The 71,448-nt window shown below is 29.2% G+C and overlaps 6 protein-coding genes across 11 annotated transcripts; 2 read left to right on the forward strand and 4 right to left on the reverse strand.

Annotated features, from left to right (window-relative positions):
- Positions 1-53: 53 nt before the first annotated feature.
- LOC106765754 lies at positions 54-7,562 on the reverse strand. Its single transcript, XM_014650478.2, has 10 exons — positions 7,231-7,562; positions 7,055-7,122; positions 6,918-6,979; positions 6,662-6,811; positions 5,815-5,991; positions 4,023-4,238; positions 1,890-3,580; positions 1,299-1,373; positions 1,145-1,214; positions 54-812 (listed from the first exon to the last, which is right to left on the reverse strand). The coding sequence occupies exons 1-10, from the start codon at positions 7,428-7,430 to the stop codon at positions 129-131; spliced, it is 3,393 nt and encodes a 1,130-aa protein (XP_014505964.1). The 5' UTR covers positions 7,431-7,562; the 3' UTR covers positions 54-128.
- Positions 7,563-13,114: 5,552 nt separating this feature from the next.
- LOC106768606 (CCR4-NOT transcription complex subunit 10) lies at positions 13,115-19,931 on the forward strand. Of its 3 annotated transcripts, XR_001376262.2 has the most exons (7): positions 13,115-13,624; positions 14,971-15,057; positions 15,912-16,103; positions 16,201-16,287; positions 16,386-16,457; positions 17,486-19,488; positions 19,597-19,931. XR_001376262.2 is itself a non-coding variant. In XM_014653844.2 (6 exons), the coding sequence occupies exons 1-6, from the start codon at positions 13,421-13,423 to the stop codon at positions 19,427-19,429; spliced, it is 2,586 nt and encodes an 861-aa protein (XP_014509330.1). In that variant the 5' UTR covers positions 13,115-13,420; the 3' UTR covers positions 19,430-19,931. The 3 variants fall into 3 exon arrangements, 2 of the variants coding, with proteins under 2 accessions (XP_014509330.1, XP_014509331.1); XM_014653844.2 differs by having other exon boundaries at positions 17,486-19,931; XM_014653845.2 differs by having other exon boundaries at positions 15,921-16,103; positions 17,486-19,931.
- Positions 19,932-25,918: 5,987 nt separating this feature from the next.
- LOC106765401 (36.4 kDa proline-rich protein) lies at positions 25,919-27,450 on the reverse strand. The gene is made up of 2 exons (XM_014650007.2): positions 26,760-27,450; positions 25,919-26,155 (listed from the first exon to the last, which is right to left on the reverse strand). The coding sequence occupies exon 1, from the start codon at positions 27,403-27,405 to the stop codon at positions 26,764-26,766; it is 642 nt and encodes a 213-aa protein (XP_014505493.1). The 5' UTR covers positions 27,406-27,450; the 3' UTR covers positions 25,919-26,155; positions 26,760-26,763.
- An 11,643-nt stretch (positions 27,451-39,093) lies between these two features.
- Positions 39,094-40,600, forward strand: LOC106767718 (vesicle-associated membrane protein 711). The gene is made up of 4 exons (XM_014652661.2): positions 39,094-39,710; positions 39,794-39,984; positions 40,067-40,230; positions 40,316-40,600. The coding sequence occupies exons 1-4, from the start codon at positions 39,482-39,484 to the stop codon at positions 40,404-40,406; spliced, it is 675 nt and encodes a 224-aa protein (XP_014508147.1). The 5' UTR covers positions 39,094-39,481; the 3' UTR covers positions 40,407-40,600.
- Positions 40,601-43,011: 2,411 nt separating this feature from the next.
- On the reverse strand, positions 43,012-46,662 carry LOC106765800. 2 transcript variants are annotated; one of them, XM_014650540.2, is made up of 3 exons: positions 45,996-46,662; positions 44,245-44,429; positions 43,012-43,632 (listed from the first exon to the last, which is right to left on the reverse strand). In XM_014650540.2, the coding sequence occupies exons 1-3, from the start codon at positions 46,483-46,485 to the stop codon at positions 43,120-43,122; spliced, it is 1,188 nt and encodes a 395-aa protein (XP_014506026.1). In that variant the 5' UTR covers positions 46,486-46,662; the 3' UTR covers positions 43,012-43,119. The 2 variants fall into 2 exon arrangements, with proteins under 2 accessions (XP_014506026.1, XP_014506025.1); XM_014650539.2 differs by having other exon boundaries at positions 44,245-44,432.
- A 6,348-nt stretch (positions 46,663-53,010) lies between these two features.
- On the reverse strand, positions 53,011-58,533 carry LOC106768847 (putative clathrin assembly protein At5g35200). Of its 3 annotated transcripts, none has more exons than XM_014654206.2 (16): positions 58,335-58,533; positions 57,825-57,936; positions 57,667-57,736; positions 57,398-57,495; positions 56,744-56,885; positions 56,549-56,649; positions 56,260-56,343; positions 56,065-56,115; positions 55,916-55,981; positions 55,773-55,838; positions 55,610-55,690; positions 55,444-55,521; positions 54,674-54,832; positions 54,453-54,528; positions 54,005-54,120; positions 53,011-53,835 (listed from the first exon to the last, which is right to left on the reverse strand). In XM_014654206.2, the coding sequence occupies exons 2-16, from the start codon at positions 57,918-57,920 to the stop codon at positions 53,479-53,481; spliced, it is 1,641 nt and encodes a 546-aa protein (XP_014509692.1). In that variant the 5' UTR covers positions 57,921-57,936; positions 58,335-58,533; the 3' UTR covers positions 53,011-53,478. The 3 variants fall into 3 exon arrangements, with proteins under 3 accessions (XP_014509692.1, XP_022639514.1, XP_022639515.1); XM_022783793.1 differs by lacking the exon at positions 58,335-58,533 and adding an exon at positions 58,142-58,202; XM_022783794.1 differs by lacking the exons at positions 56,744-56,885; positions 58,335-58,533 and having other exon boundaries at positions 56,549-56,675; positions 57,825-57,896.
- Between the last annotated feature and the right edge of the window lie 12,915 nt (positions 58,534-71,448).

Genomic DNA, 71,448 nt, shown 5'->3' on the forward strand with positions numbered 1-71,448 from the left:
TATATAGTGACATTCCTTATTTTTTTTGTGATTTAAAATTTGCTAATAAGACAGGTTAAAATAGATTTCAGCTGATAATTCAGGCTCCCATAAATATAATACAATTTATAAGCAGCATTCAAAGCAAGTCAGATAGTTTTTATCAGCATCTGCAATATAGCTTCAGGATCTCTTATTATCTCCTCAATGCTTTCTTGCGAATCATCGTTACCTTGTGTAAAGTCAGCACTAGTGTAAGTTCTAATTCCTGGGCCATGTCCTCCAGTATCCCTCTCCCTTCCTTGCTGTGCACGCCTAACTTCCTTTTGATGCTCAGTCAGTTCTAGCCTCCTCTTTTTACGACTTAAAGGAGGTGTCTCTTGTAGTTTATCCAACACTAGTTCCACCCTCTTAGAAGTGCTGTTATGTTTGGCAGAGACCCTATATCCCTGTGGAGCATCATTGGCTTCCTCGGGAGATTGACATTTCTGAAGACATGGTAGGCTTCTCTTCTGGAGCTTTAATCTTCCATTTCTGGATAGCCTGTCCAGGACACAAAGAAGACTGGAGGGGAAATCCAAAATAATTTGCTGACCAAATGTAGAATTCCAAAAGTTGATGGTTGGTTCTGAAATAGAGGGGTATGGGTGATTGAGAGTTTTCTCAAATAGAGGTTCATGTAGTTTGAGAAAAGCGGAACCAAAGTTTATAGGAGGTTGACTTCTTCTTAAGCAGCTTAGAATTTCGGTCCATAGAAGTTGGAGTTGGTTGTTTGCTTTATCATCCTGCGTTCCCATATTTGATAGCCATTCAAGCAGCGGGAAGGAAACAATCTGCATAAAAGTATAAGGAATATTAAGGGTAGGTTGATGAAACCAAAATTATCATGTAATTGTCAATTTGGTAAGCATAATGAAAGTCATCTGCAGCAACTAATTGTTTTTAAGGCATCCACCTTTGTGCAGTTCTTGGATGAAAAGGCAAACAGAATGTTATAAGAGTCTTTATTCTTTAGCCGGTATGATAACTGAGTTGAGCCTTCTATCATGGACTAATTAGTAGTAGTAGTGAAGTAAACCCTCACCCTCTAAGTTGCAGCATATAAATAAATACACGTTTCATAAAAGCTACTTCAACGAACTAAGTATGAATAGAAGGAACAAACCTTTAGAAATTGAAGAATATCTTGCTTCCAGTGAAGGCAACTAATAAAGCATGCCAACGCAGAATATAGCCTGGTATTTATGAAGTAACAGTCAAGTAGAGTTACTAATTAAACAACCACGAATGCATTACAAGAGACAGCTTATATTACTTACCTTGAGGTGCCAACAAATCCAGGCAGTTCAGGCACTGGGTCTCGCACCATTTTTATTCTCAATAAATTCATATACCTGAAATGTGACATAAAAATGATCAGTAGAAACTTAGATGTAAAATTCTTCATTTTGCACTTGCTTGACACATCCATTAACAGCAATTAGAGTAGGTTAGGTAATACGCAAAGGTCGTGTTACAGTCAAAATAATACTTATACATGCTAAGTAAAGCAGCAAAATACAAATAAGCAAGTCAATTACTTGAATAAGTTGTGATCATAATCTCTAAATGCTAATAACTTCACGCAAGAAATAGAATAGACACCTACATATAAAATTAAAACAAAAAGACTAGTATATGTCAAAATGCCAGTGACATTGCTTTTACATCCCCAACTCAACACAGGACGATAGAAATATTAGGCTAACAAAAGAGTACATCCATTTGAAGATGCACTGTTTCTACCATTCAACTTTTATCATCAAAAGATATGAAACAGATACCCCACACAATAAAAAATAGATATGGCAATCACGTATTAAACAACTAGAGAGGCTCATCATATCCTTACAAAGCATATTGAAACTTACTTGGTAACAAATTTTAAGCAGTTCGTTATACAGAACAATATTTTCCTATCACGGTCAAATTTACTTTTGTCCAATTCAGAAACTAATTCCAAAGTCTGAATCTGTTCTAGAATGCAAATCAAGAAATTGCCAGATAAATGAAGGAAACCAAGATCCACATCATTGCTTGTTAAATCAAAATCAGCACCGCTCTCAACCATGCCACTATTTTCATCAAGGTAGCTGCTTAACAACAAGCACAGGTCCCCCGAGAAATTGGTGGTTGATGAACATCCAGTGAACAAAGTACAAAGAGATCCATGAAGTGCTTTCCATGTTTGAATAACCAGTTCAAATCTCGGCTTTCTTTCTGGTGATACAGGATATTTGTCCAAAGAGCCACTAGCTGTCACGGTCATTCTTGGAACTTCAGAAAGTGCCAGGATGGGATAAATTAAAAGATGGCATATGGAAGAATATACAGTGCTGTCAGACATGGCTTCCTGTAATGACTTGCAGTTTGGATCAGATACACAGTAGTTTAGACCTTGAGCTAATGCTACCCATATGTTTAAGTAAATTGGTTGAACGTGTCTATACAAGAAACTAATGCTGGTGAGGAGATCTTCCAGGGGATCATTTGAAGAAAACATAAATTTGAAATATTCACACATCCTTTGTGATACGTGATCTGTTTGATGGGATTTCATGGTTAACTGAACCATCATGTAGAAGTACAGTGCTGTCAAATAAACCAATGGAGAAACCTTATCCATATGAGAAACACAACCGACACTGAGAAATTTTAGATGTTTATTATGATCAACTGATTGCATGTCTTCAATGTACTTCAGATCTAAAGAAATTCTGTACAGAGGAGATCCCAAGATAGAAGGACCTAACTCCTTTGTGATAGCATCTATGACCTGAACGGAAGTACAATAAACATCATAATTTTCTCCAACATCCGAGCACAAATCTTCACATACTTTCTTGATGAATGTTATTAATGAGGTCAAGCACTGCATAATACCTCCATAATTAGTAGATGGACTTTCAACATGCAGTTTGACTCCTTTCAGAGTATGTATAAATAACTTCAGAGCAGCATCATAAACATGACTTCTATGATCATAAGTGACAGTTGGCAGAGATGCTTGATGGACCACATGAAAAATCGTACTCAGATAAAAGTCCAATTTATCGATATTCCAGGGCATCCATGTAATTTGGTGTTGCTTCCAAGAGCATTTTCCAGACTGAGAATGTCCGTTTTCAGAGTTTCTGTGGCTTACCCGGTCAGTTGACCGGTAGAGGACCTCCCCACTCTTCTGTGAAATACTATCAGTGAGCAGATCGAGGCCCAGGCTCCATAAGCAGATGTTCTTGCTATCAGGTTCATTCTGAAATATTAATTTAAGTATAGGCTCTAAAACTATTTTTATCATTGATGGTTCATTGACAGAGATATCAAGCTTATGTAGCAAATAACACCATGTGTTTAAGCAGGATGAATGAACTGATATATCACATTTACTGGACATGATGCCAATAAGTGGCGTCATTATTAGCTTTATGCTTTTGGAAAAGCCATTTGCTTGATCATCACAATTTTTCCTTCCTGATAGAGAATCCTCCTCTGCTGATGCGTTTTTCTTGGAAACCAATATTGGACCATGAACAAGAGCATCAGTAAGACCTTCCCAAGCAACCTGCACATAAGGCACGTGAAAGAGTTACATAAACAACAATAAGTAAATGATGTTAACACCTAGTAAGTGTTCTGTTCATTGGTAGAGTGAAGGGGGAAGCATAGAGAGGGAGAGAACTGATTTTGTGTGTTTGGTAGAGGGAGAGTAGAGAAAAAATAATTTGTGGAACCCACTATATTGTTTCTCATTTCATTTATACTCTATCAAACTAAATATTCAATTTTATTTCTTATTTATTCACTTTTCTCAACTTAATTCTTCTCTACTTTCATTTCCTCTGTTTATTTCCTCAAAACCAAATACAGCATGAACGTCAACCATAATTATTTAAGCCACTTTCTATCATGTCACTTTAAATATTGAACAGGTTTACATCCCAAATAATAGTTCATCTTTACGAATCATGGATGAGATTAAAGCAAACCAGTAGATTATATAATACCAGCGTAGCAATTTGAACTTGAGGGTCAAGATCTGTAAATGTGCGTTCAGGAATTTTTAGCATATCATTAACGAGATGCCTACTCTTTATTAAAGCATGGGATCCAAGCATTCGGACAAACCATCCCCATGCACAAATAGCTTGCGTCTTCATACCATTTTCTAGCAAAACCTTCATCCCACTGAGCAATTTTATCTTCATATCTTTGATAATAACCTAATGGACAAAAAAAGGTAAGTTGACAATAACACTAAAGACAACGAGTTTAAACTTCAAACCACTATGTGAACCTTACAGACCAAGCATGATATGTCACGAACAATACAAATTTGATTTCCATTTTGCACTACCATAAAAATAATTTATATATATAGTAAGGTTGGGCACTGGATTTAAAAAAAAAAAAAACTAATCTATATCCAATCCAAATCCAAGAAATTTGATTGGGTTGAAATCCAAATCTATTTAATTGGAAAAAATTGATTATGATTTATTTAATATAATTTAAATTAGTTTAAATTCATATCCATTTACTTTGAATAGAAGTGGCATCAAAACCTGGAAATTTAGTTCATGAATTCAATTTCAGTTTTATTTAAATTAATTTAGTTATATTTACTAAATAAAGAAGATATTTTTCAAAATTAAATTGGTAATTTTGGGAAAGTGAGTGATCATATACAGGTGTTGTTAGCACGATGGCTCAACAAAAAGATACATGTATTTGGTGATTCTAATTGAAGTTTTTTCCTTTTTCCTGTGTTACTTTTTCTCACTGTTTAATTATTTTTGCATATAATTTTTTTTCACATATTTTGATCATGTGACAATATGATGAGCACTTATATATGCTCTATATGTCCATCGAATTTTAATATGATGACTTTTCCATGCAGAAATTTTCTTATTTCCTTTAATATCAGTCCTTAATATGTACAAAGAATTATTTATGTGATGAACAAGAGCCAGTGGCCTTTATAAGTTGGTTGGCCTAATTCAGCCTATTTGCTCGTTTGTAGATTATTCTATAATACAGGTCATGTTAACAAACTTTAAAAGGTCATCATACTTAGGCCTTGAAAGAGTTTTCTAATTGGTATAAATCAATGATGTTCCAGATCAAGACCGTGCCAAGGATGTCCCATCCAAGGTCAACCCATCAACACTCCAACTATGTTCTAAACCAAAGAAACAGTTTGCGTATAGAGTAAAAAATTATCAGGCGAAAGCAGCCAAAATTTATCTTGACCAAATGATTTTTAGGATGAACGTTGATTTTGGTTCTTCTTAAATCTAAATCCAATTAAGTGGAGTGAACTGAAAATCCAAAGATATGGACCCATTAAAATGGACTTAAAGTGATTTATATCGGTATGATATGAATTCGATTTCAATATTTGGATATTTTGTACATGCCTAAAATTTAGGTTGCAAGGATTACAAGTATGCACAAAGAAACAAACTTGCCAAGATAAAATATTGTAGTTTGGTATCCATTGTGTTGAAAGTCTGACATTAATTAGAAATAAAATCAATTTAAATTATATATGTGGATGAAAACGTCACCTTATAAATTGATTTTGAGAGATTGAGTGAAAATTGTTATTTATTGGATATATTATATCATCTGCTATTGGACCATTCATTACTGTCTAGTTCCACACTCAAAATATATATATTTCGGCATGAGGAGTGTAGTCTTGACAGCTTAAATAGCTATAATATAATCATGCCCATGCACTAGAGTACGGATCCATCACTTTATATTGAAATCACAAAAATGTTTTGGTACCTTAGAAAGATCCAGAGAAGGAGGAATGACTGTGGATCTGATCTTCAACAGACACCTTTCTGAGGCATCCCTCTCCCTTTTATCTGTGCTGAGAAGTCTTCTGTATATTGGGGGAGCCCATATATGGGATGAGCCTTTCATTTGCTCGCTTAATTGACCTGATAGCTTCATTACAGCCTGCAAGTCAAAGGTTAAAAGATCAGTATCATTAGAAAACTGCTAACCTAAAGATGACTTTCAAAAATAAATATGCAACGAGAACCAGACAACTACAATCACCAGGCCTGCATAAAAGAACATCATCTCTAATTAGTGAGTGTTTAAAAAAACATGATCAAGAAGCCAATATAACATTAAAAGATTTGAAATACATGGGCACGGTTTTGCTTTCAAGGTTATAGTAACATGTGATAGTGACAAGATATATATTTAGCGCTGAGTAAAAACACTGGTTATTTTTATCCTCTCTGCAATATATTTTAAGTGGAAAATGCTCATCAACTTGGTAAGCATTGCTGAAAACACAACAAGGGGGAATTGGTTGATCTATAAACCTTCTAAAATGACTAAAAAGTCTGGAGTTCGTTTATTTTGTTCCTAATTTTATTTGAAAAAACTTAAAAGCAGTTCTTTAGGTTCTTTTAAGGCTATCCTATAAGCCAAATTAAAGTTTCACCTTAGTGAATTATGCAACTGTGGTGACTTTAAATACAATTTTTATTGTGGAATTATTGAAGTTTAAATATGATAATTGGGAAACAGCAAAAACAACTAAGGAACTACATATAAGTTATTTCAAATATTATTTGACCTCGTAAAGCACCGACAATAAAGAAGGGAACTGTACCTGTGTAGCTTCAAATGTTGTGGACAAAGAACCCATGGGATTGTCTAGGGCATGAACAATTGCCCGTAACAAATAGTGAAAGTGAGTAACAAGAAATGTTGCACCCAACTGTTGGACAGACAAGCACCATACCCCTAAATTACAAGCAGACTGTAGCAACAGTCAAGAGAGATAATGTAAACAACTAAACATAATACATAAAAACTCTACTAAAACTGAAAACACTAATCAATATTAAAAAGAACATCATACGAGCCTTTAATTTTGTGGTTGTAATAAGTTTGGGCAATGTAGTCAGAACCAAATTGGCATCATCCACTGCAAAAGCAAGCAAAAATAAGCTTTACACAAAACCAAATCGATAGGTTGAAAAACAACTGCGAAACCAGATACCTCGAAGGACGCAAACAATGGATGGATGATAAAGCATGAACCCCAAACACTTCAACGCTTGAGTTGCACTGACAGATAATTAAATAAATTAATTAATGGAAATCCTAATTCTACAGAGAAAACAAAGAAAGAGGTTAAAACGATTGAATGGTGAGAAAGTGGAAGTTTGTGCTCACATTTCTTCGTCGTGGTCGTCGACGATGTCGGAAACAATGGAGGAGATTATGGATTGGGCGGAGTGAGCGAGGAATTGAAGCGAAGAAGCGTTGACGCAAGAATGTTGCTGAAATTGCAAGAGGGATGAATAGCCTGAGGATTTGTTGAACTTGTCGTCTGAAGAAATTAAACTGTGGATTTCTTGAATCTCTTCTGACATCGTTTTCTTACAATGATTTCTGAAGGACGAAACAACTCAGTCGCAGTCTCACACTACCTCGTCGGCGCGCCGGAGAGAGACGCCAGAAACCAATCCTTCGCGCCAAAACCCAGTTTCGCGGTAAACCCCTCACACAGGAAAAATGCTCTTTAATTGATTAAAAATGCTATCAGAAATAAGTACTTTAAAAATGAGGTACTGACCCTTTTTCATTGATATTTTTTATTTCTTAAATGTTTGGTTCTACGTAATAAATATTTTTAAACGGATATTTGATTATGTGTTTCTCAATGTAAAAAAATTGATTGATGAATACAAATAATTTGAGAATTTTGGGATAGTTAATATGAATTGTTATTCTAAATATCAATTTAAAATATAACATAAATTAATTATAAATTTTTATTTATAATAGAAATTATTTTACATCAGTAATTTTTAATTTATAAAATAATATTTAAATTAGTTAATATAGTGATTAATTACTTTTTATTTATTGTTATTTAATCATTTTCTAGACAAATAATCCTTTAGTTGTGACAGGGGTTTTTATTTTCTTATACATGCCATTTAGTTTTTTCTTTTTACTTTTCAAAAAGAATCAGACAGAACTAAAAGGTATATAAAACATTATTCGCAAAATATTTTGTATATGATATGTGAATATATTAACTTATGCAAGTAACGTTATTTAAAGACATTGCATTGCGAGGACAAAAGTAATGTACATGGATTACAAGATACGTTTAAACATTTCTTTCGTCTCTAAGTTATGAGTGGATGTTCAATTTAGTCATCGCTTTTAAAAATGTAAATCTTTGATTCGTAAGTTATAAAAAATGCATCAAATGAGTCATTTTTTTACGTTCATGGTCAAAGTACAAAGAGCAATCTAAAGTGATGTTATTATTAAGAAACAAATCAGAGCAATCTAAAGATATAACAGTAGTTAAGAAACAATGAAAAATAGTATTTCAAGTAAAAAAAAAAGGACTCATTTGATACAGTTTTTATAACTTGGGAACCAAAGATTTACAATTTTAAAAACTGAGACTAAACTGAACATCTACTTATAACTTAGGAACCAAAAAGAGGTTTAAACCTACAAAACATTACACATTAGGGATGAGTTATGCATTAGACAATAACAAATTATAATATATAAGTGAGGTGTAAATCTCATTTTACAAATCGATTTTATGAAAAAGAGTTAGATTTAAAATTTATTTTTTTAATATAGTATTATAACGTTGATTAAATCTATTCTAGTAATATTTCTTATTTTTAGAACACTTATCCTGTAATTGTGGAATTTAACTATTTTCACTTATTAGTTTGAGCATATGGTAAAGATAAAGATGTAATATCAATTTACATAGTATATGACGGGTTGATATAGAGAAAATTATAGTAATGGAGAGTTATTTGCTCATGTTATAAAAAAATGTTAATTAGTCATGGATTTTATATTATTCACATTTTGGCCGAGTTTGTATTTTAAAACCTTGTTAAATTTAGGTCAGTTAATAATTTAATATGTAAATAATGTTAATTAGCCATAGATTTTGTATTATTCACACAAGTACTGATTTCTACTGAGAAAAATAGAAAAAAATATAATAACCTCAACTATATAAAAAATGTTTTTGATTTTTTATACAATTAATAACCTCTTATTGCTTAAAAGTCTTAAAAACTCGGATCATGAAAATGAACAACACTTCTTCACTGACCCTCTCAATTGAGAAGATGAAACATAATCTTGTTATTCAAGTAACTTGAGATTAACAATATTGAAAAATATTATTCTCTAAAAAAATCCGGTTAGCATATTTTTTCATAAAAAACTTAGTTTAACTATTTAGTTTTGAAATTAAAAGAGTTGTTGTGTTTTAGAAAGTTTTAAATTATTTAACACTTTTATGCGTATGTTCACAAATGGTTGTATCGGAAATTTTCAATTGTGATTGTATAGTGCTGAAATTTAATAAATTAGTGATTACTGACTGAAGGAAGATAATCCCTTAAGAGATTAGCATGCGTATTTTGTTATGTAATGTACGAAAGGAATATCCGTGCTTTTTGTTATCTGATACTGTTAAATTTTAATTGTGTTTGTATGGTGCTGAAATTTAATAAATCAGTGATTACTAATATGAATGTATTTATCTATTTTAGGTTAATTTTTTTATATTTGAATGTTGAGTGGCCACGGAGCAACACGGCTATAATGACCATGACCCTAGTCAGTATCTCAAAATTTCTAACTTTCACTTTAAAAAATATGTATTTATTATAATTTATTTTGTAAATTATGGGTAATTACATTTCATAAGTTTTCAATAAAACCTTCAATTTTATATCTTAATAAAAAGACACTTTTTCCCCTTAATTTTAAATATTATATTGATTAAAATTTAAATTTAAATTAACAATTAAAACTTTTAAATACAAAATAGGTTTTTTTTTTTAATATCATAAAAAATATATTGTAAAAAATATAAATTATATTTAAAAATATCAAGTTATATTTTCAATATAATATTATTTTAACATACGATATAACATCTCGTTTTTTAATAGAATAAATATGTTAAATAAAATGTTTCAAAAATGATAATTAACAAGAAAAACCTAATTATTTATACATGTTTAACAAAAACCAAACTGGTTGTTGCTTCATCTCTATCCCATACTGAATCAACAAGAAAAACATCTCCTACACTCGCATCATTTAAGGTGATAATAAGATAAAACAAATAAAAGCAAACAATAACACAAGAAGGGTAAGCTAATATTTAAAAAAACAAAAACATTCATGTAATTATAAAATATCATACACTATAACTCATTTTCAAATCAAATCAAACTCATCATACATATGATTTATAGACTAGACCAATCTGGATATATGTATTGATGTTATGACAAGTTGTTTTGCACTTGTAGTAGTGGAACAACTGTCCCGAGGCTACCATACAAAGTTCATTTGTCTACCACCAATAAATAAAGAACATCAAACCAATTGTCACTCATCACCACATAATATCCTTCTCTATCTAAAATAGAACAATCATTAGAGCGTGAAGATAACTTCCTTTACATGTGACAGATGACCAAACAACTTTAGGAAGTCTAAAGCTCTAAACGCACAAAAAGTCCCATATGCTCTTACTAATCACCAAAACACGATCATGTACACTGTTATAACTACTTGTCAACATGGACCTGTGTATAAGATTCAAACTCAACATGCAAAACAAGAAGGATTAATATGCAAGAAAAAAAAAACTAAAACGAGCATAAAACCAATTTATTCTATTAAAAAAACTAATCAGTTAGAATTGAATATCTCGTCATTGTGATTATTCAAACAATTTTTTATCTTTTAAACAAAAGAACAGGGAATGTGAACTCTTAAAATCAACAAACTTTAGTTTATAGAAAAATAATATATTTTAAAATAATGAAACTCGTTTAAAACAAAACTATTTATATTAAAACTTTTTAATATTAAAATAAATGAGTCTCGTTAATTTGAAACTACTACTTTTAAAACACCATTTTCTAAATCTTTACATAATAAATAAATATTTTGATGTAAAATACAATATTATTTTAATTCATGAACTTATTACTATATTTATTTATGACTTTATAAAAAAAACAAGGGAGCTAATTACTTACTACCACACACTTAAGTATAAGTATATATTAAAATAAAAATGAAATGTATTTCTTCTCCACGGGTTTAGAGTTCACTTTGTTTTTTAAAAATGTTTTTCTTTAACCAAATTGATTACAGCGTCTATTTATCTTGACATGTGACAAATTATAGGATAAGTTGCCAGAAAATAATAATCCACAATAACAAACGGATACACGGTTGAATAGTTTTGGGTTAATAAAAATACTATACATAAACTAACAAAAAACAATCAAAACTCAAAGTGCTAAACTCACATGGCTACAAGAGAATATTAAATTGAAAATATATGAATGAAAATGTGTTTTAATCTAAAATACATGGAGCACTTTCTAATTAATATTTTTAAATTTTAAGATTTTTAGATATTATTCTTGATCGCATAATCAATAATCTAGATTATTGCATATTTTGGTTTTATTTTCGACTTTGTCGATTTTGAATAATAGGTACTATAAAGATATTTCGATAATTAAGTTGTTTTTGAACAAATAAAATTTAAATCAAATATTTTTTTTTATCGAAATATCTATTTATAAAATTTATTATTGGATTTTTGTCTTTTAGGGAATTAATGATAATCTAATCAGAACTAAACCATTTTACTTTTTGTTGCAGTATACAGGGTCCGAAACCGAGATGCCTTAGTTTTCCTCCGTCTCCCGAACGACCAACTTGCTCGTTTAAGATGTTCTCTCAGACACCGAACAGGGGCGTCCTATAAAGAAAACACTCTGATGCTCATGTTAGATAGGTTATTGGGAAATTGAGTGAATATGATTATTAGAAAAAAAGGTGTTTGACCAATGGTCTCCTATTTATAAACCTCGCGTTCATGACCATTAATTACCGTAAATTGTCATATATTTCGTTATTTTTCCATCAAAATTAATAAATGTTTCTCTGCAAGTTCAACCGACCGATCCCACTGGTCATCCTGTATGTGGGCTTTACTCCCTTGGATCTCTCCGATCGGTCTAACCGGCCCCTTACACTATACTTTTATTTTTAATATTCATTTTATTATGTTAAGTGTTAATTATTTTGACCAAGAAATTCGAGAGTGTAAAAAAGTTGAGAGATTGAAAAAGTAAAACAAAAAATTGGACCGAGAAGGTAGAAAAAGAAAAAAAAAATCGAGAAATTATCCGAGAAGTTTTGAGGAAAATAATTATTTTTTTATCTGTACAAAACTTTTAAAAGAAAATCAAATAGACAATATGATGTCGAAGCTCATAGCCGTGAATTATTCAAATGAATATAATAAACTAAATAGTAATTAATTAAGGTAATTTGTAAATTTAGTATTTTATAACTATTTTTTGACTTTCTTCGAGTTTAAGTATTGGTAAAAATAATTTTGGGTTAAATATGTTTTTAGTCCCTGTACTTTGGAGTGATTTTGGTTTTAGTCTCTCTTTCAAACTATAGTACAATTTAGTCCTTCAATTTTAGAAAACTCTGGTTTTAGTCCTTTTTACCAATTTTTTTAAACTTTATTTGCTGTTTCAAGCACCTTACATTATAGCATTTGGATTGTTTATACTCTTTCACACATTTTTGCTTCAATGTTAACTGAGAAACGCGTTTGAAACAACAAATAAAGTTAAAAAAATTTGGTAAAAATGATTAAAATCAGAGTTTTCTAAAATTGAAGGACTAAATTGTACAATAGTTTGAAAGAGGGACTAAAATCAAAATCGCCCCAAAGTATAGGGACTAAAAACATATTTAACCCAATAATTTTTTTGTGAGAGTTTAGTAGTCTGTTCTTCAAGACAAAGTCGTGAGACATTGTATACCATATTAATGCAAAATATTAAGCATAAGAGTTTTTCTAAACTTTTTATCCCTTTAAAGAAAAAGAAGTAAAAGAGTCCCTTGGGACGTCAGATGAAGAAGATAAGTGAAATAAACGGATATGATGATGTGCTCATTTTAATTTATCCCATTTATGAGTCACTGAAAAAAAAATGTTAAAAAAACCTTCCACTCTCTTTCTATCTGAACCTCCCTCGATTCGGCGAATAGGTTTTCATTTCCTTCTACCACTCTTTCCTCTCTCTCTCTCTATCACAGGAAAACCAGATACCATCGAAGCAAGCAAATCCTAGGGTTTCTCACTTCAAATTTGTCAACTATAGCGCTTTCTTTACTTTAATTTTGAATGTAATTCAGATTCATCTCACTTCGCACCTCTTCACTCAACTTTAGGGCTTTTCATCTCTCTCTTCCCCAAAACCCTCTCCCAAAACGATTTGCAATCCGATTACTCGATCTCGACATGGAATCCCGAGATTTACCGTCGTCGTCCCCGTCGTCCACCGCCAACCGCGATGCCTCCTCCGGCACCGAGACCGAGGACGGCGTTTTCACCGTCGCCGTGGCACTCGCCAAAGATGCCGCGTTGCATTTTCAGTCTGGCAAGTTCGCCGAGTGCGTTGAGGTTTTGAACCAGCTCCTGCAGAAGAAGCAGGACGATCCAAAGGTACTTGAATTCTCTTTACCATTTTCCCTCGATACTGATCTAACCGGCATCGTCTCATTTCTTTATCTGTTGCTCCCTGCTCGTAGTTCTTGATTGACGCTTCTTCTTTCATGTTTTTTTATTTTCTTGCTTCGTTGCGTGGTGCTAGTGTTTACTTTATACTAATTAATATGCGTCAGGTGATTGATCTGTTTGTTCGGTTCCTTATTTTATGAGTTGAATTTCAGTTTTGGTACCTATCCGGAACTGTAGCTAGTGAGCCCTTGCGGATGCAGTGTAACGACTGTGATTGTAGATGTGAATGTGCGTCCTGGTTTGATTGGATTTCCTCTATTAGAAAATGAACGAGCTGATTAAGCTGTGTTGCGAGCTTCTTGCAGTGGACTTTGATGAGAATGCATTTGCGCTGTGTTATGTGTATCTAGTTAGAGTGTCGGGCGCTTGGAGAAATTTGTAAGACTTGTAGAAGAAATTGTTGTAGTGGTTCCAACATGGGAAGTTTGAACGGAGATGGGGGATTTTTAGCTCATTTTCTGAATAAGGAAATATTTCTTTGTTCAACATTTGTTTGTCACTTTGTTAATTTTGGTTCTAGTTTCTTGATGGTAACCTGATTTGCCTGATAGATACCAGTAGAATGATGTGTAATTTTGTTTCTTAACGCTGACGTGATTAGGGGGATAGCTACTGGTGGTGCACACAACACTAAGTCAACGCATATTGTTTCACGAGCTTACACTTGTATACTTCATGCAAGTTGTTGGATAATAAGTTTTTTGTGCCGTAATGTTTTACTTAATGGTGTACATTGTCCATGCCATGTACAACACATTGTTTGTTTATCTTTGTTGTTTTCCTTTCATGGAACTAGAAATGTTTTGTTCCTGAATTTACACTCCTTATGTATCCTCACAATTGATGATATATGCCACGTTATAAATAAATTTGAATAGTTTGAGAGCCATTTTTGCAAGCATACCTGTGAAAACAATGCATATTGAAGAAATAACTAGACTTTATCATCATTTTGTAAGTGTGTTTCATAGAGGATGAGTGTGTTTTTTGTGTTCTCTACATGTTAATTATCTTGCAGGCAGAGAATAACAAAATTTTGTTCCATTTGTTATTTTGTGGATTGCATTTTGCAATTATGTTTGTTGAGCAATAAAATTCTCTGCTAACCCCATTGGGGCCTGTTACGAGCAAGGGAAGACTTGCTTTGGTGGGTTAACAACTTAATGTAACCTGCCAAATGCTGTGTTATCTTTATGTTGTTTTTTAGATATTGTGTAAGGCAACCCGTTTTTCTAAATTTGTGTTTAAGGTTTTAAATCCTAATATTTCAGGTAGTTCATAATATTGCAATTGCGGAATTCTTCCGAGACGGTTGTTCAGATCCCAAAAGGTTGCTTGAAGTAATAAATGGCGTCAAGGTATGCTATTTTAAATTCGACATTGTTTTTATTTCTGCTTACTGACATTTTTTATGGTCAGTAGCTTTTATTTTTCATGGATGATATTTGAAGGAAACCATTTTCACTTGTTTTTACCTTTATGGATTTAAAACTGGAATTGCATGACACTAATCCCAATATCAAGTTAACAATATTAAAATGAAGTTGGGTCTAAATAGCTTGGGCTCTTTTAATTTCTTAGCCTTTATGCTGACTCATTTAAGTCTTTCTGGGTCAGTGAAATGGTCTTGGCATTTGGCTTGAATAAGTGAAATGAGTGTCTAAGATCGTGGAGGCCATATTGGATACTGATAATTTCTCATGAATTTTCTGAAAGAAATAAGTCTCCATTGGAAGAATGATCTAGGCAAGATTTAACTTCCTGTTGAACCTGGTGTGTATAGTTGATGATAGTTTTATTTCACAAATTCCTCCTTTTGGGTATCTTATTTATGATATTCTTAAAGGAGGAAACTGGACATACATATCACCACCTCAACAATAATATTACAATTTAGGAAACAGTGGTGAAAAGGGTTCGAACATTGAATAGGTTTTCCTTGTTGAATAGCTTTATGAGATGAAGTTCAGTGTAGAAATCAGGAAGTCTTGTTTAAGCTTCAGATTTCTTTTATGTTGGCTTTGAGTTCTCATTTCTCTCTGGTTTGCCCCCTGGTGAAGTGGTCAGGTGGGGATCACGTTGAAACAGAAGGTTTTATTTTTACTCTCAAAATTGATTTATTTTGTTTTGGATCAATTAATTGTAGCTCGAAGCCTTAGCTCAATTTATTTGTAATTTTGTACTTATTATTTTTTATTTTTTATTGCTGGAGTTGATTCAGAGGAAAAATGATGAGCTTGCTCTAGCTTTGGGAGAACAAGGGGAGTCACTTAACAATGTTGGAAATAAAGTTGTTTTGGGATCCAAAGGAAGTAATGCTTCAGCGCATCAGTTTTCAGGTTCAAACAGCACTGGCACCGTGTATTCAGATGAATTTGACTCTTCTGTGGCAATGCTAAATATTGTATGTTCATTTTGCTCCTTTATTTCTCATTTTGTCTCTTTTAATGTATGCTTTTAATTACCTATGTAAACATATTTTTATATTTCAATTTCTTTAGGCCATCATTTGGTTCCATCTGCATGACTATGCAAAGACATTGTCTGTATTGGAACCTCTCTTTCAAAATATTGAACCTATAGATGAGGTATGTCATAGATGATTTGATTTGATTTTGTTTTTAATTTTACCCTGATATGTTGATTGCTTTGTTTTTCCTCTACCGTGTTTTCTTTTCTAAAGCAGACAACGGCTCTTCATATTTGTCTTCTGCTGCTTGATGCTAGCCTTGCTTGCCATGATGCATCAAAATCAGCTGTAAGTTCTATTTGATCTGTGATTAGTTGGTTTACATTTTAACCATTGCAAGTCTTGTCGCTTAATGCATTGTTCTCTATCATGATATTCATGCTGCATGAATGTATTATTCTTTTTCACTTACATATTAGTCCAGCTAGTTTACTTGTTAACTGAATATTGTGAGTGTTATGACATATGTTATACTTGTCCAGTTCAACCATGAACCTCTCGTTTCTCTGATGATAACTAAATCTTTCTTCTCAAGTCAGTGTTTTCAATGGTCATCTGTCCATTTGGTCTGTCTCAATCCTTTATTTGTAGCTATTTCAACTTTTTCTTTATTATGCATGAATATGTACTTAAATATCTAACCCTTGGTCATCTGAGGTAGGAAATTAATTTACAGATTACAAAATTAACCATAACATTGGTTATTAGGTTTTCAGTTTGTAACATAACATCCCTATCACTCAAGGCATGGCTGACATGACATTTGGTCCTTATGTAGAAAATGTGCATTCATGGTATATTTTGCTACTTATCTCAACCAGTGTAAGAAAGTCACTATGGTGGCGCTGTTGTGTAGCCGCTAGTGTGTAGTGGAATTTCTTGAATCCACAATTGCAGCTTTGGGTGCTCTTGTGGCCACTATAGTTGTGGTTGTAACATTTGTCCTGATCCTATTGTCATCTTTGACAAGTCTTCGATCATAATGTTATACCAATTTCTTTTATGCATGTTATATTTGAGCTAAACTGAGATGATCTAATTTCAATTCGAGAGCCATACGCCATCATGTCTATTTAACTTGGGTCAAACTGAAAAATTTAAGATTTAGTTTACTTGCTTTTGATGGTTTTCTTTTATAAAATACTATTTTAAACTTTCTTGGCATAATTTATTGAACTCTTACCCTGCTAGCTGTAGCATATGTTTATCCTGAATGATTTGTTTTGTAAGCGGCCTAAAAATTTGACATAAGCAGTTTTTTAGTTTCTCTAATTGTACAAGTGCACTAATCTGAGCTGGAATCTGTTTTTGTTTAGGATGTGTTGACTTATCTAGAAAAAGCATTTGGTGTTAGTAGTGTGAGTCAAGGTGACAGTGGGAACACAGCACAGCAACCAGCTGCAAATTTAGTTACCAAGTCTGCACCTGTTGCCATTAGTGCGTCAGCTACTGATGCATCCAGTTCTGACTTAGGGTCAAGTGCAAATGCATCTGAAAATCATCTCTCCAGAGCTTTGTCTGAGGATACACTTGATTATGAAGCCATGATTTTGGATATGGGTGGACAAAATTTAGCAAGGCCAATGGGCCCATCTTCAAATGACATTTCAAGGGCTTTGGTTGACAGGTTTTCTACTGTTGATTTAAAGCTAAAATTGCAACTTTACAAGGTTAGGTTTCTGCTTCTTACTAGGAACCTGAAGCTGGCAAAACGAGAAGTCAAGCTGGCCATGAACATTGCACGTGGAAGAGATTCATCAATGGCTCTTCTTTTGAAATCCCAGCTTGAGTATGCCCGTGGTAACCACCGCAAAGCTGTAAAGCTATTGATGGCATCAAATAATAGAACAGACACAGCATTTTCAAGCATTTTCAACAACAATCTTGGTTGCATTTATTATCAGCTTGGGAAATATCAGACGTCATCTTTATTTTTCTCAAAGGCTTTAACCAATTGCTCATCACTGCGGAAGGATCAATCTTTAAAGCTACCCACTTTCTCACAGGACAATTCTCTCCTTATAATTTATAATTGTGGTGTGCAGTACTTAGCTTGTGGGAAGCCAATACTTGCTGCTCGATGTTTCCAGAAGGCAAGTCTGGTCTTTTATAAACAACCTCTCTTGTGGCTCAGACTCTCGGAATGCTGTTTGATGGCTTTAGAAAAGGGCCTCATCAAATCAACTCGGTTCCCATCAGATAAGTTGGGGGTAGGAGTGTGTGTTGTTGGAATTGGAAAATGGAGGCAACTTGTGGTGGAAGATCAGATTCCAGGAAAGGGACATATGGACTCATCTGAAGGGGATGATTCTTGTCCAAGTGAAGATGGGCGACTGAAGTTATCAGTGTCCCTTGCCCAGCAATGCCTCTTGAATGCTCTAAACTTGCTGGATTCGAACAATGCAAATTGTTTGAAATCTGGTTTGCCCTCTAACTCTTCCGTGGAGGAAAATGATGGAAGTGAAGTGTCACCTTCAAAGAATTCAAATATTAAAAACTTACATGGCATTGATTCAAAGGCATTTTCAGTAGTAGGTTTAGGTCAGGTCAATGCAAACGGGGACACTAAGGAACAAAAGGGAGGAAATAGTCAGGAACTTGTTCAGAACTCCCTATCCTATTATGAAAATGTCCGTAAAAGAGAAAATCAACTGGTTAAACAAGCTGCTCTTGCTAATTTAGCTTATGTGGAGCTGGAATTGGACAATCCTTTGAAGGCACTATCAGTTGCAAGATCTCTCTTAGAACTTCCAGAATGTTCCAGAATTTACATCTTTCTAGGCCATGTTTATGCAGCAGAGGCTCTCTGCTTGCTGAACAGACCAAAGGAAGCGGCTGAGCATTTGTCATTTTATTTGTCTGGGGGAAACAATGTTGACTTGCCTTTCAGCCTTGAGGACTGTGAGAAATGGCAACCAGAGAGGACTGCCGAATTTGAAGAGGTGAATGTAGGATCCGTTGCTGCCAAGAATTCTTCTCTTGAAGGCGCTCAGAGTATTGTTTTCCTCAAGCCAGAGGAGGCGCGAGCAACAATTTATGCAAATTTTGCTGTAATGTCCGCAATGCAGGGTGAGTTTGAGAAATCCAGTATTTTGATTGCACAGGCATTGTCCATATTACCCAACAGTCCAGAAGCCACACTTACTGCAGTTTATTTGGATCTTTTGCTCGGTAAGCCACAGGAAGCTCTGACCAAATTAAAACGTTGTAGCCGTATTAGGTTCCTTCCTAGTGGAATAACATTGAGTAAATCTTCTTGAGTGTTGTATGCTTGGGTTTTGTCATTGTGCCTGGCCAACTTCTCAGCGTTAGTTAGCAGGTAGTTTAATCCTTCCATAGCATTTGTAACATATATAAGTTCAATTCAGAGAATAATTTTTTATGATTCATTTTCCTTATAATTCTCAAATTTAGGGTTCACTTACAGGTGGTGGCTGTGTTTTGGTTAGTGCTGGTGCCCACCTTTGAAATTTGAGGTGTAGATCAGATTCGGATTGTGTTTTTACTTTTTAGAGGCTAATTTGGTTTATATTCAAGAATAGAGGTCATGTCCTTGTGCTTATATTGAAAAAACTGAAAGGTTGATAGTTATTTCAGAATTCCATTTTCAATCCTATGGAGTTCGTTCTTTCTCGTTCTCATTCACTCCGCGGGTGTTATTATCCAGATGAATTTGGTCGTGTCTTGTGCTTTTTGCTAATGTATATATGTCATGGATTGGCAGGTTACTCGTATTTAAACATGGTAACGATTATTTGTATAGAATGTGTTCTTTTTATTACTGGATCTATGAACAATGCTGCCCTTGCTACCCATTAATTTTTTTATAATTATTTATTATGAAGATGATTAATGATGTTTTCAAATTAATATTTTATTTTTTATAGTAGTTGTTTTTTTTTTTTCTTTTGCTTGTGTTAAGATATACCTTGAGCAAAATTCTTAATCTTATGTCGAGCTAATTGATTTTTTCCTTGTATTTAGTCAAAATATGAGTATAATTTATTTGCTTTTTAATAGTCTTTTTCTTTTACAATTTGATATTGAAATTTTAAAGATTACAAAATGATTGGATTTGCAATCAAATTATTTTATTAACACTTTTATATCGATTGTTATTGATTCTTACTAACGAGACAAGTTCATACACATTATATAAGAAATTTATATCTTGAACCTGGGTACATGCCAGAAAATATCCCTTTGTTTTTTTCTCATCTTAATAAAACATCGTAACAACTTTAAATATAAAACTAAATAATCAATATATTAAATTAAGATAAGAAGCCAGTTAAAAAAAATATTCTTAGAAACAACTTATACATACATTTGACATTTAAGGTGAAGATTTAATTTAAAATATAGGAAGTAGATTAATTTTTTATATTTTCTAATTTTAATTTTTTTTATTTATTAAATAATTAAATTTTATAACTTTTCTAATTGAATATTTGTAGTTTAGTTTGTGATTGAATAATGTGATTGATATTTAATAATGTGATTATTATCTTAATTTCTTACTTAATAATATAAAGATAATATCATGTTTAATATAAAACTACGAATGTTTTTTATTGTTTTAATTAATATTATGTTAAATAATAAAAATGATTTCATAAGTAGTGATGATGGATAAAAATAATCTCTAAATTACTATAAATAATAAGGTGGAAATCAGATAAGTAAAACCAATGTCGTGTATACAAGTTGAATCAATACAAAACTAACTTTGTTTTCATTGTGATGGTGCAGGGGTGTTCTCATCACCTTTGCGGTGATGTGCTATAAAAGTTTGAAAATAGAAATAACCATAGAATTTTTTTTATTTTATTTTTTAAACTTGTTTTCTTCTCCTCTTCCGAGGTTTCTGGCATTAGTGTAAAAAAAATTGCTATTTACATGTTATTTATAAATAAATAAATATATGTAAATACAAAATTGAAATCGAAATAGTTTGACATAATTTGTATCGAAATTTAGAGACAAATTTTAATTTTAATATAGTCAGAATAATTTAATTCTCAAACTTTAAAAATAATAGATATAATTTTTTAATTTAATTGTATAAAATATTTTTAATATATTAAATAAAGTTTTAAATTTGTGTTTTAATTCATTTGACATTAATAATATAAATATATGGAAAAAAGTTAACATCATTAAATTAAAAAATATATATTCATTCATTTATCAAAATATATCAAAATTTAAAGTAAAAATAAATTTTAATTTTATATCAAATTTAAACATTAAACATATATTTAATCCATAAATAAATAAAAATGTGGTGTGTCCGTATTTATTGGATGAGATGGTGGGTCAATTAGGAGAAAATTGTAACAAGAGTGGGGCTAAGGTGCTCCTTTTGAGGTGTCATGGTTATTATTAAGTCGTCATAAAGGAAAACACTTTCCCTAACTTAATAACTTAATTTGGATTTTATTAGTCAATAATGATTAATCATCATACATAATTCAGTATTAATAAATAAAATGTTACTGCAATAACTTTAGTTAATAGCAGATTAATTTATTTCAGGAGTGAGTATGATTAAGCATAGTTTATATGCACAATAAATTTGATTAATATAGTATGTAGAACAGTATATATCCAAATGATACAACGACACGTGTCATTGTTAAATTATTGTCAAATTTGTATTGTTGAAGAAACATCTTCTCTTTTTTATTGTACCACAAATAAGTGTTTCAAAGTGGCATTTATTGTTATCTTTGGTTAATGTAAGTATTCAATCTTCTTTGCCTTTATTAATCATTTTATGTTTGTGCTTTTAGCTTTAAATTTTAAACGTCACTCATTATGTTTGTTTTTTTTTTTAATATAAATATTGAATAATCTAAGTTAGAATTTCACTTCAGAAGTAATATATGTTACTTTTAAGAACCGTAATAAAATATTTAAAGAATTGATAATTCTAATAAGAAACTTGGAATTTAATTATTGAGAAATTAAGTTCATTTAATACGAAATTTTAAATAAAATTTTGTTTATTAGTTAATTTTTTTTTGAACGTTTTCTATATATATTTTTCTTACTAACTTGTGTAACTTTTTAAATCTACTAGCTTTTTTTTTAAATGCTATATTTTATTTTTTATTCATAATTTTCTATGTTTATTCTTATATTATTTATAAACTTTTTACTTTTAATCTTTTCATATATAAGTTAAAATCTATCATATATGCTTGGTTTTCTTCTTCAACTCAAAAGTAGGTCTATTAATTTATTTTAGGCTTAATACTGTTTTTGATCCCTAGTTTGAGAGGTTTTGTTCAATATGGTCCTACCTTTTTTTTTAGTAACAATTGATCCCACTTTTTGAAAAAACCGTTCAATTGACTCCTTTTTGGTTACGACGTCAATTTTCTAACGGTGCTGGTTATGACGTCAACAAGTTCTTTCATGCATTCACCTATCCAAATGTTATTTTAACAGTCCTGACATAATGTTATGTTAAAAATCATGTCATCATCATATACAATAAGGACTATAATAAACAATTTAAACTTGAATATGGAACCATTATGAACAAAAATGACTCAATTGAACAGTTTTTTCAAAAGGTGGGATCAATTGTTATGAAAAAAAAAGGTAGGACCATATTGAACAAACCATTCCAAACTAGGGACCAAAAGTGGTATTAAGTCTTTATTTTATATAAAGACAAAGTTTTAATACATAATATATTGATAATGATAAATAGTAACATTTTTTTTAAATATTTTCATATTTTACTATTCACTTTAGCTATTTTATTTGAATATTGTAGTTAAAGATACAGTATTGATATCGATCAATAAAATTTTTGTTAAATTGAATTCCTTTTTATAATATTCAAATTAATTGAAACAATAAAAATACGATATTTACTTTAAAAAATGATGTTTTTACTTAATTCTATATGTTTTGAACATATTTAAGACGTAATCTAAGTTGAATAGTAGAATATACAATAAAAAATATAATAACTGAAAATAAAAATATAAAGTAATTGATATACGAATACAAATTACAAAAGACTAAAATTAATAAAAAATAAAATTATATATGAAAAAAAATATAATAAAATAATTTGAAAATGATATAAAAATATCATATTAAGATGTTTTTTGTTTTCAATCATTTTGTATTTGACAGCCCATTGAAAAGCAAAAGCAGCCATCAGATGGAACCATACGTCATTCTATGTCTCTAACTCAATCATTCACTCTCATGCTCTATGTATCCATACTTGTTTATATTCATGTCTCAAGATATACTTCAATTTTAATCAGTCATATACTCTCTTAATTGCATTAGACTAATTTTGTTATTCACATCAATACAAAAATATAAAATAATGGGAATTTATTATAATAATACATTATATACAAAAATATAAACTCTCCTTAGATGATGTTTGTGTTCTTTGATGTCAAATATGGAAAAACAAATAAGTCAAATCATAATTAATCAGTATTCCACATTATAATTTCAATTATGTGACTAAAAATATAAGATTGAATGTCTTGTCCACATTCTTATTTAGGTATTTTGCATTTTGGAGTATTATCATTTAATTGTTGATGCACATATATACCACATCCTCGATAGTAAATTATTTAATAAAAGATTATTAAAAAAAATTGAATGTCATTAATATATGTTAAGAGTGTTTGACTACATTGTAAGAGCAACCAGTATCATTATCGATATTTTGATGATGAAGACCCACAATGTTAACATAGTTAATTAACATTTGAAGTGATATTAAAATATTAATACTTAAATACTTTAAATCTAATTTTTCGTCAGAAGAGCATAATTGATAAGCTTAAACAAACCTTCAATTAATTAGTCCTTTAAATATTTATGACTTCTTTTTATACATGATTGTAATTCTTGCTCTTAAGATGTTAATTTGTAATTTACATGAATTGTTTTTTCAGTGAGATATTACTTTTATTCAGTTAACTGTTGCAGTTGCATGTTTATTGTTTTAAAATAATGCAATTATGTTAACTTATTCAAGATACAATTACTTAAAATAAATGATAGTTTACCTTTAATTTGTTAATCTTTTTCAATACTAAGTTTTATAATTTTTTTCATTTAAATATGAAATTTATTTCAATTTTAATTTATATTTTTAAAAATTAAGTTTTATAGACATGGATGAATATAAAATAATTGATGATTATTTTATAAGCAGGTACACCCTATTAGTATTGGGACAAACAATTTAAACCGATGGGAATGATAGATATATATTTTAACATTTAATCATATTTTGTTTTTATCGTAAACATACTTTGATAAATCTCTCTCTCACACACACACACATATATATATATATATATATATATATATATATATATATATATATATAATTTTATCACATTATAATTATGAGTCATAAATTTGTTTTTTCATTTCTCATCACTTTTTTTCTAAATATAAATAACTTAAGGTTCTATTATTTTTTCTTTTGCTTATATGTAACGGGGGAAAATGGTATAAACTTCAAAATATAAGTGAACTTTTAAAATATAATAAAACAATAATTTGTTTATAATATAATAAAATAATAAAACTTAATTAAGTTTAATTATATCATAAATCTTCTCTCATTGGTGTGTAACAAATTAAAAGATGGGGGAGACAAGGAAGTAGTAGATGTCGAAGTTGAAAACAAAAACACAAAAATACAATCATACATATCATCTTATTAAACATCAGATTAAACGGTAGCTAAAGGAAAACAGAAGTAACAATCAATAGAATAAATTCTTTTAATGGTGGTTCGATTAAAAATATTTAATTTAATTAAAAAAATAATAAATGAATAAAAGAACAGTTTTCTTATTATTTTACATTTCTTTTAACTAAACAAAATGAAAATTAAATAAGAGATTTTTTTTCCTTCGTTTCTTTTGATTCTAAATATTCTTATCTTTACAAATAAAAATATTCGTTTACGTCAAAACTCAACCTAAGATATAATTGTATATAGAGCTAAATTGCATACACTGAATTTATAAGTAAAATATGTCAACATTGATATTATATATATAGTTAAACTGTATACTGAAATAAATATTACATTTTAAAGTAAACAATATCAATATAAATATTATAGTATATGCTGTGTTATTAATTAATTAAAAGTTTTTATATTAATATAATTATTAAAATATGAATATTATACTAGATTAAAAGAAAATTTAAAAACATCACAAGAATATGATTTTCAAAACCTAAACTTGCATAAATTAACTTCAAATCAATCATAAAGAAGAAAAACTTTAAATTACACACCAGACTGAGTTAATGGACTCTTATTAATGTATCATTCTATTTTCCATTTATTTACAAATGGAGGGGAAAGTAGAAAGGAAATTAAGAGCAATAAATTTAGTGTCACATTATTGAGATTAAAATAAACACTTCATTTTGGAATTATAAGTTTGTCCGTTGCATAAAATATTACAAAATGAATGGGAAAATTATATGCCCGCACAATTATACATTTTCTTATAATAATAAAGTAAATGTAATACTTTATTTTTCAAAACGAATATAAAATGAAACAACACTGGGGGTAAATGTTTTTTAGTTTCTAAAAAACTGAAAATGATCTATGTCCACCAGAAAAATATGTAAATGGTTATTATTATTTGTTTTGAGAGATTTTAGATTGTGATGGAAGGAAATGCTATAAAAGAATAGAAAGAAAGAGGAAAGTGATATACTCGACAAAGCACAGTTGATATAAATTAATAATTGAAAATGTCACAAAAAAGCATGTTTACTACTACTTGCCTAGGATTAAAACATACATGCAAACAATCTCAATTGAAGAAAACAAATGGTTTTACAAATAATAGGAAAAACAAACAACAGCAATTCAAATCAGGAGAGATGAGAGTGGTTCCTTCGACATCCTCTCATGTCGATTTTGACCATATATTCCTCAATCTTTTAACCTGCAAAACATAGGACGTGATATACAATGAGACAAACTTTTCAAGTTCACGGGTTCAAATATGCTTACTTTACTCATACCAAGTACAAAATAAATCACCATTCCATAATTCCACGTGATCTATTCAGTGTGCTTCATGAAAAAAGAGACAGGGAAAATTTGGAGAAAAAGAATGTCTGGTTTATGTCATTATTGAATTGTTTAAATTTAAACATTGAAATTAATCTTTGGTTGATTTGAAGTTATCGAAAACTTTTTTCTTGCTTTTATGACACAGTCAACAACCTATAATAATACTTAGAAAACGACATCCAGTCATGATCATTGCTTTGAAAAAAAAAAACTTGAGGCTCTCGGTCACACAGGCTTAATAACATGCATGGTGTCCCAATTAGCTTCCCGAGGTAGAGATTGTAAGAAAAATAATACAAGACAAGGTAGATATATAAGCATGCATGGTCAAAGGTTACAAAGAGAAGAATTCAAAAGGAGAAAACTGAAGAGGATTTGCATAAAGAAGTAAATTTGGTTGTGGTGGTGTGCAGAAAGAAAACGAAAGGAAAAGCTGATGGAGAAAAAGAGATGAGAAAATGATGAGACTTAACTGGTTTAGAGGGAGCAGGTGTAACCAGGAGGAGGAGACTTGCCACAAGCCACAAGGAGCTGAAGGGCAAGAGGGACATAAATGTTGAGGTTGAGAAGCTTGAGCTTAAGAGTGGTGCAAAGGCACACTGCAGCTTCAACCTCAACCAGTCCTTGAAGCACTGGACAGCACTGGTTCGCAGCCGGGTCTCCCACACCAACGTGAACCAACCCCCCAAGCAGATCCACACAGGCACCCAGTTTCAGAGTGTCAATGGGGCACGTAGCCTGTGCCGGAGACTTGGGTGGCGGGCATGGACTGTTCCCTCCCTTCCCCGGAGTGGTTGGTGGGTTAAGTACGGGCGGGAGAATCACTGGGGGATTCAATATTGGTGGAATAGGGAGTGAAACAGGTGGCTTTAGAATTGGAGGGACGGTGACGGGAGGGACGGTGACGGGAGGAACGGTGACGGGAGGCACAGTGACCGGTGGCTTGACAATGATGGGAGGGAGGGTGACTGGGGGCTTAACAACGGGTGTGGTCTTTGGTTTTCTACTTGGCTTTTGCTTCTTCGGTTTCCCACAGTAGCCACAACCTAGAATGGGAGTGACAGAGGAGATGAAGAGCATGCAAAGGAAGAGATAAGCATAGATCTTTGAGGACTCCATGGTTAGAAAGAAAGAAAGAGAGAGAAGTGAAGAATGCAGAAGAAGAAGTGAGAGGGTGGAGATATATAAGAAGAGAAACAAGGAGAAGCAAACAAAAGAGGGTAAGAGCAGATCACGTGAAGATGGGGCTAGCTACGCTGAAAAGGCAGCTGCCAAGTTTTGCAAGCTGGCACACCTTACAACACACATAGACACCATGATTAACATAGAATGAGTTCCCAAAATTTTAGTTGGCTACTTCTTCATCCTGCTTCCACTTCCTGTATCTGCGTGGCCGTGAAAACCCCGTCAAAGTACAAGCTTCTGTTATGAAGCTTAGCCAAAACCGTACCTTCTTCATCTTCCTTACGCACACCACTTTCTTCCCGTTAACGTCAAATCTTTCCTAACCCTCATTATTACTATCTTTTTCTTCTGACTTCACACTTAAGATAATCCCAATCATCAAACTCTTCATCATTATATCACCAATCCAGAACACCATTTTTATTTTATAAAAAGTATATAATATTTCATTAGACACTGCATTACAAAAAATACTGAAATTATCCATATATATATATATATATATTTATCGATGAATCATCGTATCTGTTGATAAATATTTTTGATTGTATTATTACTAATCAATTTTTCCTCATTAGAAATCCGACTGAAAAATAATGTTCACTAACGAAATTTTATTGTTTTGGACGGATTATGAAAATAAATAATCCTGTTGGAAGTCCACGTCGACTAGAGATAAAATCAAATTATAATATATAAATGATGTGCAAATCTCACTTTACAAACCAATTTTGTGAAGTTGAGTTAGGCTTAAAATCCACTCCTATCAAATACCGGTTATTTTAAATTTAAATCAACTTTGATTTACACAATTTATTTTTATATTACAAGTTAACTTTATCTTTAATTAATATAAAACTTCCTATATTACAAAATTGTAAAACTCAATTTTCTTTTTATTTGTCGTACAAAAGTAGTCTGTCATTTGGTATACGTTTCATATTTCCACGACATGTACACTTTCTAAAAGAATAAAATTTCTTAAATATTAAGAAATAAAAATTGACTATTAATTTTTTTAACCCGATTAAGATTAAAATATGTATACTAATTAAGTGACGTTTTCAAAAGTTATATAATTTAAAACTATTGGTATATTACTGTATGATCTAAATTTACTTTTTCTAATTGTCGTCCAGAAGTACTGTCTCGTTGTACCACTTATACAAATTTCAAGATAATGAACTCAATCCATGCAAAATAAATGACAACTCTTTATAAATTTATAATGATAAAATGGTACTGATAAAAATATTTTTTTATATTTTAAAAAAAGAAGAGAAGAAAAAGGTAATAAAGGATTATATTAAATAAGAATAAAAATAATTTTTGGTGTCAAAATACTATTGTAAAAAAAAGAGTTCATGCAAGATAAAATTAAAATGTTATCAATCAAAAGATATTTTCAGATTATCTTTATCTAAATGATCGCTGTCTAACCAAATATTGTAAAATTGTATGCATAATATGATAATATATTCACATTTAACGCATTGATAATATATGTTATATTGCATTCATTATCTCGGTAAGTTTTAGGACGGAATTTCATCTAACTCTTTTTTTTTTTTTTTTCACAAAATTCAATTTTTTTAACTTATGACGAAAATAGGACCATCAGATATTAAGCATTTATTTCACTTCAAACTTGATTTTACCAATAGATTAATTGTGAAATGCGTATGTGAAAAAATATAATTAAAAATGAACAAATTAATTTATGAATAAAACATATATAAAGCATTCTATCAATTAAATACAATTGTTTTTAGTTAAGTATGTCTATTCCTCTTTAGCAATTCTTAAATTTTACGTAAGCTTTTCAATTTTTCTACAGTTCTTTATTTTTTGTCAAACAACCATATTTAGATCAACGAAATTAACTTTTAGTAAATATAATAACGTTTTAATTATAAATTTTAGACTTATTTATATTTTTACCACCAAAAAGTTTTATCGTTTCACAAATTTTGTTACTAAATATTTTTTTTCCTTACAACTTTTGTCCTTTAACTTGTAAAATATCTTGAAATTTAACCACCACAATTAACACAACTTGTGCCATTTTTCTGAAAGTCGCCAGCCAAAATGACATCCTATCATAGTAGAGTCAAACACTTTAGTCATGTTCAACAGTTGTTGGATGATTATTTTAAAACAACTTTTCACATATTTTAGTAATGAAAAATTATATGATTATTTTATATATAGAAAACACATGACATATTGTTATAATTATTTCAATGTATTTACGAATATTAATTTTAAAATTGATGTACAAACTGACATATTTTACATTAGTTTTTTTTTTTTTACAAATTAAAAGTAAAACAAATGAAATATATACCCACACACTCGTACAAGATGTATCAGTTTTAAAGAAAACTATATCCATTATTTATGTTATGTAACCAATGTGATATCGATACATGTCCATTTGAAGTGGAACCTACCTCCCCTACGATGTCAACTAAACCAATATTCAGGACCAAACTCCTCTATATATAATATCAGGTTTGATCCAATAGTCTTTAAAGTGGGTTAGCGAGACTGAAGGGGGAATAATCTACCTTCATATACAACAAAAGCTATTAAGATATGTTTTTTTTTAATATTTATGAGTAAAAAAAAAAAATAGTATTATAAGATTATTATACTTTTCTGATGACATATTTATAGATTTTTAGACTTATAAATATATATGGTATAGATTCTATATTTTACTAAAAATATAGTTTTATTTTAAATATAAATCGAATAGATACACTAATATATATATATATATATATATATATATATATATATATATATATTAAATTTAAATATAAATAGAACTTCTATATTATATAAAAATAAAAAAATTAAACATTAAAAAAATCTTTAAATTCGTTGCTACAAAATTTTGAATTGAAAGTTTATAAAAGAAATTTATATAAAGAAAATTGTTTTTTATAGGATATATATATACACAATAGGTAAGATTTATGATGCTATATTTCTTATTTTTAAATAAGATATTCTGTTATTATTTTAGACTTTAACTTTATTGTTATTTTGTATTAGTAGATCTCTTTATTGTATTATTTTGTTCATTTTTAAATAAAAACATTATTATTTTTTTTAAAAAAAAGTTAAATTTTTATTGTAGTTCATCTACCAATTATTTATACATATCCCATGATTTTGTCATTTTAATAAATGACATAATTTGTCTAAAATAGTCCATGTGGAAAAATCTGTTTTGCCCTTTAAAGAAAAGAAATGTTGGAGACGCAATAGCATCTCTCTACATAAATGGTGGAGGAGTTGAACTAGCGTCTATGAAGGGTGGAATTGATGGAGTTTCAGAAACCTCTAAATCTTAGGTTTAGAGGTTCTCACATATGTTGTTATTTAATTAATTATTTGATATTTTAGAAATAATTTCCAATACTTGCATAACAATAAAAGAAACCATTTCTATCGATTTCGCTCTTATCTTATTAAACATCTCTATAACAGTAAAGAAAACACTAGAATATTGTAGGTTGAGCTTCATTGTGTACTAAAAGAGTGTTTTGGAATGGGTGAGTGCAAGAAATGTTTTTGCATTTTGAATTTTTTAAGCATTTGTTATCTAAGTTGTATAATATGATTGTCTGATAGGATGGTTTTGTCTATTTGAAATTTTAGAAGTATTAGTTGGTTAGGGTTAAATGGAGATTAATACTAAAGATGATTGCCTTAGGGTCGAGGAAGATTATTATTAATTGGATCGTAATTAGATTAATGTTAATATGAAGTTGATTCTAAAATTTATAAATACAAATTTGAGATATTGTAATAGAATAATTATTTTCATTATACATTTATTGTTAATATTGTCATATTATTATTGACATTCGGGTGTCTTCTACAAAATCTTGATCTAAGGGTTTGGAGTTAGAAAAGTGAACAAAAAGAAGAGTTGACCTAGGCTTCATAAATAAAAACATAAGTAAATTTTCAATTTTTTAGAAGTATATCTGTTACTTGAAATATTCTTTTCAATGTGATTTTTGTGTATATATTCTCAAATTAAATAATTGGACAAATACATTTAATTCATTTGCCCATTTTACTTCCAAATTCAAATGCTATCTTATATTGCATCACCGCCAACGGTAAATAGGACTTTCACCGGTAATGATAATAGTTAGTTGGAGTTGGTTATTATTATCCCTTTGGTAGAAAGGTAAGTTTATTTATAAAACTTTTATTTGTTTAATATAGCAGAATTCACATGCGCATGCTTAATCATACAAAGCTGCGAGTACATTCAAAGTGATGGTGACAGGAAAAAGCCTGCATGGGATTTGTCACATTCACGTAGTTTTTTTTTTCTCTTTTATTATTATTCTTTATTGTTTTTACTAATTTTGTATTCATCCATGTTGTAAATGAAGAGACACCATAACTGTGGTAATTCTGTCATAGTTGAACATTATCAAGTATTGTTGAGATGACTGTAAAGATTTCATCATCTATAAATGATATTACTCTCCACTAAGAAATGTCTGACAAGTTTCTTCATTCATAACCTCTTTTGATAAACATAAAACATTTTAAGACTTTTGTTTTTAGGGCAAGACAATGTGACAAGTACAATGAATTCAGGAGTTGGAAAGAGAGTACAGTGTGGTCTTGAACTGAAAGTGAAACTTCAAATGCCAACTTAGCAAGCTACATAAGCAATTGCATTCATTATATATATATTTGTATGTATATTTTTGTATTTCATCATATCACTTTTTCTATCAAATTACCACAAAACCTTATCTTAAAATATATACACCTATTTTTTTAATCTTGAAAAAGCATCCTATGAAGGATGGATGAATAGATGCTAAAGACACCAATCAGCATACACTCATAAATCCAGAGCTCAGGAATAAAGTTAATTGGATACACATTCTCAAGAGACAGAGGGTCGTGGAAGTTTCTGATGTATATAATATAACTTTCTTTATGAATTCCCTACCAGTTATGATGAGCAAGTGAAATGCTATAAAAGGGTCAGCAGTTGTCACATGCATGCTGATCCATCGTTGTTTTCTACCTTTATTTAACAAAATAAATTTCAAGTTGTTGAATAGAGAGAGAAGTAGCTGACAGGTAGAAATAGGTATGTATATGAGGAATTCAAAAGGTTACAGATGAACAAATTAAGCAGAAGAGAAGAACAAAATGAAGCATATAGCTTTCATCCCAATCCTTTTATAACTAAGCTTCCACATGCAGCCCCTTTTAATACAAAAAACTTAACAATGAATGAACTAACCACAAAACATCACAGTTTTATACACAGTTTAAAATATGATTGCTAAAGAAGAAGAGGACAATATTAAAATTATTTTATGTTTCAGATGTTTTGTAATTCAGGAATTTTGCTTTTCCAAATATTTTAATAGCAAAAAATTGAGTAAATATACTATTTATGTTCTTGGCTATTTTGTTTTGTCCTAAACCAAATATAATAAAATTGAAATTGACTAAACAGCTTTGTGGTTTAAGTAAGTAGCAAAGAGGGAAAAAAATATTTATTAATTAATCACGTTTTGAGTATGAGCTCTGCCCACAAATTTTGGGTTCTCACGTAAGTTTTTCTCTTCGAAAATGCCTGCCGACAAGGATGTGAATTTATATAAGGAGAGACAATTATTCAAGAACTCCATTTCTCTCAAACTAGTGATCCACAAAATAAACCGATTTTAATTATTGATTAAAAAAAGTTAATAATTGAAATTATATGTATGTATTGTAAATTTTAAATGCATTAAGATACCAACAATAGCCTATTTTTTTTTTTTTTTATCAATGATTGAAATTAATAATCTTGCTTTTATTTTGTTGAACTCAAATAGTTTATCCTTTATTCAATTCGAGATAGTAAATCACACATACATCTGATAAAAAAAACACACACACATAAAATTAAAACTTAAAATTTTACCCGAGGAAAAATGAATTACTTGAAAAAATCACCACTTAACATAATAACAAATATCATTGATAAGTGAAAAAAAAAAAAACTAATCCATTTATCTATTTTAATTTTGGTTTTGTTTCTTGAAAAACAAGCACCCGATTGAATCACTATCTTCTTTGTTCATTTTTTCCAAAAGCATGATATAAACATATACTTGATCAATATAATAAGAAAGCAAGTAGAAATTTACAATTCCATAAATACTAAAACATTACTAGGTTAGTGAATTTCATGTAAATTAAAAAATAATAGGAAAACAAACAGTTATTCAGTTTCAATATAGACAAGAGAAATACTATATAATAAACGCTTGTTATATATATAAAAAGTTGAAACATTGCTCTATATATTAAATTAAACTTGTACACTAACACTTGTCACTTGTGTTTTTCTACTTTCTGTTATTCCTTTATATAAAATTAATAAGTGAATTTTAAACCAAATTCAATTTGTAAAAAATTCATCAATATAAATTCTAATACATGACTTTAATATTATACTGATAAGTAAATTTTAAGTTGAAATTCACTCTAGAAAATATATTTGTAAAATGAAATTTAGAGTGAGATGTATATCGTAAATTTATGTACCTAAACTTTGTTTTTGAGTGTTGAATGAGAATGGAGGATTGCAGATGGATGGATGGATGGGAAACAGAACAGCTTGGCAGGCATGTGAGAAGAGTGGTTAAAAGATTGAGAAAGAAAATGATTATTGAGATGAAGAGAGAGAGAGATAGCAGCATGTCCATGATAGGGATGTGCGATGCTGCTCCTGTCCGTGATGGGATTCGCTCCTTCTAAAAGCTTTTAGTTTTTGTAACCTTCTGCATCCGTGAACCATCTTTCTTTCCTTTGCTGTCATCTCTCTCTCTTGTCACCCTATTTTCTCTCTGTTATACACCTCCACTATCTCACAACAACCATCTATAAATCTGTCTGTGAAAATCTGTCTCAATAATTAACGACAAACTTACTATACTTAAGCATGATTAGTGGCTCATCGATATATCTTGACATGACAGCAAAAAGAAAAAGTAAGTGAATTCAGGCCGAAGTATAGACATATCGTGGAATAGAATCAGAAATGTCCACTTAAAACTTGTTAGGATAGACTTTAATCATGGCTCTGATACCATGTTAGAATGTGAGTTTAGGCCTAACTCAACTCTCACAAAATTGGCTTGAAAAGGTGAGATTTGCACCTCACTTATATATATTATAATTTGAGTCGATGTGAGACTTCCAACATATATTCACCACTTATATTTATATATAAATCAATAAGCTGAAGTTAAACTCAATTTATGGAGACTTTTTGGAACACACATCTTGCTTGCTCTATCTAAAATATATACCTGCTATATTAGGCAAATGCAGGGTGGTGTAATTAATTTGATCTGAAAATGAAGTAAGATGTTGAAAGTTTTGTGAGCGTCTACAGAATCTAAATTTGTTTTCTGAGCACTCAGTGACAGAAGAAAGACATTGAATTTAATAGATATTAATTGGCATTTGTCGTCTGTGATGTCAAAGACTAACCATAGTCAGAAGAGTAATATAAAAAAATAAAAATGCAAAAACTAGTGGCTGTGGTGATTTCCCCGAGTGAGCCTACGTACTGCCATGTACAGAGTGTGAAATTGATTCGATGGTAACCAATGACCATGCATGCAATTGGGTTAAGTACAGCCAAAATTCATTTTTTATTTTTTGCTGAAATTTATCTTCGTAAAAATTAACAACGTATATAGACAGACACATGGGGATGGGGTGCAAGTGGGTGTTGGTAACAGATGATTCATATAATATTATATTTTGCGATGAAAATTATTGATCTTCTATGAGACAACCATAGTATGTGATATGATCTTGTCTTCTGAATTAACACAGAGCTTCCCCTGGCCCAATTCTATACCCTTCTTTCGTATTTGCATTACAACATTGTATTTGCAGCGACTAATTTATGCTTTTCGTTTGGTTGGAAAGAGGAAAGTGGGTCATTCATTCAGATCTCATCTCTATTACATTCAATCTATTTTTTTTTTTCCTGTAATTCTCAATGGAAGTTTAAAATCAAATTCAGTTTTTTGTAATTCTCAATGGAAGCTTCACAATAGAATTTCATATGAATGTAGTATTGAAGTAGTTACTCTTTATAATTGCTGGGGAAAGATGGAGTCAACTTGTGTTATAATGGTTTTTATTATTATAAAAAAGTTGACAAAATAATATTTTTTGATATGTGTCTTTAAAGACTTATTCACGGTGTCTTAAGTAAGTTTTCATGATAGAACAAAAATTTTTTAAGATTTGTTAGAATTTCAAAACTAGCGAGAAACTTTAAACAGAATATCAAGTAATTCAAAATAATTTTAGAAACTAAAAAAAGAGAAGAATAAAAGAAAAATTTGGTATGTTTTGAAATGAAAGAGGAGCTCCTAATTTATAGATCTAGGAAAATAACAGTTAAATAACATAATATTATTACAACATTTATCTTCTGGTTTTTATTGTTTTTGCTCTTTTGAATGTTGTATATAAATTCCATACTATTTGTACCACTGATATATTTCCTTCCTTGTTGAAATAATAAAAGAATGGCAATGGATATGGTACAACTATTGATAAAATTCATAATGGTAAGGATTTTTGACAGATTTTCACGGATATTGAGTATAAATATTTTATTTATTTATATAAATACCATGATATCTATGTTTTTATAATCGGTAGGTTTGAGTGAAAAGGGTGAAAAAAGAAAAGAAGAAGAAATGCGTGCTGAGATAAGGAGAAAAATTTGTGATGATTTACTCATTATGTGCAATTGATTCAGCATAATAAATTATGATTGCATGCGTACATACATAATTTGTTATGCCGAGGTACTGATCTATCTAATATCACAAAAATTTAAAATTACATAAATATATATTCATTTTTTTTCTTAAGTAAAATGAATTTTAAAAATTAAGTTGCAATATTACTTTCTTTAATAGATAAAATTTAAGAGACTAAGTATCACTAAATTGATTTATTGGATTAAAAATTTGTTAACATAATATCTTAATAGAAGTTAATTCAACATCAAAAAATTAGTAACAATTTAATATTAGATGAAAACAATAAATTTTATTATGATACACTCTCAATATAATTTTGATATCATATAAAAAAATGAATTTTAAATTTAATTCAACTTTACAAAATTGACTTATAAAATAATATTTAAAGTTACATATATTCTCTAAATTGATCTTGTCTTTAATAAATAAGAGATTTCAAATATCAATAATAAATTTTACTTTAGAAAAAAAAAATTTAAATCAATTCTACAAAAATGATTTATAAAATAAAATTTACACTTTTATATACTCTAAATTGATCTTGTCTCTAATAAATAAGAGATAGGAGGAATTTGTTGGATGGAGAAGTTAAAGTGGTAATACATGTGATACACTGTAAATAAGCTAAGTAACATGATTAATCCTAAATTGGTGCCTAAAGTCCTTTACTTTTAATTATACGTGAATCTTTGGAAGTTTATTACTTCTAATAGAAATATAAATAAAGTTTAATCAAAATACAATCTAAATAATCTTAAACTCTAAATACAATCAAAAATTACAAAAGTACCATACAAATATATTTAGGAATAAGAGAGCATTTAGAGTTTTTGTTTTTCTAATATAATTTAATATTTAAAATTTATGAATGGGTTAATGAATTAATTTTGTTCACGACATATTCAATATGGATGAACCAGATTTTTAGTAGACCGAATAGATTTGAGTTTTACTTATTTGGACAATTCTAATTTTAGTTTTAAATGTTTTTTAACCCTTAAATTATGATAAAGTAATATTATTTGAGTAATCTAAATAGTTAACTTCAAATAATTTCAATTAAACATAACTATTTCTCTGAGAAAAACTTCCTGTAAATAAGTTATTGACATCGAATTTGTACATATTATTTGATATACACTATAATTTATATTAAAAACAAAAGAATATTATTCATGTGGTATATTTTCTTAGTTTAAAATAAGCTGTACCAGCGCTTTATGTTATGAATCACGTGATGAAATGGGGCGTGTTACAATATAGTGCGTGTGATTTATAAAATACATGCTGATTTCAAGGAAATCTAATTCCATTTTAAATTCTTTTAGACATGTGTTTAATTTTTAGTACCGATAAAAAAGCTTGAGGTTAATAAAATTTGTATCTAGTATATTTGACAAAATTAACCAATATCAAGTTTTGAATTGATTCGTGGACTTATTACATTATAAATATTTAGTAAATTAACTAATATACTAGTTATAACATTCTAATTTTCATAACATTTAATTTGTCACACCTTTAATATTATAAAACATTTAACTTTTAAAAAATAACTATAAAATACTATTATAGATATAACTTAAAATACCTTCAATATTACAAATCATTTAACTTTTAAAAGATAACTATAGAATGCTATTACAGATATAACTTAAAATAGTAAAATATATACAAAATTTTACATATTAATTTTATTACACGTGTGAGATACTATTTTGATTTATAATTATATCCCCATAGAGAGGTTATGAGATACTTGTTTGATTATCTTTAAATATATTTAATAAGCCGAAATCTGTAAACTTTGTCAAGTTATTATAGGTTCGAGGAGAAAGTTGTTCTAAAAATGAATGGTAAAAAAATTTGTAACTGCTTGTTTAGTAAGAAAATTTAATAAATTAATATAGAATATAGAAGAACAAATATTAATGCAAATGATTGCCCTGATAGAAATATCATTACATGGATTTCACGAGCCTTTATAATTAGTAATAATGTATTGAGAGAGTTATTATAATTGATATTATTGGAGATAAATAGAAAGATATTTTAAAGTTTATTTGTTGATAAAACTTATTTACAATATCTCTCACTTATTAAAAGTGTCTCTCATATGTAAATAAGTCAGAAATTTAAAATTTGATTATTAGCACTAGAGATGTTTGTTATTCACTCATTTCTATGCCATTCATCTCAACTAGCAATATGGAGGTGCCCTATATATAGATGTTTAAGGTGTTGGAGATACTAATACTGTTAGGCAAAATAAAGATTATTGAAGGTTGAAGTCAACTTATACATGCATATATAAGGCACAAAGTGAAATAAAAAAAAATGTTTAAAGCTTGAAGCTTATGTAAGATTATTTTACAGCACAATTTAAAAGCGTTTTAGTATAACGTTCACAGGTATGGAGTGACATGATCTTGCTGAAATAAAAGTGTATGGATGATTACCACACAACTATATAATAATATTATATTCATTCAATGAATATTAGGTTATATATCTTTTGTGTGGGGGCATGTAGGTGATGTGATGTCCTTAAATGAAAGGGTACCCTACCCTACTGCCCATAACTGCTAATCATACACTCGTCTTTTACCCTTGAAACCAACGTGTACGTGTTCCCTCTTGGCTTAGCCCTCCCAATGCATCATGATGTGTTCCTGTTCCTTAGTTCATAAAGAAACCCCTATTCGTGTCCCTTTTCAATATATATTGGATTCAACCTGTACCAGCTACTCATACACATGCTTCTTCACTTTCTGCTATACACTATTTAGTGCAAGGAGGAGCAAAAAATAGTAGTATTAATTTAATGAATGAGAGAAATTAAGATTTTGTTTAATTTACGATTAATATATATTGAGTTTAATATTGATTGGATAAGAATTTGTTTTGTTTTAACAAGTATGATTTTGTTGTCCATGTTTTTTGGCAAATTTGGTGGCACCGAAAAAGCCATGGTAGGCATGAAAAAGGGAAGAGGCATAGTTTCCTTTTAAATTTCCAGATGTCGTTTACCCCATTTTTGGACTCTAGATCAAATCAAATGGCCACTTTGTTTTCTGTTCATTCTTGTCTTGGTGTTGGTGTAATTGCACCTCCTAAACCAAAACCAAAACCAAAACCAATACACAAAAAATTAAGGAATGGGTATTTTGTATGGAATGGTGGCAAGGGGAGAGGTGGTTCTGGCTGAGTTCAGCGCCACCCAGAGTAATGCCAGTGTGGTAGCCAAACAGATACTCAGCAAGATCAATGTAGGTGACGACAACAACAAAGACAGCAATGTTTCCTTTTCCCATGATCGCTATGTTTTTCATGTCAAGAGGACAGATGGCCTCACTGTTCTTTGCATGGCTGATGATGCATTTGGAAGTAAGCTTCCTCTCATTCATCTTTTTTGCAACTTGTCTTTGAATCTCATTATCCATTGTTTTTCTGTTTCGCCTTCACTACAGGAATGATCCCTTTTGCATTTCTTGAAGATATTCATAAAAAATTTGTCAAGACATATGGGCGTGCGATTCTTTCATCTCCTGCCTACGCCATGAATGATGAGTTCTCAAGGATCCTGAGCCAGCAGATGGATTATTACTCCAATGACCCAAATGCTGATAGATTGAACCGTCTCAAAGGTGAAATGACTCAGGCAAGTTTAAATATACACTTTCTCTGTAATTTCTTCTAAAACTATAGTTTTTGAATAATGACCATGTCATGATAATATATAGGTGAGAACTGTGATGGTGGACAACATTGAAAAAGTATTGGAGAGAGGTGGGAGGTTGGAACTTTTGGTAGAGAAAACTTCAGCAATGAATAACAATTCAATTCGTTTCAGAAAACATTCCCGTCGTTATAAAAATAACTTGTGGTGGAGCAACGTTAGGTTAACGTAAGTACAATAAATTCATACCTTAATTTCCATATATAATTGATTTCATGGTTTATTTATGATCCCTCTCTTCCTCCTGATGCAGGCTTGCCCTTATCATAGTTTTCATCGTTGTATCTTACGTTATACTCGCCTTCCTCTGCCGTGGTCCCTTGTTGACTAATTGCTTGAGATAAGCTCTGAAGGCAACCAAAAAGGATGACTCTGCAAGTTGCCCTCTTCAAGATTGTTCGTGTAATTGCTTTTTTGAATTTCCTTTGCATTAATTCTATCAAATCAGGCATATGGGTAGCATTTTTATGAAGGAAAGATATAACCTTTGGTGGAACCTAAATCGCAATAACAAAGTTGTTCAAAGCTTTAAGCCCTACTTAATTCTATTCACAATCTCGTACCACGTACCATCTTTAGTGAAAGCAAATATTTGAACTATTGTTTGGACACAAAGTAAATAGTATGAAATATTGGATTGAAGGGATATTAAGAGTTTTGAGTATCTTATTATTATTTTTAAAATTTTCTGAATATTGTTGTAGTAAATTTCACTCAAAAGTTATTTTCTTTGTTCTTTGATTAACAATGGAGTCATATATGTATGCATGATGCTTGAGGTCTCTCATGTATGTATAATTGTACCAACAAGTGTCTGTATAATTCGTTTATTGCATCTCTCCAGTTATGTTTATATTAAAGGAAATAAATAGGACATCACTTTTTGATTGTTTGAATTGTTTAAAATAACATGAAATAGAATACAATAAAATGGAATGCACTCCCCATATCTTTAAATATTTCTTTTTCTCCCTCCAACCGTGTGTTTAGTAGAGATAATTTTGAAAACAATATGAGTGAGTTTATAGGTTGTTTTATGAGTATCAACTCTCTTTTTAATGTTTTGAATTTTTCTAGGTTATCATTATTTTTAAGAGTAGTTTATTAGATAATTTTCTATTCTAAGACATCTCTTAAGTAGAGGAAGTTAATTAAGATAAATATATTTATACTTATTTTGAATAAATGTTGTCTGAATTTGAGTTTGAATTAATAGAAGTAAAGTGATCCTACTCGTTAAATGTTGAATAAATGATGATTGCATTAAAATGGAATTATATTTGTCTGAGATGTAATATAATGCACTGCTTATGAACTGAAGTGGAGATTTAATTGTTGGGTTGTTACTTAAAGAGTGAGATGGTATTACAATATTTCTTTGTTAAGTTGAATTGGGGGTTTCAAATAGTAATATTTAGTAAGCATGCACTTACACATACGTTAGAATGAAAATGTGTACTGTTGAAAAACATACCTTCACATTATTTTTCTCAAACAAAAAATTGTGAAACAATTCTTTTTCGATAGAATTTAGTTGAAATGACCATAATATCATTAAAAAGTGATGGTGGTTTTTCGCTTAAACAAAAATCATTTCAATGTAAATGTCCTTTTGATTCTGATGCTTAAGAAAAAACTTAACCACTTTATATGTGCTTTTATACGGAGATTTAACATTGATATGTGTACAAATATTATGATTTATATTATGGAGAATAATATTGTAATTATTGAGTTCAATTAATGAATTGATATTTTGTAGATGATGGTGTGAATAATTACCTAAATACTTTGATGTGTATGTTATGTATGTGTTAGTAGTTATTAAAGAAGTACTATTGACATGTTAAGTGTACTAATTAAGTTAAGGATTGTTGGAGAGATATATAGGTTTTAATCATACTTAAGTTAAATTGACAAATCATGGTGAAGAGTTGATAGAAGTTTTATAGACTAAGTTGATGATAAAAATCACTAGAAGTAAAAAGATATCATTATGCCATGATAGATTGTCTAATGAGATTTATACTTAGATTGTCTAATGAGATTTGTACTTAAATAATTAAATTAATGTATCGAGTTGACGACATGAATTATAGATGCCAAGTTTAGAAATAAACGAAAAATCATGAGTTAAATTTGGGAAAAAGATGTAGGGAACCAAACTCGAATTTCAAAAATGCATCTTGTTTGTTCTTTAGGAAAAATGAAGAAGCATTGACTCTTTTAAAGTTATAAATAAACTCAATCAAGAACAACAGTAACCCTTCTTTGGATTTTGTTGGGGCCACATTTCCCATAATGTTTCTCTTTAGTGGCCTTTCTATTTAAGCAATCTACCACACTCAAACCAAACCCCATTCTTTATGCTTCAGATATGCGTAGATGTGTATTTTATAACTTCCAATATGCTATTATTGCTTTCTCTCTACTTTTCTCTCTATCTTTGTCTTAGTATTGTGAGTAGAAAATAAAACACTTAAAGTACAGACAACATGACTTAAACTGCAATAACTCTCTAATCACTAAACTCAAACAAGTCGTCATTTTCGTGGTAAAATTCATATTAATGTACTTTCACCATACATTTTTACTGTATTATTCAATCATACGTGGTAAAATTCATATTAATGTACTTTCACCATACATTTTTACTGTATTATTCAATCATACGTTAAAGAATTAATTCTCTATGACATCTAAACTCTTTATAACGACAGAATATTTGAAAAAGAATAACACTTATCGCAATTAAATCCAAAAACCTTTTATATCAACAGTTTGACGTCAACGTTCTGTGTTACTGATCAACTAACAGAAACTTCCAAGTTAAAATTATTGTTGAAATCTTTGATTTGTTTGCATTGTACACTTTCAACAAATGAACGATGTTTTACCAAATGCACAATACTCTTAGCCTTGTACAGAGAAGAAATATGCACGTGTGAATAAGAAAGTAAATAGTTTAATTTATATAATGGTACTCCATAAATACAGAGCCATTGAGAAGTGAAAAATATGGAACCTTTACAAGTTGGTGAATCAATGAAAGCCTAACTAATTAAAATCATCAACCGAGAGCCAATCATTTGACTCATCTTCTGAATCCTTACCTTTTAAACGAATAGCATTCTTCCTGCCATCTCTCAGAGAACTTTCATGCAGCCGAACCCAGTCACTAGTAGCACCTTCAGGGGATGAACCCCTGATGTCCTGCGTCTCCCTGTGGCTTGATAATTTATCGGAGCTATAACTCCCATCATCCTCTAGGTCACTGAATGACACATCCTCTTCCTGTTGAAGTTTTGTACAGGAAGCAAATGAACTAGCATCAATATCGGTATCTTCTAACCATTTTTCAGTACTAACCGTGTCATCAACTTCTAAACCCTCCACTGCATTTGTGACCTCAGTCAAATCCTGGTCTTGCTCAAATGAGATACTTTCTCTTTCACAGTTCTCCCTAACTTCTTGATGTGAATCCACAGTCCCAGGTTTTTCACTTTCTTCAGCTTGCAAATTCTTCCCCTCTCCAAGTTTCTGGAGAAGCACATCTCTTGCGTCAACAATCTACAAAAAGAAAAACCGGAAAACATGATATTGCTATCACTTAGAGATTGTTGTTACCCAGACTTGTACAAAAAATAAAAGAGACAATTATCTGTCTTTATCTTCAATCACATAATTGTTGGGTGCAATAAATGGCAATCTGACAATTTGTTTATAGAACCAACACATCTGGAGAGAAAGTCATAAAATAAACAAAGACAAATGCTAAAACTTCAGGGCAAGACATAATTTATCAAAAATATTACCAGACCAAGGTGAGACTGGCAGCAGATAATGGTCTGCTATTCACTAATGTATCATATACAAGCTGTATAACCAAAGGGGGGTAAGGCTGAGGTGAGGAGAGACTAGAGGATCAATTCAATTAAGCATCTAGAAATAGAATAATGTATAGCTTGTAGTAGTGCTCTGTGTTCTCTTGGCTACAACAATTTTTTACTGCCGATGAATTCTATAGAAGTTCAGCATACAGTAACTTGTGGCTCAGTAATTCAAAAATAACATGGTTTCCTAGAGTATAGTGACTGGTCTGACTAGCATGCATAAATAATTCACATGAATACAAGTTGTAAGGGAACTTCAATACGGCAATATTGGGTAAACAAGGCTTGCCTTGGGGTTTGATAAGCACTCATAATCATGCTGATTTAGTCTTGGAAGTATAAGCAAAAAATAGATCATCCAAAATTTCTCCACGTTCATGTAACTGCAAAGATTCAGCCTTAGTGCAACGAATTCAGGTACCAGCCGTTCCATAGCCAATGCATGTTCTCTCTGAGAATTGGACATGCTAAAATCTGCTGCAACAAGTCAAATTTCAGTATTAAGGTCCACCAATCTCAATATAAATTCGGGTGGAATAAATAAAGGAAAATGAGTGGTTTTGGTTTCTTGTACTCATGCTATCTCAAAAATAAAAACGTCAAAAACCACTTTTACTAAAAGAACATTTGCTAGACTTAAAAAAAGCGATATTCTGAGCAGGACACAAGCGTTTGGATTTTTTAACGACTGGGAGTGTGAACTAGCATCGTTACAGGATTAGTTTCTGCAAAATCAGAAATGCCGAAGGAGTCGTTGAACTCACCCTCAAACATACTTAAGAGGTTAATTCAAATATAGGAAAAAAATTAAAACAACACGAAACTCGGATGACATGCCTCCAATATTTGATAAATAAACAGTACACAGTTATACAGCAGCAACATCTTCACGGTAACTTGATCACACCACATAAAATATGTAAACAAGCAAAAGTTGGAATTTTCACAAAATGAGTGAGATAAAGCTTCCATTCTTTCTAAAAATCATGAGAACCTTCCATATTAACCATGTGACTTATGAGCTTATCAGGTAAATAACAAGTAGATCCACTGCAAAATATAATGAAAAAATGGCCATAAAATTATCATTGAAATTCACGGCTTCAATATTCCATGCGACCCATATTACTTCTTTTAAGATGACACAGATCAAGTAGAAATTATTGTACTAATTATTATATAAAGTAACTTTCTTTGACAAACTATCCTAGGAACGTAGATGTTATGAGATTGTAGTAAATGTGGGTATTACTGAAAAACTAGTAATTAATATTCAATTTGCTGAAGTAACAAATGTTGTAAGACACTCAAAAAGACAAATATAAACTACTTTAATTGACATCCCATTTATCCTCGTATAGTTTTTTGAATTGACTGTAAGCTCATCTCATCCACCGTTATTACCCTGCAAAGCACAGAAGTTTTGGAAATGTAATATACCCTAGACTTATCTGAGGGGCTTTCAAGAGTTGTTTTTGTTGATATCCTGATCCTACCGAAAGGTTATTGGCTGAAATTTTTTCAACAATAGATTTGAAATCCAAACATAGCTAGCTATTACTTCACACTCCAGAAGCATGGACACCGGCATTGATTATTGTCAATAGGATTTGATGTATCATGCATTCCTACCAAGCTTGGTAAAGACAATAGTACTTTCCAGCAGAGCATGACAAACCACACATCCCTAACAATCTCTATTTCTCTACTAAACTGAACTTACTTAAGATTCGTATTTATTTATGAAATCACACAAAACCATAAGCTATACCAATTTCAATTTTCCTTTGGGTACGATGCATGCATGAATGAAATAACTCGTTAGTTAAAATAGCAATTATAAGCTTATAAAATGACCACCGGACTCACGAGATCTAACCAATTAGCCAGAGAGGCTCCACCGTAAAAACTGCACGACCACACGGTTAAATTACAAACTCTCTCATATTACACGGATGATATTCAATTGAAAAAACAGATAAACACGATCAAAACAATTAACAAATAACATGGATTATAATCGAAGCAAACTCGAAATACCGTTATGGAGCGGCAAGGGGAATTCGGTCCAGCACTGAGGACGCACAGAAATCTCCTTCACGAAACGCACAACATCATCCGTCGTTCCAGGCACCGCGTCGCCGTTACTTTGTTGCTGATCAGACTCCAACTGCAACAACTGAGAAGCGAACTTGGAGATTCCGGTGACCGCTTTGTTGGTGGAAATTAGCGAGAGAGAATTCTTGAAGCTTCCGCCGATTTCCACGAGATCGTTCCGGATTCCGGTCAGAGCTTGTGAGGAAGAGGAGGAGGAGGAAGAGGAATCAGCGGAGGAAGAAGAAGAAGCGGAAGACGAGGACGGCGGCGGAGCGAGGAAGTTGGCCACGCCGCGGAAAATATGCGATATGTCTTCCTTGACGCCGTGGCGATCGGCGGCGGGAAGCGGCGGAGAAGAGGATTGGGTAACGGTGCGGTCGTTGAGTTGAGAAGATTCCGAGTAAGAGTGGTTGGACTTGAAGAACCAAGACATTTTTTTAACTTTTATTATTCTTTTTTTGGGAATAAAGTTGTTGTGCTTCTCTACTGCAAGCAAGATGACTCTCTGGATGATAATTAGTTTTGGGATGAGTTCAACTTGAATTCGATTTCAAAGGATTTCTCGAAAACAGAACAGAGCCATCCACTCACACATAAACCTTTAAACTTGGCTAAGCTTTTTGTGTTTCATGTCTACATCAAAATATATATATATATATATATATATATATATATATATATATATATATATATATATATATANATATATATATATATATATATATATATATATATATATATATAGGATTACAAAATATTGTCAGCCTAAACTAATTTCATATTATTATTAGATCATCATAATTTTATAGATAAAAGATATTATACATGAAATTTAAATATTTATCTTTATAAAAACATTATAAGTAGATAATATTTTAATGTGTAAATTATATTTTTATTTACCATCATTCAGTTAATATTGTCATAATTCTTTTAAATTTTTTACATGTGAGAATAATATATTTTAAAATATTCTTGTTGAAAGAATAACACCAGAAAATATTTTAAAAAAACTTTAAAAGAACTCTATCAAATATAATTAAATTAATTATACTAATTTCTCAGAAAGAATATTCTACCTTTATGATTTATGATAATCAATTTACACCATTTTATATTGGTAAAATACATCAACTTAATTAAAAAGTTTAAATATAGTTTTATTTGGATTAAAAATAAAAAATTTAATAGTGTTTATCTGATAAAAAAATTAACAAAACTAATTTGTTAATGGAGAATCATAAATTAAGATTAGAAATCCTTATATGCAAATAGGTACGACGTAAATCTCGCACAACTGCAATTGCTTTTTCACGGCCTCTCTTTCTTTATGTTTGACCCAATGTCTTTCATTAATTTCTAACTGTTTTAAATATTGACTTGAGTTATTGAAAAAACAAAACTATTGTCTTATAAGGTTAGTTGAATAGGGATCATTTTTTAAATTACTAAAGTTTGTTTTTATCACCATTAGATGGAAATCAAAGAAGTTAAAATACATATTATACTTTAAATAATGAGGATAGATATAATTTAAAATAAAAGATATTAACTTAACCATATTCATATTTGATAAAAAAATATTAATTTTGATATAAGTGTATTACAATTTTAAATTTTACATATGAAATATTATTTTTAATATTTTATTATTTAGATTTAAAAAAAGTATATTATAATTTTAAATGAATTAATAATTTTAATAATTCATTATTTAGTTTATTAACGATGTCATCATTAATTACTTGTTTTATATCATTTTTTTTTTAACTTTTAGGTTTTGTTATTCACATATTTTCATAATTTTTTTCTTTTCAGTTCTTTATCTTTTATATTTTGATTCCATTTTAAATACAATTTTTTATAATATGATAGAAATATGTCAAAGAGAATTAATACTAGTACAAAAATTATATTTTATCACGTAAAAAAACGAACTATGACGTATATAGTTTTGTACGTTATAATAGGTCTACATATTTTATGACGTAGCAAAAATTTATGTCATCTGAATATATTATGGCACAGTTTCTAAAATCAGTCCATTTATTTATAAGAATATTGGAGAAAATTGTTTCGAATTCTTCTTTGGAGCCCGTACAAATTTTAACAATGGCAGCAAAATCTAACAAAATTATGATAAAAAAAGAAATAACTCTAATGAATGTGAACATAGATAGTTTTACTTAATATCAATTCAAAACAATTTTCTCCAATATTCATATAAAAAAAGTGGACTGATTTTTGAAACTTCATCATAATATATTCAGGCTATCATAACGTAAACTTTTGTTACGTCATAAAATATATAGACCTATTATAAAGTACAAAACTATATACGTCATAGCTCGTTTTTGTACGTCATAAAATATGATTTTTGTACTATAAAATATATTTCATGGGGGTGTCATCTTGAAATAATTATAAAATATTAAAAAATATGTTTATTAGAAAAGTGTTACATTATTTAATTTTTTATTTTGATTGAGAGAGAGATAAGTTATTATTTGATTGATATTACGTAACATTGCATTACTAATACTATTATATAAGTGTTTGTTGGTGGGATGGGAACAGTGAAAACAATATTAGAGAAACTTATTTAATTTGTATATATAAACAATCAGTCTAAAGTCTAATGAACAATTATTTAATATATATTAATATATTCGTCTAATAATTGTATAAATATATTCATTAAAGTAATCTATTAAAAAATTCACCTAATATCAATTAATAAACTCATGGATTAATTGACTCATCGAAAGACTTATATATATATATATATATATATATATATATATATATATATATATATATATATATATATATATTTTGTAACTTATATAAACTATTTATGAACAAATTGATTTAAGATGTTTTAAGAGATTTATATAATCACGTAATGGATACATTCATTTAATAATTATTATTAGATTAGTGTAATTAGTATATGAATATACTATTTCAATATAATTTTCACTAGTGTAAAGAATATATGAAAATTAATTTGATGTATAACATAAAAAAACTACAGCAAAGTTCAACTAAAAAAACTTATCGAAAATTCGTTGAAAATATTATAAATTTTTATAGCTCTTACTTTTATTTAATTAATCTTTCTTGTAATTTAATATTTTTTAATAAACTGATTCGAAATCCGATCAAGTAAACTTTATTTACCGGATTAAATGTAGCTGGCTCTACTTTTTTTTCTTTTTGGGAACATGAACGTTTTAATATTTTTTGTAATGCTTTTTACTGTTTTCTTTTTTATTTTCATGCATTATTTTAAATTTAATCAGTTTTGGATTTATTTATTTTTAAAGAAAGTTTAAGCGTTTTATTTATCAAATGTTTTGATATTATTTAGTCAAGATTTTCGGAAATTGGAAAACTGAAACGTATATATTCCTTATGTATTTTTCTACTTTATTTTGGTATTTATCTCTTCTTTTTTTTTTTTTCTTCAAGAGGTTATTGTTATATTACTTTTTTTTTTCTCTCTCTATAAATGTGCCAAATAGACTTAGTTTTCTCTCCTTATAAAATATTTAGTAGTAACAAGCAAAATAATAAAGGGTCCCATTTATTAATTATGAATGTTGATATGCAATACAACAAAGAGAAAATCATTCGATTGTCTTTTCAAGTTTGCTTTATTCTTTCTATATATAAATAATAACATGTAGGTGTTCGTGTATAAATTGTTTTCATATTCAAGTACAAAATATAATAGTTACTTTTACATAAATTATTAGCCGTTTTCATGGACAACTAATCGAAATAAAAACTTGAAATAACATAGATTAGCTTTACAAGTTTTACCAAACATTTCTTATAAATTCTTATAAGATATATCTAAAAAAGCGTCTTAAATTATTTTGTGCAAGCATATTTAAGTATGAATATCGTTTTTGTTTTTTTATTAATTAATGGATGTGGATTTAATTAGTCACATAATCACTTATTTGATATAACAAGCGCGTCTCAAAGAATTTACTAGTAACTCCAATGATATTAAAATATGTCAAATTATTATTTTTTAGATATCTTTTAGTATCAATAGATGTTACTAAATGCATGCGAAAATTATGTAAAAAAAATTATAAACGTTGACTATTGTTTGGAGTGTAGGATCGAGTAATTCCACAAAATATATTTTTACACTTTTACTCTTTAGTTGCACAGATAATGACGGTTTTATTCTTTAATTGCAAGAATAATTGTATTCGTCTTTAGTTCAAGTTCTTTTTTGTCAATGCTCTAAACCGATACGGAGTATATGTCTAACACTTAAGTCAATAATTAATTTGGACAAATCAGAGGAAAGTATTGAATTCACAATAAATGCAATCACATACCTCTTACCTTCACCTATATTTATCATATTTTGAGATGGACCTAAGGTTAGTGAAATCCTAATCACTATCCAATTTCTCACTACACTAATTGATATTTACCTTTAATCTTGATTCTTAACGTCTCTTAAAAAGTACCTTGTTACTGAGACCAGTCGTTCGACCTTTATTTGCACCTGACCGGATGACCTTCGTCTTTATCTCGTCTGAATTTGGAGGTTTTAACCATGTGAGGTCGGCCGCTCTTTTGTGGTATGACCATCCAACCATACAGAACAATTACATCAGTAACTTTTATTGTTAATAAAATGATAGATAGAAGGAAAAAAAAGTTATATGAAAGTGGATTCTTTTATTTTTTGTTATTTCTAAAAGTTTGTCTTAAACTTAAAAAGAAGAGTAAAAGTACTTAATAACTTTTAATTAGAGATATTAAAATAAGATTTAAACTAAGAGTTAACTAATCCATTAATTGTTTGAGGTCAATTGAGAAAAAAAATAATTTTCTTTAATTTGGATTAAACTGAATGGACTAACTTAACTCATGAGTTAAACATATTTGAATTGGATTAAAGATAAGTTGATCAGTAATTTATTAACAACAATATTATTAAATATTTTACATTTTTTTTATAAGTTTTTTATTCTAATTATTTATTACTTTTAATTACATAAATTCATTTGATTTTTTAACTGTTATAATATTTTTAAATAATAATCAAATAGTTTAGAAGTTTCATTTATTTATTTGTGAAATTATGCACAATATAATTGTCAAGTACTATATTTATAATAATATTTAGAATTTTCTTTTTATAAAAGTAAATAAATTAAGTTAATCTATTTTCATTGTACAAATACAAATATATATTTAATAATTTGTAAAACAAAATCCTTGGAATAAGTCAAAGTTACACCAAATTTTGTTTATAAAAAATTTTATATGTTCCTCTTTCTTAAAAAAAAATAATAAATATTTTATATTCAGGATTATGTATATATAATTAGGTGTATTGATCATGCTTATTATTTAACTTTCTATGCTTTAATTAGTAGGACCATTCTATTGAATGTTACACTCAATGTGTATAAATAAAGTTTTGCCTAATTTTAGGTTTTATAAATTTGTATTTTTTTCATATTTTCTTTATATTCTTTTGGGTTAAATATGTTTTTAATCTTTATATTTTGTGGGACGATTTTGGTTTTAATCTCTCTTTCAAACTAAGATACAATTTAGTCCTTCAACTTTAGAAAACTCTGGTTTTAGTCATTTTTACCAAAATTTTTTTACTTTATTTGTTGTTTACTATAGCGTTTGAAATAGCAAATAAAGTTTAAAAAATTTGGTAAAAAAAACTAAAACTAGAGTTTTCTAAAGTTGAAGGATTAAATTGTACCTTACTTTGAAAGAGGAACTACAACCAAAATCGCCCCAAAATATAGGGACTAAAAACATATTTAACCCTATTCTTTTTCAGTATTTACCAATAATATAATCAATATAATTAAAACAACTAAATTTTATAGTACTTCTTAATATATTTACTCTATAACACACATATACACGCGTATATGTACAAGGTTATTGCATACATTTATTTTTATATTTTCTTTTTAATTTTAAGTATATTATTTAGGTTGTTTCTTTTGCTTTTGATATATTATTTTAATTCACTTCTAACATTACACCTTAATATATATATATATATATATATATATATATATATAATAGATGTTTATACTTTTTAACATAATACTTTATATTATTTTTGCATTTCAATTCATGAATTTTGTTTAATTATATAGAATTTCCTTTTAATACATTACAGGCAGCGATTTTGTTTCCAGACAAAAGTACTGTGTTAGAAATAACTTACTATCGAATATATATATATATATATATATATATATATATATATATATATAATTACCTTATATAAAAATAATATATACTCGAAAAGTATACAATAAAGATAATTTAAAGTATTTTTTATTGTATCACCTATCTTAAATTAATACTTCATACAAACATTAAACATCACTTTTCAGTGATTAGAAGCTACATTTATTAAAATCAACGAAAATAATCTGAATAAGTATTAATAATTAAAATTAAATAATCAATTAGTTAAATTTAACATCTACATAATAACAAATAAGAGCTTAACTTATGGTAATTATAACAAACTTTTATATAGTAATTTTTCCTTGAAAAAACTTAAATAAAAAGTTAAATATTCATCCAACTTTAATATAAATCAAGATGTCTCGAGCTTAATCTTATATCAAATCAATGTTTGGTGAGGAAGCCTTCACTGTCTCACTTTGAAGAGATATAAATGGCATAACAGCAATGATTATAGCGAAGACTTTATCAAGAAAAAACAGTGTAGCTGTCAACAACACACAAACCCATGACACCATTGATTAGTGTTTTTTATGTTTTAGACATTATTTCTTTACCTACGATTTCCACAAGGCTAAGAACATTAAGCACCCAAACCTGAAACTTTGACTTTTCGAACGAAACACATTAGTTATAGTTCACCCTTCGAGGAAAAAATGAATACAAATTAAATATTTATATAAAAGTCTTACAGAATATAACATTGCACATTGGCTGAGGAAAAACATCGTTCCTCAAACCAAAATGATATATTTATTAGACTTGTAATTTCATTGAACAAATTGTATCTCACAATCACATAATGAATATACTTCCCACCGTATACAGGAAATAGCAACTGAGAACAACATATTCCAATATATCAAATTTTCTGCTAAAGCGTTGAAGTGATCAATCAGGAACAAAAGAAACTAAGTGGTTTTAATCAAAGTTCATTATCAATTTACCTTGTACATAAAAAATCATATAATCAAAACCCTCCCTCTGCTGCTAATTATTCAAAAAGAATTTTCACTCTAGCTAACTATGCCACACACAACGTATGATACAAGTCTATTCTTCTTCTTTCCCAACCGAAAGCTGAGTAATCAGAGTACCCATTTCTTTTCTTCCTCGAGCTTATTAAGGATTTGTTTTTCTTTTCCTCAGGAAATGCCTAGATGAGACCTGTATATGGATTGTATGATTGAACAGGCATACCTGAGCCATAGGGGTGAACACTGGCTCCATAAGGATTTCCGAAAGGATTCACTGATTGTTGCTGAGGGGCCATCATCATCATTTGCTGCTGCTGCTGATACATGAAAGCTTGCTGCTGGTTGGACATAGCAGCCATCTGAACAGAATGTGGAGCAGCAACTGCATTAGATGCAAAAAATGGATCATGCATTGTTGGTTGCACTGTGTTTCCCACCGGTGCTGACTCCCATGGATTATAGCTGACATTTTGGTTGTTTCTCCTGAGTGCATCATCGTAAAGACTGTCTAAAGTAAGCTTGTCCAAACCTCCAGCCTGATACCAAGTAGGCCATCACTCAGTCCGAAGAACAGAAACATGTGTTCATGCAAAGAGTTGGTGCGTGTGTGTTTATGCTTGAGAAACATTAAATACTGAGACAGATTCGTATTCACTTATCATGTGAACTGAATGAACTGTCAATTCATAGTAGAAGAGAGCCTACCAGTTTGCTAGCTGATGCAGCACTCTCATTTGAACTAGGAGCGGTAACAAGTGCCAACTCCCATCCTGTAGTTCCATTTGCTGGATTTGAAACGGCAGAAGGCTGTTGTTCAACGGCTGAAAACCACCATTAACAAGTCATCATATACATTTACCCCAAGACATATGCCTACATATATTCTAAGTAGTAGATATCAAATAGAACGATCTAGTCTTAACTGCCAAGTGCAGGAAAAGGAAAACAATGCGGGAGTGCAACTCACATGACTAGCAACTAAGATTAAGTGGCGCTTAATCCTAATAATTTGAAATATCATATTTCTTGAAATAAAAGAGTTCAGTCAACTGCTATGAGCCAACTATTACTGTCAATTCTTTTTTAAGGTTCACAAGTGCTTTTATTCAATGTATTAATTAACCAAAACGGAAGACAAGGAACAACAAATTACCAATGGGAACAATGGCTAAAGCCAATGCATTTTTCTCTTCCAACTCTAAAGCAGCTGGAACCGGATCCTCCAAATTCTAATTAGCAAGCAAAATAAGTGAAAACTGTTAGTGCAGCTAAAACAACGTTCTTGTGGATATAGCATTACTAGTACAACCAGACAGCAATCCAAATTATATCAAAAACAGGGCTAGTACATGCACAAAAAGAAAAATTAATTACCAATAGATCAGGTGGTGGTTGCACTGGTGGTGCTTCCACTTTCACAGGTTCAGCAGGAGGAGGTGGAGGAGGTGAGGGTGAAGGTGAGGGTGGACGTTCCTCCTGCACTTCTGTTGTCTTTTTATCTTCAATAGCTAAAACTTCTTTGTTTTCAATAAGCTGCTTTCAATCAGAGTATGGAACCACTGGTTGGTAAAACAAATTTATATGGCCTATATATAACAATGCATTTTATTGAATAGATGAAACCCTTTTGAAAGGATTGCAACGACACACAGTTTCTTGAAACAAATGAAAGGGGAAAAAGTATGTTGGTGACAAACACCTAAAGGTGAAATACTAATATAATATTATTGTTTCTACAAATATAAGAAAATTCATTGCTGAAAGACAAAAAGTAGTGCGTGTAAAATCAACATGGAATGTTTCTTAAGGTAATGGAAAAGATTTCCAAAATGTTTTGTTGGGCAGAATAACATACCTCAAAGAACAGTCATAATGTATTAATTTTGAATTTTCAGTAAATACCTACTTGCCAGGTTGCAACAATGGTTGAATCACTTTTCTTAAAAGAAAATGAAAATTTCAGAAACAGATAAATCATTGTTCTTACTTATGTAGTATACAGCCAACAGGGTCTTCCCTGGTGTGTGCCTTATGTGTGAACTAGATATGTATTAAATAGCACACTTGCCTTTTATGATTGCATCCTTAAATAAAGCCACAGAGACATACATAGAATGAAACAGTTATGCAACGTCTACCAATACCTGATCCTTACGAACTATAGGTCCCTGGGGAGCATCTTTGACGTACTCTTCCATAGCTTGCAGAAATGATGAAGGGGGCTTCATATCATCAACCAATAAACTTAGTATGTGTTTTCCAAAAGAAACATTGAAAAATGAAGCCAAAATGTCAGACATAAAGCAAAACCTGTTCGACTTTAATAAACTTCTCTCCACGGCCAACATCAAGATTACGGCATATTTCATAAAACTCTGACAGTCTCTCAGCCTGGATTTGTATGAGAGATCTTTAGTGTAACTGTATAGACGAAGTTAAAAATAGAAAAAGAAAAGTAGACCATTGCAGATACCTGCTGCCCAACCCTCCTGTATATATCAAGAGCTTTCAGAGCATCATGGCGTTGCATCTCAAAAAACTGTTACAATAGTCTCATAAATACATAGAAAGTTGAACATCGAGCTTAAACTCCATGAATATAATTACCAAAGATACCTTGTCAACCATATTGACTGTGCCATCACTAATAGCTTGATAAATTTTAATGCTTTCTGAAGCAACCTATATGCAATATAAAGTACATTCAGCGAGGAGGAAAAGAAAAAACTACTAAAGAATATAGTATGGTTATATAATTGACCTACCATTGAGAGTGCTAACTGAATGACAAAGTTATTTACAGCTGCCCCGTGTGGCTGCACCACATAAAAGTTAAAACAAGTTGAACAATTATTATGCAGCCAGCGTTGTAAAAATTGTTCCTTCAATGAAGCCCACCACCTGTGAAGTGTTTGGGTAAAAATTTCATCTATCTTGAACTAATTGAATCAAAAGCTTACCTGGCAGCCAATAACTCGATTAAGAAGTTGTTGTAAAGCTGGCAACTGCTCTAATAGTTCTGCAGTATCCAAATCTTTGGTCCTCTGACAAAATTCACAAAAGAAGTTTCCTAATTTAGATTTATGTATGCAATGATAGCAATGAAGTGAGGGCTTTCTACCATCATGCTATTACTGAATAATACCCATCAATAAAATAATATGCAGTTAACTCAAATACTCATTTTGAAGAGAAATATCTGATTTGTAAAACGGAAAGACTATAAAAATAAAATAAAAGATTACTTACAGGGCGGTCTGCCTCAATGTCATACTTCAACACACGAAAACATTCCAGCCTCTCCTCCAAAAATAATGCATAAGTGCGCACCCATGCAGAATAATCCCATGCTGTGCAATGAAACAATGATTGACATCTACAAAGTCAATAAACATAATAATGAAAATGAAATTAAAATCAATAACTAGAGAAAGACAGTTGCACCATTTGGACTGGAATCATCTTTAAAATGAGCCATATTGAGCATATGACTTCTACTTCTCCCATAATTAATGAGTTCTTCATGAAATGTAGGATCCACTTCCCTTAGAGCACGGTGAATAACAATTAAAGTTTTCAAAGCAACCTAAAGTTAAAACACTTGTCAATCAACCAGATATAAGCAAAATAAAAACACATGCTCAGTGTTTATTTACATGAGAACCACAGAAGTAGCAAAGGCAACTGAAGAATTAGCTGAGAACGGCAGAAGTTGTCAAGCAAATATAGTACAAACAAATACTGTAGCATTAGAACTAGATGAAATGATCTAGTTTTTGCAACAATGGTGATAGTCATAGTCATTAAACACATTCGCAGAGATCTTTCATTAACATTTGCTATTTTGATATTGTTCTTCGTCCCACGTTTATTCAAGGTCACATTTGAAAATCATAGCAAGCCTGCAGAAGTGAGGGACACATGATAATTCACGTATATGACTCGTGAATGCAATGTTTCATGAAAGCAACCGATAATGAATTCATAAAAGCTCCATCACGCATTCCAGGTCTTTAAGTGAATATACTGACAAGATTTCATGTTCATATAAAAAAACCAGTCATATTTAGCACAAGATCTAAGACATTGTGCACATACTGCCCAGTTATGTGTCTTTGATAACCGCCGGGCAAGAGCATGGATGCAATAGGCAACATCGGCTCTAGGTCTTGTAGCTGAGATAGCTGCAAAAATAGCTGCAAGAGAGAGCATAGAAACAAGAGGAATCAAAACCTTTACTTGTCCGACAATTATTCTTCCTTCAATCCAAAAATATATAACAAATAGCATAAACATAAAATGAAAAGTAGATTCACCTCATTAATCATTTCTGTGAAAAGAATCATAAGGAGAAGGAGAAAACAAACCTCTTATGTGTTTTTCCTTCGCTGGACGTTCAACATGGTTTGTGGCTCTAACTATAGAAATGTCCAATTCCTGGAACACAATAAAGCCATTGAGAACAGAGACAAAAGACCTGATCCAGAGATCCCATCCAAAAGAATCTGTGTCCCAATAAGTCTACCTTGTAATCACTGTTGACCTTAGCCAATGAGACTGTTGTAGTGTCCTTAAGTGCCCCAAGTGCCTTTCTCAGACTCTTCTGCGTGCCACCCGACATCCTCTCCCTCACTTAACTACAAAATTCAGCCAAAACTCAAATTAAGATCTCAGTTATTTATTCCTAAACCCCACTTTTTTCATCCAAAAACCAACTAATCTGACACCAAACAAACACGGTTCATCAATAATTAATCAAGTGTAAGTAATGAATATCTCTTAAATTTAACTCGCAATTGTTATATCACTGAACTCAGATCCAACTAAGGACAAAACCCTCACCTACAACAAAATAACCACAAAGCTCTGAATAACTTCGAGAATCAGACAATAATCGAACAAACTTCAAAATTAAACAAAAAGAAATGAAGAAGAACAGAGACATAACAGCCAAACGCGGCCTTACAGTTATGTAAAAACTAAAAAAAGAAAAAAAAAAAAAAAGTAAGGCATTGTAGGGAAAAGGTGGGCTCACAGAATTTTACAGCAAGCGAATCGAATAAAATGGAAGAAGAAGAACCGCAAGTAGAGAAATGGCTTCTTCGGCACAAAAACAAAAGCACGATCTACGGTTAGAACTAGATTTCTCTGAAGCTGAAGAAGCCGAATCAGAGAGAGAGAGAGAGAGTAACGTTGTGTGCCTGAGACCAGAGAGAGAGAGAGAAAAGTCGACAGACAATATAGGCTTGGGTTTGGTTGGTCGTCGGCGTCTGATGTTAATTTTTTAAATATATTATTAATAATATTATATGATATTGTTTTTTTATTATTATAATTATTGTTGGTGTTGGAAGGAAGAAAAAAGAAGCCCAACAAAAAAATTAAGGATTAGCATTTTGTTTGGCTTAATCTTGCTGTCAGAAAATACGGTAGTGTAAGAAGTTGTACTGCTCCGTGGTTAAATTGGGATTTGATCCCCTGCTTTTGTCTCTACCCTCTCTATTCTTGGTCTCTTCTGCCACCTCACCGCCTTCAACCACCGCCCCCACTGTTTTACGCGTTTTTTTTACTCTTCAAAATTCTTAGACCGTTATTATATTAACAACTTCACTATTTTATTTAATAAATAAATTATAAAATAAAAAATTGGATTTTTCTAGTAATTTTTAAATCAAAAGCATTCTCTCAATCCCATTCAAACAATTCTTTTTAGAAATAATAAAAATCCTCGATGAGCTGTTTTGCTACTAAAAATGGAAAGAAAAATTAGAACGATGATGATATTTAGGTAAGTTTTTTTTTAATTGCTGGATTTAGTTGAGTTGTTTGATTCATAGAAAAAAAAAAGTAAATAATTGTTCTAATAGAGAAAATTTTGTACTTGTTATTTTTTACACTATTATTTTTTTCTTATCTTTTGTTTAATTTCTCTTTAAGAAAATGCATTTAACTTGTACGTAATTTTTCAGCTATTTTTAGTTTTTTTTTTTTTTTGTTTAACATAAAAAGGAGCTTGAAATTTGAGAGAATGGAGTTTCAAGTGGTATAGATGGTTCTGTAGTTATGATAAAAAAATAAAACATCAATTTAATAAATGATTAGTTTTTCAAACAAAAATCTATCTATGGTATTAAATTAATTTTAAAGTATTCCTAATGTAAGTTTTTTACGGTGTTATATATAAATATAGAATGTCTGTTTATTTAGCTGATAATTAGTATCTGTAAAAAGGAGAAATCTAACTAATTACATTTTCTTATCTATAATGAAATTTTAATTAAGATCTAAATCAAAATTGACTCCAACTAGATGATGTCTACTAATCTAATTTACAATATATAGAGAGCTATGTCATAATTTCCTTTGATGGTTTAGGCTTCTTCTTTTTTTATGATCTCATACTTTATTGAAATGTGTCTCTACTACTACTTGGCTGGAAAATATTTCTTTTTTATAATTTATGATACTTTTTCTATTATAAATACAAAACATTTACTTATCAACAACTATACTTTACCTTTCATAGAATTTATTTTCTAAAGCACGTTGTCCTCTTAGATTTAAATGATATCTTGCTTAAAACAATATAATTATTTCTGTTTAGACTAATTTAAGTATCATTTTTAAAGAATATGATTTTGAGTATAATTAATAAAAAAACTGTCAATTACTTTTTTTATTAAATATATTAATTTAAACAATTTATTAATCAAATTTAAACGGAATTAGATCGTGATTAGACCATCTTAATCAAAAGTTTATATATAAAACTATAAATACACGTTTATTTAGATTTTTTACTATACATTTAAGCAAATAGGATTTGTTTCTTTATTATAATAAACAAATATACATTTTTTTTAAAATAAAGAAGTTAGACAGACACTTAAAAAGTACAAATTTATTAAAATAATCACTTATTTAGGAAAAATTAAGCCCAAACAAGCAAGCTTAAATATAGATATGTTACTTATTTACAAGTTAAGTTTGGAGACACAGGTAAACATTTCTCTTTCTTAACAAAATTATTATATGTATACTCTATTTTTTATTATTATTATTGTTTTTGTACATTGAGAAACTATTGTGTGTTTCACGACAATATTGGCACAACACAAATGCATTCAACGTGATTTAAAAACAAATTCTTTTCAATGATTGTTGACTACTATTTTTATAAAAGACAGATATAAAATTTTATTATAAATTTGTAAGGAGTGCACTTTAAACTATTTCAATCCTTTAAAATAAACTTTAAACTCATTTATTTTTAATTTGGATCACCATGATAAATATTTACAAAAGTTACGTAAAGAGTGAATTTATATTATGTAATTATGTACTAATATTTTTTAAAAAAATACTGATTACACAGTAAAGATTTTAAAATGTTTGAGAAAAAAATATGAATTGAATAAAATTAAAGGTTTATGGTTGTTCCCTGTTATGTAAATCCGAGTCATCCACCCTAATTGGTGATAAGAAAGGCAAAGGTTGAGTGGTGATGATGGCAATTAAAGAATACCGACAATGAGAGTGACAAGAGGATGCCAGCAAAGGCATTATATATGGAAGGGTACCAAAGAAAATAGTGATCAAAGAATGCTAGCTAGCAAAGATAATGATTGGAGAATGCTGGTGGCAATTATATATAATCAGATAAAACCAATGACAATGGATAAAAAAAAATGAAACTTGCAACAACCATGATTACATAATTATGCTGTCAACATACATAACCAGCACTGGTAAAAGGTTGTTGAAAATAATGCATGCATGCAACAATGAACATGAATTAAGAAAATGAAAATGTGAACGAAATGTTTGAAATAAGATTGATGAGATATGTGTATATTAAGGTTGAATATCATTAGGCAAAGGAGTAATTGTGATATTTATGTAAAGCAAATGCTTCTCTTAATTGGAAAGGAACTGAAAATGCTATGAAAGTACAAATTATGGAGTTGATTGATATAATCTGCTAACCAACTATACCAGGAGACATGTCACAACCAACCTCCAATAATGGAGACATTTAAACTCATTTTTAATGACAGGGATTATTAACAATATTAAGGTTGATGAGATGCATGGAGTTCAATAGCAACTTCATTGCCTTGGAATTACCAATCATGTTCTGCATCACTTTTAAACCTTCATTTGTACTTGGTGTTTCAAGATTTTCAGTGGTAATTAATGACCTTAACCACTTAATTTCGTATGTTAAGTTTAAAGAGTTGAAGTTTTCAAACATATTTGTCGGTTCATGAGATTTATATTTTCCTGCTGTAGAATATTGAAATTAGGACCTTTGCCTCTGGTCATTTGGAGCATACAGAGGGATGGATTCACTTGACTTCACACAATTATATAAAGAAAAAAAGAATTTAATAACACTTTTTTAACAATTTTTTAACAACATATAGGTGATAGATAGTTTGTGATTGGTCCATTTCAAATATTTTTTAAAATAAATTTATATAGACTAATAAAATAATAAAACGTGTTTTGTTATAAAAAAATTATTAAAAATAATTATTAAAATATAAGGATCTAAACATAAAATGCAGGTGTTTCATTTTTTTTTCTCCTTTGGCTATGAGTGGCACGTTAAATACATCCTGAAAGATTTAGATTTTGTTTAAAGTATGAATTAATTCAATAATGATGATTGGGTTAAACCCAAAATTATTTTTTTATGCAAGCAATAACTTACATAACCATTTTGTTCCATTGCATGATCACACTTCCTTCAATTTGGTTACTTCTTTGCGTTGAATTTGGGCACAAATGGTTTAAACTAAATAAAAAAAAATAGATATATTGTTTATAGGCATTATAAATAGGAACTAAAATGTTTATTTTTATTTTTCTAAAATATTTCATCTACATTTATGAGATAACTTTTTTTTTGGTTTAAACTATACAAGGTGTAATGTAATGGCATTTATCTTACCTAAAAAAAATATTAATAACAGGTCATTGAAGTTTAAATTATAATTTTACTTAGAATGAGAAAAAAAAAGGAAATGATAAAATAATCTTATATGATGTTGCTAAGTCTCATTTATTCCAACTATACATTACAAAAATAATTATTATATTTGTCTTTATAAAAAAATAAAATAATATATTTATGTCATTTTTGTTTCGTATCATTTAATTTATCGTATTTTTTCTTTTTTTTTTCTTCTTGAGAAATGATAATATATATATATATATATATATATATATATATATATATATATATATATATATTCTCTGTCCATAAAAAACAAAAAAATCTGCCTTAAGAAATGCGGACCCAAAACAATAGTGTGACTTTCAGGGGATAGAAATCAACACTCTTAACACTTTCTAATGGTTCACTCAATAGTTTTGATAAGTCTTATTAATGTTCCTTTCACCATCCCGCCACATTCAATCATATAAATCCCTTGTGCACCATGTTCTTAGTCTACTCTCAAAAAGTATAAATAAAGTTAAGCAACTACTAAAAATATCATGTTTATATTGTTTTTGGAGTATAATATCGAGTTCAACGTTCAATGTTTAGGTCACAATTTATTTGATCCAAATATTTCCATTTTAAATTTGTTGTAGTCGTTCATCCAATACCGTCTAAAGAACATATGCAGAAGATACTTCAATGTAAAAGTCAATTTAATTTTTGGTAGTTTATATATTAATGTCCCAATATCTCAAACCTATATTTATATATTTCAGATAAAACTTTTGATTAACAACCACCAAATTACGGTTGATAATCACACTTTACCTTAATTTGTTTAACATTAAAATTAATTTTCCTTTGAGACTGTTCAATCAGATTTTATAACCACTGTCATGTCACTTGTCCAGTACAAAAGTAGTTTGTTGACGTATCTGACTAAAAGTTAATCATCTAATTTGTGATTAATCGGATCGTTATACAATGCACATATGCAAGTAAATTATGATTAAAATTCTTATAAAATACTTCTCTCCATATATATAGTGATGTCAAAATGGGTTAGAACCAGCGGACCAATCCGATTCACCATGGATTCCGGTCACGTTGGGTTTGAAAAAAATAATTTTTTTTTATACGGGTTAATTTTCAATTCGGCTCACTTAGACTCTGACTTACCCAGGTTCAACCTGTGGTGAGTCGGGTTAGCTCACCAACCCACCTAGTTTAATTTAATTATTTATCATTTTGTGTTTCAATATTATTAGTTAACATTTTTTTATTGTATTATAAATGGACATAAATAAAAAGATGTTTCAAGAGAGTAAATTATTATAAATTTATCCATTCAAAAATCTAATATTGTAAATACATAAATGACACAAAAATGATTAATGTTATAAACTTATTTATTCGTCTTTTGAATTTGTTTTTGGAATATATTTGAGTTGTATTTTAATTTTTTATTCATTTTGAATTGTTTTTAAAGTTTAAATTTTTGTGTTGGATTATTTTGTTAATAAATTGAACCAAAAAACTCAAGGAAGCAAGTTACTGCACTTTTTCTTTTCATAATAAACTCTCCTGTCACTTATATGATTCTATTTAGACCAAGAAAAGAAAAATAATTTGTGCATAATATAATTTCTTTTTCTTATTTCTTTCAATATACATATACACATTCTATTTAAGCGTAAAAAGGAATAGCATTTATCTCTACAAAAAATGTTTATCAAACATTTTTCCTTATTATATAATCAAATGACCGATTAATTAATATAATGAACAGAAAAACATTCAAACAGCACACTTTTGATGTATTTAAAATATTTATTAAACGAAAGCAAATAGGTAACCATCTCTTTCTATCGAAACTCGAGATTTTATAGGTTCCAACGAAATTTTAATAATATAAAAAATAAAAACTAGCATCTTATACTTAGAAAACCTTAAAATTGACACTAACATCTCCAAGACCTATGTTAAATCTCCAAAACCTATGTTAAGACAATTTTGAATCGATTTTTATTTATGCTTCTTCTTCTTATTTTCTACAACCAAAGTGTCAATTATAATAACTAATATCAATTAGCAATATAAAAAAAGTATTATGTTTCCAGATAATCAATTTAATTAATAACTATAACATTCTCCTTTTAAGGATATATTAGTTATCACACATTATTCCTTTCTCATATATATATATATATATATATATATATATATATATATATATATATATATATATATATATATATATATATATATATATATATATATAATTTTTAGTTTATATTTATGTTACTGACATACATAATTACACCAAGATAAGTTAAAATTATTTAAAAAAAAAACTTTCATAATATATTTATTAAATTATACCCATATTTCAATCATATATCATCCATATACATACAAATTTAATTAATTTAATTAACATTTGAATAAAGTGTTTAATAAAATCGATTCATTGACTAAATATCATGTTAGAATATAATTATATCAATAACTAGATATATTTCACTTCACTTTTAAAAGATACATGTCTTAAATTAAATTCAAATATTTGCACATGTCATAATAATAAAACTACATAATAGAAACATATTTCTTATGTGATACAATTCTTGTTCACAAAACATTCTATGTCATAGAAACTTCTTCAAAATCTTACTATACTTTATATTTGTTTTCATTTATGTGATCTAATTTATTGTAAGTGATATCTCAAATATAACAATACACTGAAAAGTATTTTTTTAATGTTTAGAAACATTAAAATAAATTTATTCTCTTACTTAGTCTCACTCACACTCGTTCAACTAATTAAGCACGTTTTGCAATTCTCTCAATCCACATTTTTACTTGTAATGTCAAATGCGCAAAATACCAACTCAATTAGCTTGATCAAAGAACAAACCTATAAAATTTTTAGTTAAATGAATTTCATCCAATGATATTTTTACTCACCTAACAATTCTACATAATTAAGGAATTTTACATAATATAATGGGAGATCAAATTAGTTCATATTATAAATTGGTGTCCAATAGTGGCCCAACAACGAGTGAAAATAGAAATATCTACTTAGAACTCGTTAGGATAGGTTCTAATATGACTCTGATATCATATTAAAAAGTGAGTTTAAGCCTAACTCAACCCTACAAAACCGACTTGTAAGGTGAGGTTTGCACTTTACTTATATATTATAAATTGGTCTTATCTCTAATCAATGTGGAGACTTTCCAACAGTTCAAATCGAGATTTTTCTTCATTTCTTATACTAATATGTTGTTTCAAAATAACATCAACTTAAATCACTATTACTCAACAGAAATATCAAGACTTTTCGCTACTAAAATATGTAAAATATTATCAACATTCATCCCAAGATTCAAACAATCTTCACACATTCAAACAATACATAATTTTTACATAAAATTAAATATTATACCCACATCACATTCACAACCATATTATATATCTATCATAAGATACTATTTAAACTTTACTAGTTTCTTTACCTCTTAACTCCAACTATCACATGAAAGTTAACATGTACATAAAAAAATTCTGATTAGTTATAAGAATATGTTACTGAATTAATAGATATATATTTTTTTTTACTCTAAAAGAATCGCATGCAAAACTCATCATACATGTGAAATTCCCCAAAACCAACTAAATTTTTTTTGAAAAGATAAACTTATTTTAAAAATATTCTAATTAGGTAAACTTGGTCTATTATCCACCAAGATTCTTAAAGCGATCTATGATTATAAAGAATTAGTAGATTTTCATAAATATAACGAGGAGAAAAAGGTGCAAAGAAAAAATAATTTTAGAAGCATATTAAGTTTTGTGAAATGAAATTTAAATAATTAATTTTTTTATTTATAAGCTTAATATTTAAATAATAAAATACTTATATTTATCTCAGTTATATTATTACTTTTAAACACCTTATTAGACCTTTACAATAATTTATTTAATTATACTTTTACTTTAAAATAATGTAATTATGCATTTTTCACTCTTTTAGATTTTAACAGTGTCAATTATATAATTATATTGATATATAGGGTATTTCAATTATTATAATCATGACATTTATTCCTTTTTAATTGAAATTTGTCTGAGGTATTGGTTTATAAAATGTTTAAAAGACTACATCTCAATAAATGATTTGTTTTTTCTCCTCTTTTCCCAACCTTCTGTTTTTCTAAAACCTGAATCTCAATATTTTTATTTTTTTTTCCTTCTTTGCTTCTTTTATAAATTGTTTTCCATCTTTTCAATCTTTTGGAATTTGTTTCTAATGAAGTAGAAAAAGTAATTTCTAATGAAGTAAGAAAAGTAAGACCCACCAAAATTTAGTACTCTAAGTAGGAGATTTTGAATCTTTTTATCTTTTTTTATATGATGCTCGCATAATGCTTAAATGAGTTACGTAAACAGATTGATAAAATGAATTGATTCAATTCAACTTAAATATTCTATAACTTTGAATTTCGTGGTTTTCATACTCAACTTGGCCTATTTAAATTGCTGAATCGAGTTAGATTAACCCCCATTTACTTTAAGTTATAATTTTATAAGTTTTTCCCAATTCGATTTATTGAATTATTAAACCAGATTAGTTTCTGCAACTCTAATAGTAAGTGACAATTTTCTGATCACAAATTTACATGTAGAAGACGAAGACAAACTATTAATGTAATTTTGTTATGATTTGACTATCGATAAACATTGTATTAGTGTGGTGATGACACCGTGTTTTAAGAATTAGATAAAATCTATATAATAATACAATTTGTATTATTATGCAATTCATTTAAATTTAAAATTTAGATTAATTTTATTATTATTTTATTTTACCATGGCTATGGCTATGGGTGATATTATTCTTCAAAATAAAAAAATTCATTTTGGTTGAAAAATAGTATCTATTATGAAAGCTGAAGCCTTACGTAAAAAAGAAAAGAAAAAGTTATATATTATAGGCACACCTTTTTGAAATCACGTTCTTTAAAAAACGAAAAATACAAAACTGTAGCTATTGCTTTTGCTTTTAAAATAAAGTGGCTTTGGCAGTATAGACTTTCAAACTCAGAAATCATCCTTTTTAAACAATTAATATTAACAATCTAATTTTATTAAATAAATGACAAATTAAAAGTTACACGTTCAAATAAAAAATAGCATAAATATTCAAATACGTATCCGGATATACAAACATAAGTAATTCAAAAAGATATATACACATCAACGTAAAAATAAAGTATTCAATATCTGTATAGATGGGTTTCTTTAGACCTTTATAAAATTATATACTCATAAAGTATAAGAAGAATAAAAAGCCATACAATAAATATATAGAAAAATTCAATTATAGAGAAAAAGATAAATATTTGTATGAATTATAATTTAATTACAACACAAATCCAAGAGATTATATCTTATCAATTTCAAAACATTTTAGATAAGGCATAATCATATATATTTTAGATAAGGCATAAAATGAATATAAATCATATATAGGATAAAATGAATATAAATCGATTTAAAAAAAATGGTTAAATATGTTTTTAGTCCCTATATTTTGGAGCGATTTTGGTTTTAGTCCCTCTTTTAAACTAAGGTACAATTTAGTCCTTTAACTTTCGAAAACTCTGGTTTTAATCTTTTTTATCAAATTTTTTTAACTTTATTATTTGATAAAAAAGATTAAAACCAGAGTTTTCGAAAGTTAAAAGACTAAATTGTACCTTAGTTTAAAACATGGATTAAAATCAAAATCGTCCCAAAATATATAGAGACTAAAAACATATTTAACCCTAAGAATATCAAATAAGAGTATCCTGATATACTGAAAACTAAAATCTGATTCAAACTGATATAAGGTATGTTATGTCTTCTTTGAATTGTAGGTTCTTGCACTCAATGATATAAATCATAAACTAGGATAATAAATAGACTAACGTATGTTATTCAACCTTTCTAATTTTGACTTTAGTCATACCATTTTAATTATTTAAAATTCGTATAATTAAAAATTTTGAAATAAAGATAAATTGTTGAGCGGGTTACTGAACTGATTAAAATATTAGATTATTTTATTACTTTTTGGTCTGCATCGGACAAAATTTCATTCGTTGACCAAATCAAGTCTAAAAATAAATTTGACTCCTTAGATGAAATTCGTTGGAACGAATCATACGATTAATAACTTTGTAGTTTTTGTTTTTTTTCTAAATCAATTTCGATTTCAAACTAAGCAATTCTTTAATTCCACCAAGCGAAATGCGTCAAATAACACATTAAAAACATAGTTTGCATGATAAAACTAATATTATCCTTAAATTCAAGTTTAAAATTAACAACACATAGTAATGCATCATTTTAATTTTAAACATTTTCAAATTAGTCGTATTTAATATAAGAACAAACATATTTCAAAATGTAATATAATTTAAAATAACTTTGTTTTTAGGATGTTGATTCGTTGTTTATAGTGTCGTTTAATTAGTCCAATATACTCAACCTGGATTCGTTTATTTGATTTAAAATACTTAAGTGTTGTACATATTTATTATCAAAACCAATTTTACAACTAATTCATTTACATTATGGATCAAAATTATAAAAATCTTTAATTGGCTGATTCTCGCGTTATATTGATTATAATAATCAAATCATACATTTATTTTCAGCAATCATATTTTTTATATTATTTTGTTGTTATGATGAACTAATGGAGAAAAAAAAAAGACGTAATGGATAACGGCAGATGAAGAAGAAAATAGTGGTGAAGGGTTTTCATAAATGTAAATTGCAGTAAATTATCAAAGATATAATAAGAATTAATAAAGTAAGGGTGAAAGTGATGATCCAAATTGCTACAATCAATATTCATTTTGTTATTTCTTCATGTTTGGAATGTTATTGATATGTTTGAAATTGTATCTACAAATTATTACTCTTATTTTACATTTGACTTCCTTGTTTATATATTTTTTTCTTACTTTGATCGTTGTTTGGCATAATAAAATAAGAGAAATATACATAAATTAAAATAATTGTCATAAGATTGTTCATGTGTTTTTCATCTTTGTTCTCACGTAGCATATAACATCTTTCTCGAATTGACCTTAATCTCTATTTCAATTATCCTTTTCTTGTTGTTTTAATTTTCTCGATCTCATATTGAACAAGCTTCTTTTGATGTTTTGACAATGTTCTCTACTCAATCTCTTCGTTCAATCCATTTTATCTTAACGCGTCTCTTTTTCAACCTTATACATATATACATGTTTGTTGCTTCCTTATATTCGATTATTTCTTGAATTCTCAACAAATTTCTCTCATCTATTTTGTTTGACAGATCAACCTTTTATTTTCAAGAATTTAGGTATATAAAGATTCATTACCAAATCAACCAAAATTGAGAATTAAATATTATACTAATTGAGAAAAAAAAAACAAGTAAAATCTTAATACTTAGATATTTACAAAAAAGAACTTTCGAGAGAAAATAAATTTACTTTTATTGGATTCTAATATACATTAATTACTCTACACTTTATTATATCCTGTCTTGTAGGTTTATTATTAAAAAAATAAGAAATGATATAAGGAATTTGGAGAAAAAGTTAAGGAAGGAAAGTAAAGAGAAGAAGAAAAAAATTATTGTAAAAGGAATTGATAAGGAAAAAAGAAAGAAGGAAATAAATAAACAGATAGATTACCGTTATGTATAAGAAAGAACTATATTTAAGGAACTACATCATTTATAATTCACAAAATAAATTTTATATGTCAAGTAGGAATGGCTTTAGAAAATAAACTTTGTATGTCAAGTAGGAATGACTTTAGAGTGGTCAAGTGAGGTGGGTTTAATTATATTTCTTTTTATTTTTATTGAGTATAAAATTTGCATCTCATTCTCATTTCGATTAAATAAAAAATCGACTTATATTTGTGTCTTCTTTTATCTTAAATTTTAATTAAAATTTTTAATAAAATAAAAATCATAACATGTATAATTTTTATAAATATTGAAAGAAAAAGTGTCTTATATATCTGAATAAATTTAATAAATATCGAACTAATTAAACTATTAAAAAAGATGAAAAAGAAAATTTAGAAAAAAATTTCAAATGAAACCAAATTAAGAACCAAACAAAGAATATAAAATATAAGTTTGAGTTATCTAATATTATAAAATATTTAAAAATTTAATTTGGTAAAATTAAGATTAGCATTTTGATATAATAGCATTTGAGGTTATGATAAAAGATTAAAAATTCAAACAAACGTAAAGGATATCAAACTAGTCAAATAATATAGAGAGAATGAAAAATTATTTGATTAAAAAGGAGTTCTTGAAAACAAAATAAAAAACTAAAAAGAATAATAAAAATAAGTTTTAAAATTATATAACAAACTAAAAATGTTTAATAATTTTAAATAAAAGAGTATACAGATTTCCTTTATCATATCAGATAATTTTAAAAATTAGACATGAATATTATTAAAAAAATAATTTATGTACGAAAAAAAAAATACTATATATCCTGATTTATGAACATTATTAATTTGAAAGGAATATAAAACCAAGAAAAATTAAGTGAAAATAAAAGGACTAATTTAAAATGGGATAACATATAAGTAGAAGCACCTTTAGATGTTTTTATGTTTAATGTTGTGGTAGATCTTTATTTTCCTTTAAAATCTTAAATACTTTTTTTTTTATCTCAATTACGTATTTATTTTTATAAAATTGAAGTAATTAGAGATTTTTGATTGGATAATCAATTGATTATGTGATTGGGAAAAATTGGGAGAAAAAGAAGTGTTAATTCAAAATTTTAGGTTGACGAAGAGCCACCGTCTAAGTTGTGGTAGCGATCGCCTTCAGCTGCTTCATTCGATGAAGTATCTGGGCAAAAAAATGGAGACTTTATTCTCTATTGTGGTGTTTTGGGCATGACTTTTCTGCTCTTGAAGTCTTAACAAAGTGACACACAACAAAAACGATCTTTCTCTTTGCTCTCAGATTATGAAGACTTGCTATGCCATTACCAATTGAAAGCTGCGATTTATAGATGAAGATTTGAAGAGAAAAATTGGAAGCTACTATTGATAGAGGGCAAAGAAATTTATTTTAGGTAGTGTTTGGTGATTCCTTTCGAAATCT

The sequence above is a fragment of the Vigna radiata genome, chromosome 7 (assembly GCF_000741045.1).
Source record: "Vigna radiata var. radiata cultivar VC1973A chromosome 7, Vradiata_ver6, whole genome shotgun sequence".
In the NCBI taxonomy this organism is placed as follows: Eukaryota; Viridiplantae; Streptophyta; class Magnoliopsida; order Fabales; family Fabaceae; genus Vigna; species Vigna radiata.

Coding starts and splice junctions, on each gene's coding strand:
- LOC106765754 (XM_014650478.2), bottom strand. CDS start 7,430: ATGTCAGAAGAGATTCAAGAAATCCACAGTTTAATTTCTTCAGACGAC. Junction 6,812..6,917: donor TTACAACCACAAAATTAAAG/GCTCGTATGATG, acceptor CTGTTGCTACAG/TCTGCTTGTAATTTAGGGGT. Junction 1,215..1,298: donor GGATTTGTTGGCACCTCAAG/GTAAGTAATATA, acceptor CATAAATACCAG/GCTATATTCTGCGTTGGCAT.
- LOC106768606 (XM_014653844.2), top strand. CDS start 13,421: ATGGAATCCCGAGATTTACCGTCGTCGTCCCCGTCGTCCACCGCCAAC. Junction 13,625..14,970: donor AGAAGCAGGACGATCCAAAG/GTACTTGAATTC, acceptor CTAATATTTCAG/GTAGTTCATAATATTGCAAT. Junction 16,288..16,385: donor ATATTGAACCTATAGATGAG/GTATGTCATAGA, acceptor TTTCTAAAGCAG/ACAACGGCTCTTCATATTTG.
- LOC106765401 (XM_014650007.2), bottom strand. CDS start 27,405: ATGGAGTCCTCAAAGATCTATGCTTATCTCTTCCTTTGCATGCTCTTC.
- LOC106767718 (XM_014652661.2), top strand. CDS start 39,482: ATGGGTATTTTGTATGGAATGGTGGCAAGGGGAGAGGTGGTTCTGGCT. Junction 39,985..40,066: donor TCAAAGGTGAAATGACTCAG/GCAAGTTTAAAT, acceptor GATAATATATAG/GTGAGAACTGTGATGGTGGA. Junction 40,231..40,315: donor TGGAGCAACGTTAGGTTAAC/GTAAGTACAATA, acceptor CTCCTGATGCAG/GCTTGCCCTTATCATAGTTT.
- LOC106765800 (XM_014650539.2), bottom strand. CDS start 46,485: ATGTCTTGGTTCTTCAAGTCCAACCACTCTTACTCGGAATCTTCTCAA. Junction 44,433..45,995: donor CCCCTTGCCGCTCCATAACG/GTATTTCGAGTT, acceptor GACTTGTTGCAG/CAGATTTTAGCATGTCCAAT. Junction 43,633..44,244: donor AGTGCTTATCAAACCCCAAG/GCAAGCCTTGTT, acceptor TTCTTTTTGTAG/ATTGTTGACGCAAGAGATGT.
- LOC106768847 (XM_014654206.2), bottom strand. CDS start 57,920: ATGTCGGGTGGCACGCAGAAGAGTCTGAGAAAGGCACTTGGGGCACTT. Junction 56,344..56,548: donor ACATTGAGGCAGACCGCCCT/GTAAGTAATCTT, acceptor GAATTTTGTCAG/AGGACCAAAGATTTGGATAC. Junction 53,836..54,004: donor CTGCATCAGCTAGCAAACTG/GTAGGCTCTCTT, acceptor ACTTGGTATCAG/GCTGGAGGTTTGGACAAGCT.